The following is a 72,089-nucleotide window of genomic DNA, read 5'->3' as shown; positions in this document are numbered from 1 at the left end:
TTGTAAGTGGTTGTGGGTAAAAGTCTGGCTGATTTGTAGGACTCCTGGTTAAGTCATTGTGGTCCAGTAAGTTTTTGCTCATTGGGCACAGATAAATGACCTCAGCACCTTTGAAATACCCTGGAGAGTTGTGATAGGATGGGTGGGATGTTTTGAGCAAATCCAGTAATTCAGGCTGTTGTGTTCAGTCTCAGTGGAGGATTGCATCATCAGTATTATATTGATTTTGTAAACATACAGGAGAACGTACTGTAGGCAAATGTAAATTTATAAAAGGTGCTACTTAACCATTGAATGTGCAGCCATTATATTGGCTTCAGAAAGGAACTTTGGAACATGCTTTTGATTTACATGTTAATTAGCTGAAGTACTGTACTCTTTAACTCAGTTCTTGAGCAACTAAGTGAAATCCTGGTGAAATATTTATAAATAGTACCAGTAGGCTGTATGTTATAGTAGTACTGGGTATGTGCGCATTGGTTTATCCCCTTTATTTTGCTGATTTGCTGGTGTAGCATTTCAGTTATACGCGGGGGATAGAGAAGTGAGCTTGCAGGCCGTTAGGAGGGCTGATATTATATTATCAGTCTTCCGGATTTATCTGCACACATTTTTATATGCATTTTGCGTAGGGCACCCTTTTATATTATCCTGTTAAAAGAAAGTTATCCAAGTTACAAGACTGATTTGCCAGTGTGCCCCTAACTGCAGTAGCAGTTCTCAGTGTTGATATTTTGGCATACATCCATGATAAAGAGGACTCCAAGCTCATTGGGTAAAAAAAAAAAAAACCTCTTCCATCATCTAGGGATGAGATGAAGCAGGGTCCAGAGAGCATGAAAAACTAGCCGAAAGTCTGCCTACTTAATTAGGCCACACTCTTTCACTCATCATTCAACCCCCCAGAAACTTGACTGTCCCCACAGGCATAAACATCCACACATACACGCTTCATACCACCCACGATACTACACCAGTACGTCAGTCTGACGACTGTCACCTTGCTTTCAGTGAAATAAAACTTATAACAAGAAATAGGTAGCAAAAAAGGGTGACTTAGAATACGTAATCCGTGTATTTTCTTTTCCAGGTGTGTGCACTGCGTGTGACTCGTCGTGCACGTGCACGTATTGAGAAGGCTGGTGGGGAAGTGATTACCTTTGACGTCCTTGCACGACGCTCACCTCTTGGCAAAAACACACTTCTCATTCAGGGTGTGTACATTGTCAGTTGTTCAGTTTCTCTCAGGGTTCTACTTGCACCATCTTTATTTGGAAATAAGGATCACAATGATCATACTCCCCCAACCCCTCTCTCTCCTTCTGTCCCTTTCCTTTGACCTGCCCTCCATTTCCTTGCTTACTGCAGTCTTCTTATTGAGGGTGTGTGTGTTTTGTTTTAATATTATCGTTTACTCTTCATGCTTCACTTTCCTTACTCCTTTCCTTGTCTTTCCAATTCATCAGTGCTGTACACCGTATTTTAACTTGGTTCCTCATCCACTCACTTCTCTCCTTCCATTCTCTCCCTTTGCCCCTCCTTTCTTTCCCCAACCTCTCACTCTCCTTCCCTTCCCATTCCTTTGTCTAGTTCCTATCTTACATGGCCACATTCAGACTTGCCAGGAATCAAAATACGATACCAGTACGTTTATCAAGCATTACAAGTGCGGAAATAGTACAGCACTGGTATAGATTGCTACATCCCTTTATTTTGCTGATCTGCCCTTACGACATTTCAGTTATACGCGAGGGAGAGAAAGTACTGCACGTGTTGTAAGGAAGATTACTTGTATCTGTAATCAGTCCTTACTTTATCTGCATACATTGTCTCTCCCCAAGGGATGAGCATTGCACGAAGGAGTTTTAGCACTTAAGCTGACATACTGTACAGGTATGAGACTATGATATAGGATGAGCAGTGGAAATGGGATTGTTGACATGTATGTCGTTTGAGGAAAGTGGGTAGGTTAAGGAATTGTGAGGTTCATTTAAAAAGGCAAAGCACAGAAGTGTGTGACTACCAAAGAGTATGTGCATAATTAGTATAGTCATGTGGGAGAGTGGTGAAAAGGGTATATCTGTGCTAGTTTGAAGGTGGGAGGAGGTGTGGTAGGCTAAGATGGATTGATAGGGTAAAGATGTGTGTGAAAGCAGTGCTTGGAGAGCAACAAGGCCTGGGATCTGACTTTGGAATGAGCTGCTAGTAAGAATTTGTGCAGGGGGTGCATGACAAGTTTGGCACCTCTTTTCTTTCCTAGTGAAGTGTTGTCAGATTGATGCTTGCTGACAGGTGGCATTGAATAGCAAGTGTGGATGTGTATACCTAGGAGGCAGAGATAGGATTCTGGCGACTTCATTAGTGAATGAATGGGTGTTTGACCCATTTAATTGAGCCAACTTTGCTCGCCCATTTTAGGGTGGAGAAAGATGTTTAGATGATATGAGAAGGTTGGATATAACTCTAAGTTATTGTTTCCAGGTAAGAGGAAAGCACGGGAGGCCTGCAAGAGGTTTGGTCCTGCACCAGGTCTGCCCCACAGCCACACCAAGCCTCTGGTGCGCAGCAAGGGACGCAAGTTTGAGAGAGCCCGAGGCAGGAGGTCCAGCTGTGGTTACAAGAAGTAGGGATAATGTCTTGACAGTAAATAAAGGAGAAAAAAAATCCATAAGAGTATTTTATCTCCTTTCCTTGCTTGTCATCATCCTTGAATCTCTCTCTCATGATATCAGAAATGGACTTCCATGGGAGATGTAAACTGATGACCTGGTGTTGACTGCAGAGAATGAATGAGGGGGAAAGAGAATGGGGCACAAGGGTTTGAGAGTAAATGCAAATACAGTAAAAGATAAGTGATGATATCTGGGCTGGTGGTGGTGGTACAGTGTGTGGCCATATGTGGTTTGCCACGGTGTGGGAAATAACTCCACTTTTGTGCACTGTTTGTGGTAAGTGGGTGCACAAGAGATGTATTAGATTTAGTCTGTGAAATAATGCTGACCGACTTCATGTGTGAGGTGTTGAAGAATGCATGCAGACATTATTAGTCATGTGTGACGTGTTATAGGGAGGGGGGTCTCCAAAAGAAGTATAGATTTCTGGAATACGTTGGAAGAGGATGTACAGGCAAAGATAATCCGTGTGTTTAAAACTAGATTAGAGAAACGCATATATGGAGGCAGGACAACAGTCTTAGCTCTAAATGTAAAAATACAAGTAGGCAAATATAACTAGGTAAAACACACAACAACTACTATTACTACTAATAATAATGAAATAAATCCAGATATTGTATAAGTTTCAATATCAATACCTCCTAGGCCTTGTTGTAAAATCCTGCTACTGTTAAATTTTCTGATGCTGGAAAAAAAATATATATTACTGTTACATTTTCTGCTGCTGGGAAAAAAAGAAGAAAAGTTGTAGATAGGGGAAAGAAGACACAATGGTTAGCTTAACTGATATGTTGAGTAAATGTCACCAAAGCATTTAAACTTTTAATACAGTATTTCTCAAATCAGGCTTCTGCTCCAGCCCTTCCAAGTTTAGTCTATAAAAAAAAAAAAAAAAAAAAAATTAAACTGACCTTGCCATATTAACATGACCTTTGAAGTTTTGTTCTATAAAAAAAAAATGGCTGACCCTCACCATTTCCCTGACACCTGGCTACAACTGAATAAAAACGGCCATACTATTGCACACAGACACATGACAGGTAAAACAATTACACCCACCATGATTTACAGCATGTATGGGTGTTAAACTCTGTTACACCTGTACTAAAACTGTGGACTATGGCCAAGAACACATCAGTTTCAACAGACACAAAAATGGGACCCTAAAACAATTTAATGAAATAAACATTATATTTATCTGCACTGGCCTTCCCATCATCCCTTACAGTCAGGCCAGTCTACAGGCTACAAAACATCTGTCAAGTTTTAGCTATCCAGTTTCAATATACTGTACTATTACAAAACTGAACAAGTATTTTATGTATTGTATTTAGTTTCCAAAAGTCTTTCAGTATTATGTGCCAAACTTACATTACGAGAATGGAAAGAAATAATGAGCCGACACCTGACTTTGTACAGGTATTCCTTGAGGAAGCTATTAAAACTTAAAAATATATATATTAGCTATACTGATGACTTCAATTTCAGTACCATCTCTGTGGTCTTAAAAGGCCTCCCCACCACCCCTTACAGCCATCCCTCTCCACTGGCAAAAATACTGAAGCATTTGCAGTAGGGCATGTACCAAGAATTTGTTATAGCTGAAGCAATCACAGTCAAGAACTATTTATGACTGAATAAATCATGAAATTAGTTAAAGATTAAACAATTACTGTATTAACATGAACTAATTATAACTAAAGACCTTGTTAACACATCTTGAAATTTTCCCCCAACTAATTATATGGCAAGACCAGAAAAAAGTTACGAGAACATACTTCAAAATTTTTGAGTGCAGCTAATATTTGACTTTAAAAAAACTTGAACAATGATTATCAACTTCTCAATGATAAAGACCAAAAGAAATAGATCACAACGCATACAATTTACTGAAAACTCTGAAAGAAAACAGCATCTACACTTGATGAAAGAACTATTATACACTTGCTTACCACTTTGAACCACTACATGCTTGAAGTATTAGTGAAGTGGCAACCAATCAATCACCTGGTAACTGTGTGAGAAGGGTGCAGGCATGAGGAGGAGGAGGTGGTGTACTTATCAGTTCCCCCAACACTCCACCTTTCCCAACTCCACCCCTATCGCACATACTGTACACTGCATCACCAACACTTCCCACATACAGTGTTCATAATTGGCAAGCAAGTGCATACTGCTGAACTTTCCTTGAGTGTAGCTACAGGCAAATACAAAGTTTTGCTTGCCACTGCAGTAACTACCTCTTTCTCACTGAAGTAGCAGGTGCCTGAATGAGACATGATGGACAAGTGCACATTATGACTCACGAGTGGATTATAATACCATAGTCCACTCAGACACATTCAAGCATCTATGAATCCAGCGATAGGCTTCTATAAGTGACAGGAGAGGTGAGCAAACTTTGGTATCTACCTGCACGCAAGAATTTCTTTAACAAGCATGCTCATTTCCGAACACTGCTACCTGTACAACACAATCAACAATCCTGTCCTTACAATATTAATGCCTAAACAACATTCAACATAAAGTACATATACCTGTACTTCTTTGTAATTACATGTACATTTACACTTACACATGATCACTTTCAGTTACCCATGCTAGGGGTCAGTAATAAGGCTTCTTTCTGGTTTCTGTGGTAAGCAAATATTAAGGCTGTGGCTATCCAAAGTTGGTAAATATTTAAGCTGTAAGTTACACAATACTATATTAGCTTAGTACTATAATCAAGAGTGGTGGCTTAATGGAGAGGGGAAAAAAAATCACATTTCATATTACTTAATCCTTTTAATCCCTTGGCATATTATATAAACTTTCTGTAGCTACCTCAAGTCAATCCTATTAAATTCAGGAAAGATTTTTTAACTGGAGGAGTTAGATGCAGCTGACATTTAACTCCTCAAGTGTGTAAAATCCTTCCCAATTTGAATATCTTTGTCTGGAGGTAGTAGGAACCCACCTTCAGAATGAATTATGAATTAAGTGATATCCAGAGAAACCAGAGTCAGCCTGTGCAGATTCGACCATACTCTGTGGACTAAGGGTTAAAACTACTCTACAGTGCAGTTCTAGCATGGGTAAGAGACTGTGGCCATTTGTTTGGAAGCAAGATCAATAAAACAATGTGTATATATATACCTTTCACAATCAGGCAACTAAAAATACAGACTAAGAAAAAACTTAACCTAAAACATGCACAGTACAAAAGTTTTAAAATTTCAGTCAATAAAAAATTTACACTAACAAAAAATTTAACCTAAAATATGTACAAAGGAACTATTAAAGTGCATGAGGTCCTTGCTGTGTAAGGGTTACTTTCCAAAAATATTAACTTGTTCATACAGCAAGTACTGTAATCCAAAATGGGAGTGCTGGTAAAACTGCTCTGTTAGTTGCAATGGAAATAAGCAATTTTTGTGTACTGTGGACTTTGGAGGAAAGAAAGAAAGAAAAAAAGAAAAAGTGACAGGACCTTAATGAATGCACACTTCTGTATGATGCTTGACCACTCCATTATGTATTTTCCACAGCTCACTCAAATTTCCTGCCTAAATGCATTGTGGAGGTATTGTAAGTTTGTGTGTGCCACCAACTAGCAAACAACCACGCAGTGTGGTGCAGGAACAAGCTATGCCAGCAGGCAAATGGTAAGATACAGGGTCTTACAAGTCCTTTACTTCCATCAACACGGCACCAACACACCTGTAAAATAAAATATATAAAAAAATTTAATGATTTCTCTATATACCCAGTTTACATAATCAAGCCACTAAAAGACCAAGAAGGTATACAGCTAAATTAGAAGTTTGTTTTACTCTAACATATACAGAGACCACTAACCAGATGCAGGACCTTCAATCCCATGGCAGCTCTCCATGTCCCAACTGAGCCATTTCCCTGCACAATCTCCAAGGTCATAGATCTCCACACAAAACCTCACTCCCGTCTTCCTCAGTCTGCCTTTGAGCACTCTTCCCTTCACATTCACACCTGTGACCCTCAGCAGACATACTCCCCCTCCTCAAAACGTCCAAAACATGTGAACCTACACCAGTTTCCATCAGCTATGATTTCTTAAATCATATCTCTTACAGTACTGCCATTTCTATCACTCAGTGGGACCCTACTTATCTCAACACTCATTTCTAATGCATCCCAATCTGCATACAGTGTAATCTCTACTTACAGGCCAAGTCTTACTGCCATATAATGCAACACTTCTCATGTGCTTTGTAGGTAGTGGCTACCCTTATTCAAAGAGCCCTTTCATGATCAGAGGAGACAACATTTCCCTAAATGTCTTACATTCAATTTTTACTCAAGCACTGCAACTTGTACCAACTCCTCCTCCTGCTCTCAAGATGTCCCCCCATATAACAAAACTCCTCCATGTATTCCTAGTGGATGTCTCCCCATTCATAATTATCCACTCTTACCACAACAAAACACTTCCACACATTCCAGCATATTCATTCACATTATTATCAAGTACAAGGATACTCATCAATAACTTCAGCCACAACATCCACAAGTTCATCCCAGAACTGATCTTATCATCTTCTCATTCAGTCCACATTTGAGAGTGTAGGCTGAGACCACAACTACAATGCTCTTATAATGGCCATTTTCAGAGGTGATTACATCAGGCCATACCTCAATCTTCAGTCCATCATCCACCTAGTTCTCAGCTTACAACATGCCTATACCACCACCAACTTTAGCAACCCCACACTAACATAATATATACATGGCATTAATAGCTAATACATTTAATCTTGAAGTTGATATAACAAAACTATGTTTATATTTAGAGAGTAACATTGTTTGTAAAGTGGAGCTATACACACCTCACAAATTAAGTTGTATCAGATATCTTTGCTTGAAGACTTCAGTTCCATTCTGCACTGCCTCTAGTAACTGATGGCCTCATTGACAACTGCTCTAGAACTACAGTAGGTCACCACAGCAGAAGCATCCAGAAGCACCACCACTTCAATCCAACTGCAGTTAACTGGTACACATCACCACTGGACTAACCATCTGCTGCACTAGGCCACCAGCGCCATATCCTGTCTAACTGTAGAACTTACACTGAAACTACTGTATACGCTACTAAAATTATTGTTAAAAGTTAAAAACATTTAATTTTCCTTTCATAAATTAAAGCCTGAAGTTTGACATTTAACAGTAAAATTCTGGCTGGTTATCTGAAGGCACTCCATATGTCAACCGAACTACATGAAAAGCCATGACACAGTGGATATGACTATGTCCATCCACCAATATAGACTCTTTATTACCTTTAAAACACAAATACTTGCAAAACTATGGCCAAGCACAAGCATAAGAATGATGTACTATTAAAAATGGCCATGCACAAGAATGCTGTACTGTTAAAAATGCTCAATTTTTAAAATAACTTAGATAGTCTAGCTTTAATGTGACTGCAAAACTAAAAATATTCAGATTTTACTTAACTGTCAAACACTGGTGGTCTGTGGTCTCTCCAGCTCTTCTTCTGTATCCCGGAGTCTCTTGATGCAGCCGATGCCTATCAAACTCAGCAGTTTATCTCACTACCAGCACCCTCTCCCTTCACTGCCTCTCTCGCCACAATCTCCTCCAAGTCTCTCCTACCACAGCTTGCTCTACATCTCTCTCACCACAACCTCCACCGCATCTCTCTCACCACAACCTCCACCGCATCTCTCTCACCACAACCTCCACCGCATCTCTCTCACCACAACCTCCACTGCATCTCTCTCACCACAACCTCTGCTGCGTCTCTCTCACCACAGTCTTTGCTGTCTCTCTCACCATGGCCTCTGCTGTCTCTCTCCCACCACAACCTCCGCCCCGTCTCTCCCACCACGATCTTTGCTGTCTCTCTCTCACCACGGCCTCCACCCCGTCTCTCCCACCACGGCCTCCACCGTATCTGTCTCACCACAACCCCTACCATGTTTTTCACACCACAACCTCCACTGCGTCTCTCCCACCACAGCCCCCAATGCCTCTCACCACAACCCCCGCCACATCTCTCTCACCACAATCCCTGCCGTGTCTCTCTCACCACAACCCCCGCTGCACGTCTCTCACCACAACCCCTGCCATATCTCTCTCCCCACAACCTCCACTGTGTCTCTCTCATCGCAACCCCCGCTGCGCCTCCCTCACCACAACTCCCACCACGCCTCTCTTACCACAACCCCTGGCGTGCCTCTCTCACCACAACCCCCTGCCACGTCTCTCACCACAACCCCTGCCGCCGTCTCTCACCACAACCCCCGCCGCATCTCTCTCACCACAACCTCCGCCGCGTCTCTCACCACAACCCCCGCCGCGTCTCTCTCACCACAACCTCCGCCACGTCTCTCACCACAACCCCTGCCGCCGTCTCTCACCACAACCCCTGCCGCCGTCTCTCACCACAACCCCTGCCGCCGTCTCTCACCACAACCCCTGCCGCCGTCTCTCACCACAACCCCTGCCGAATCTCTCACCACAACCCCTGCCGCCGTCTCTCACCACAACCCCTGCCGAATCTCTCACCACAACCCCTGCCGAATCTCTCACCACAACCCCTGCCGAATCTCTCACCACAACCCCTGCCGAATCTCTCACCACAACCCCTGCCGAATCTCTCACCACAACCCCTGCCGAATCTCTCACCACAACCCCCACCCCGGATTGCTGAAGGTTTACTCAGCCTGTAGTCCACCAAGTTCATGTTCAGGTGAGCCCTGGGCCATCCCAACCTGAATACTTTGTACTAGTATACATCTCCAAACTCCCTATTCCCTGAGAGGAAGATTGCGGGCTGCAGGAAAAGCATAAAACTTCAGCCTGCAGTCCACAGCGTTTGTCAGGATGAGCCTGGGGTCATACCAACTTGAATGCTGCTACCTCTTGCTGGGTGACCTTTCCTGTAACCTTACAAAACCAGCAGCAGTGCCTCCAAAGCCTCGAACACACACACACCTTCCTGTGGGAGATACTAGAGGAAGACGTGTTATTCATGTTCGTGGTAGAACGTCAAGCATCCTAACGGCCCTAACCAAGAACGAAATTAATGCCAACACTCACCACCCGGACGATACGTGGCTCCAGCGCTGACTTGGAGGGTGGCTCCCGCGGAGTTAAATATTTTTTACCTGTAAAGAAAGAGAAAATCACATTAATAAGAGCTTCCTGAAAAATTACCACAAGCTTTTACCCTAAAATGCAGGCATATAAGTACATCTTGTGCTTCAGTTTTTCAAATAACTACCATATACATTTTTTTTATTCATAAACCTGTAACTCTTTCAATGTAATACTGATGTCAGGTGACCACACTGAGTGACAAGCCAAATGGTTTCCTGTAAACCAGGATACCAACTGGTACACCATACAACCAAATGATGCTTGGTGGTTTAGTGGGAACTGGAATTGGACTGTGCCTGTAATGGTTAATATCCAAAGGGTGAACTGAGATTAATGTTCATTATAATGTCACTTGTCGATGAGTGAGGCTGATTACCTTGTTGCAAATGTCTTAGTACCCTAGCCCCTTGTTCCTACACTCCTGATGAGGCTGAAAAGGATTGGATGGTGAGTGGATGGTAGTTTTACATTTTAGAGGGCTTTCCAGTAAGTTTTAGGCTTTGATTATCATCTGTTTTCTACTGGTCAGGTTCTGGACCAGGCTGTTGGGTGGGCGTGTTTAAAAGCTGCAAAGGTGACCAAGTACAGGCAACAAAACTTCAAGCAACTGTACACACCAGAACTATGCAGCTGGCAAAACTCTTTTTGACTTTGAAACAGGCCACCTTCTGCAACAATAATGTATCAGAAATGTTCAGATAGCTAGCTCCTGGTATTCTTAGGTCCTACAATACCAACTGGATGCATTACCAATATAGATGAAAACAACATCCCATTATGACTTGTTTTCTAGCTTTCAGGGTACACTCTTCAGTGGATCAAAGTGCACAAGTGAGTTTGTAAACCACAGACTGTCCTAACCAAAAGCTACTGACAATTAACTTTAAATTATGGTACAACAGGTCCTCTGCAGAACTGGACCTCCTTTGAGGAAATCATAGTCATTATCTACCCTTCTTTTTTCATTCATTCATTCATTCATTGCCAGACGCCAAGTATCCCAAACAGGGTGGCCAAGGGCTCAGAGTTAATTGTTTTACAGGGAGGGGCACTAATCCTCCACCAACCCCACTTGACATGGTAAATAATAAACTGGGAACATACAGTGACAGCAGAATATGTCAGTGTTGAAGAGTTACATAGTACAGTACTCATTACGTTTCCAACTATCACGCTGTTAAAGAACTGGGGAATCATAAGAAGTGACTCAGTGAAAACAAATGATTGCAAATATTAGCACCTATTTTAAATGTCTACAATGGAAATACTGGAGTACATTCTGGGCATTGCAGTTCAATGTGAATGTAGTAACTCTGGCCATCACTCACTCCACTATACAGCAATTCCTGGCTACATCAAATCACAGTAAACCAATTTTCAGTCATACTAACCACTGTGCAGCTATAAACAAATCAAGTACGGTAATACAAGGCCAATTTATTGAGGTGATGAAGACAAATGGCCACATGAACAGTATCAATAAAAAGTAGTTTCTGTTGTTGTTTTTTTATTTTGCTTTTACTCATTAAGAATATTTATCTACACCACATCAAGGTACAAAAGTAATAACCAACAGAAAATTGAAATACAAGTGTGAAAATGTTTAAGTCTGTTGGGTATCCACACACCAATACCGAGTGAAAATTGAACATGCATGTCATAACAGTCCCCACTAACAAACATCAGCTACACCAAATTATCAGCTTTAACATCAGCCTTTCCCCCAGTTAGCTCAGTTATATCACAGGTCTGCTGTATTTTGCTTTTATGAATCCAGTTTTAACTACTGCCCCTTTTCTGGTCTCTGGTAATTGTTTTTCATCATTGCTGCCATGTAAAGAACCCCAATTTTTACCTCAGTGCATGTTTACTACAGTACTGTAAAACATCTGCATCCACCATGTCTATTTCTGCCATGAGTTTCATTTTTAAAGTTCTGCCTCTTTGCAGTTGCTCAGTGATATTCGCTTTTTTTCTTTTTTTACTGAAACTGGTTGTATTAAAACATATAATCTGTGACACCCCTTGCTTGCTCCTGCAAACCCCCTGACAATGGATGGCTATGACAAGAGCAGCTCCAGGCTACCTTACCCTCGCACACCTTTCTCTCGCACTAACATTCCTCTTTCCATTCATTCATCAATGTATTGTTCCACTCTTCCTCCTCAGCATAAAGTCTGCCTCTACCAACACTGCCTTCTATCACTTCCACGTATTTTCTTTGTTCCCCTATCAATATGCATTCTTTACACATATCCATACCATCTCAATGTATTCCTTTTTATCCCCTCAGCAAATCCACACCTGACTCCCTATACCCTTTTCTTCAATTCCATATACCTGTGAATTTGACATTATGGTACTTTCACCCTCCATCCTCCCCATGCCTGCAACCACCCTTTGGTCATTTCAACAGCATGCAACACAGACAGCTCTCTCTATCAGTCACTGCCCACATTTCACTACCATAAAAAGTGTCAGTAAAAGACACTTATACTGGACTCTCTTAACCTCAGTGCTAACTCTTCTACCCTTCACAATACAACTAGGCTCTCCGCTCTTCTCCCCTGATGTGGTCTGTCTTTAACCTCACCCTCCCTTTTGCCATATTTACACAATGCAGCTCCCAGATACTTAAAACTATCAACATCCTCAAGTATCTCACCTCCCATATGGACCCTGCAACTAGACCGAGGATGAGGTGGAGGGATGGAGTTGAGAGGTATATGAGGGAAGGGGGGGTGAGTTGGGGGGAGGGGAGTCAAATGGTGGGTGACAGAGTGACTTGGAGGCGTTTTGTCTGTGGCCACCCTTTGCGGGATTAGGGCGTCGGGCTATAGATAGATAGATAGAGACAGAACTATTTCCTCTCTATTTCCTGCACTGCCTGCCAAAATATGCAGCATCATACTCTTTCCTTTCACATACCATTATCTAACATTTCTTCACACTCACTTTCTATTTTTCTTCTTGTGGAGACTCAAACTCATTCACTAGTTATTGCAAGTCACTTTCAGCCATCAAAACAGCATCACCAGCATACAAGTAGATTACAAGACGCCATTCACTTTATCTTCAGTTTTGCTCTACTCCATCCATATATGTATTGAACAACCTCAGTAACACGACACATCCCTGCCTTACACCTACATTAATTCTAAAACGATAACTCCAATCATAAAACTTTGCAGTACTCCAATCATAAAACTTTACTGGCCTCAACAAACTTCCTCCTACCCCATATACACCTAACACATCCCATAATCCTTCCTAGTCCACCCTATTGTTACTGTTAAGTCTCCTCTAAGTCTACAGAAGCAACATACAGCCTCTTACTCTTTGCAGTGTACTTCTCCACCAAAGCTCTCATGGTAAATATCGGGACTACATATCCCCTAACCTTGCTAAAACTACTCCATTCCTCACTTACATTATCTTCTGTTATATTTATGCACTCTCTCTAAGCATCCTACCACACATCTTTCCTGGTGGGGTACATTCAATAAACTAATCCCTCTATGATTCTTACAGTCTTCCTTACCCAAATTTCTTTCACATAATGGAACTATTATTGCTATCCTCCAGTCTTCTGGAACTTTCCTTTCCTCATGCCAGTCTACAGTCTACACACACTGTACATGACAGCCTCATCACCACCATGCTTCTGTATTTCTTCACTACTGCCATCCAACAGGGACCCGTTATGCTGGATCTTGGTCAGTATGTATGAAAACGGTCCAGCACGTACCGTGTGGGACAAGTTATACAATGTCAATAAATCAATACTGTATGGGGTTGGCCTATGTTCCTTGATAAATCCATTATCCAATCCTACGTTGCCCCATGAGGAGCGTCCACACTGATCCCGTGTTAGACAGACAACAGTACAGTATACAATTCCTCAATATGTGACTGGCTTTTACTTGACGCAACCCGATTGCATACCTGGTTGTACCTGTACCTAACATAAACTAAAATATATACTGAATGAATTCTGGAGGCTCTATTTATTGATATATATTTCTTAACCTACCAGGGGCATACAGGCTCCATTCTCCCATGCTTCACTATTATCTCCCAACATATAAGGCAAGGGAGACGATCGAGTCTCACGGTTCCCTGAGTGGAACTATGTGGGCAATCAACCCCAGTCACCCCTCAAATATAAACCCTTATAAGCTCCACCTTGCTGGAATGCCTTATCCCACTGGACCACAAGGTATCATTCGGTTACATGGTTACCCTCCAACACTGTAAATGGTTTCCTGGGTTACTGCAATCATCTGACTTGGTACTAAGAACAATCATCTGACAGCTGTACAACACCGAATGGATGGTGGCCACTCCCATTTACCATAACCCCAAAAGGTTTTAGTTTACAAACTCACTCTCGAATATATCCATAAACTAACATTAACTTTTTCTTTTATGGCACTTTCTCTGCAAAGTGGATAAAAATTCGAACTGGGGGAGGGGGTGCCCGAGGGAGAGAAGCTCTAAGCAGTTGTCAGTTGCGAAAAAAAAATGACACATTTGAACGTAAAAACAAGAAAGGACTTGTAAACCTTTGCTGCAAAATGACAACCATCGCATCACGTTAGTTGCCTGCATTTCTCATATATCACAAACTAAACTTCAACAACAATAGACCTATCCCAACATCCAGTGTTACATGACCCACTAATGAGACTGGGCTGTAACTTGCTTTACTCATCACTTTAACTTGGCCTAAAATTGAGATGTCTCCATTTGAAAGATTGCATTTAAAATGAGGTTAACTAAAAAAAATAGCTCTTGAAAGTTAAGTCGTAATATTGTATGATTTTGTCACTGTGCTACGTGAAATACGCTGCAAATGGACGAAAATCAGAAAGCTTATCTCATACGAAATTCTGGGCCAAGTTACAGTGAACAAACTTTAAACACGTAAGTATTCTCACCTTATACGAAGCGACGAGGCGTGTTGGATTGAGCGATGGGCATCACCGGTGAACCAAGGAGACCCCCTTGCCGGTGACGCCAACCCGCCGGCGCGGCGCCGTGGTAACTGCAACACAATTCAAAGTTAAAGTAAGTCTTCAAAACAACCATATCCATCAAAAATAACGCATTCAACTAACCAGGCATCGAATCTGGAAGTAAATGTAAAATTATAATGAAAATGACATTCAATACTTACCACTTTTTAAGGAGACTTAAGACTGGGAACGCGCCACGAACTTCCTCACTTAGCCGATGCCTCGAGGACAATGAGGTACCTTGGGCGACCGTGCCAGAAGTCGGCGCGCTACGGGGCTCGTAATGGCATTTTCAGGCTGTACAGACATTTTGGTAGTATAATTTTGTAATCTGTATGTGCCTTATGTGATCACAGTTCATTGTATTAACCTCGAATTAGCCACAGAACCTTAGATTGCCAGTAAGACGAAAATTTCGCATGGCTAGGAGACGGTGCGAGGCTAGGCAGGCAGCGTTGCAAAGGTCGATGAGTGCTACTACAAGGATTACCCAGTAAAAAAGATATTAAAACTACAGTTTTAAAGAACTATATGTACCTTGTATGGTAAACATTTAATGCAGATTCCTGGGATTAACCTCGGAACTTTGAATTGTCAATAAAACGAAAATTTCACTTGGTTGAGTGGAGATATGACGCGGCAAGAGGTTGTGGGAGGGAAGGTGCTCACGACCAAAGCAATTAGTCAGCTACAAGGAGACTAACGCTATATTCTTGAGATCTGTATGTACCTTGTATAATAAAGATCTTCAAAAGCATCTGGTCATTAGCCATAAGACCTGCCATTGCCTCTAAGATAAAATTAGTCTAATCGGGAGGCGGTGAAGGCACACACATGCATGTTCCTGGTTCCCACAAGGTTGTTAGAAGGCCACAAGAAACTACCTGAACATAGTACTATAGCCTTCTGTACACATTTGCGCTATAAAGTTAAGTACAATATCCTGAAATCGGTCATTAAGCCTATATATTGCCCATAAACTGAAAGTAGTCAGTCGGGAGGCGATGCGAGGCTAGAGGATAGGTAAGACCATGTAACCCACCATCCCTCCCCTCCCCGCACTTAGTATAGGTTAACCAACGGGTATTAAAGTGATCATTAATTGCCGCTGCTATGCTGAACTACATTTGTCAATATACTGTTACGCCATATTAGTAATCAAATCCTTATACTGCCACTAAACTTGACTAAATTGACATGTAACCTAATTAAGCTTAATTGCAAATCTTTCCACTAGCTACCCAAAGTTGTAATGCAGACAAAGGAACTGGGAGAGAGGAGGGAGGAAATCTAGTGTTGGGGGTGGGGACGCGGAGGGGGTGAGGAGAGATAGAAAGATGTCATAGAAACCAACCTATTATCTTAACTAAAAAATACACCTAACCGGTTCTACATACCTATGCTTTAACACCATTTCCATATCCCACTCACCCTTCTTACTGCCCGGCCTCATTTCTTTCCCAACCAAACCCAAGATGTTAAAGAAGGGAGGCAGTTGGATGGAGCCCTGGAGGAATCGGGAGGAGAGGCGGGTGGAGGAAGGGGAGGAGGAAATAGTCAGTGTTACAAATGCTGCGTGTTGTCTTAACCTTGCATCAGACGCGCTAACCGATCCCTGTGAAAACAAGACACAGATATAACAATATCAACTTTCAATTCATCCTTTTCAGCTTGGGGACGTATTAATCATTTTATTCTACCCGCCTCATCATTTTGTGCAATGCGGGAGATCGCCTAGTAGTGAGTGCTATGCTAATAGCGATACCCAACCCTTGCCCGGTCCGCCAGGTTCACCTGGGCCTGTAGAGCAGACGCAAGAAATAAGCATGACATGACTTTTAATTTACTTTTTTACACATTACTGCTATGAAATCAATTATTATATCCTGGAAATGATCATTAAAGAAAATATTGGCAGTAAAATTATACGTTAGTTCAGCTGGAGGGTGGTGCGAGGCTGCACGAAGCTCCTCATGTCGCAGATCAACCTATCCCATATCCCAAAGCTGACCTTTGACGAACGGATATTTGATTCATTATTACCAGCACTAGCCTACATCTTGAAAATTAATGTACTGTTATTCCCTGGTATATCATTAAACCCACACTTTGCAAGTAAAATTGAAAGGTAGATTGAAATCCAGCTAGAAGTTTATTGGTGAGGCTATTTCTGCACATTCATCTTAACTAGGCCGAAATTTTAATCCTTTAGCAATTCATATCACGTAGCTCATTGGCGGAATAGTCCAGTGCTACGGCTCTACATCCTTTCCATAGCACTTCTTCGTGGCTAACATCATATTCTTGTGTTTATCTATAGTTACAACGCGACAGTCAAGAGAGATGTAGTATTAGGCAACTTAATGGCAGCAGCAGCAGCAGTAGTAGTAGTAGTAGTAGTAATAGTAGTAGTAGTTGTTGTTACTGTAGCCCCAGATTCATGATAGCCTGAACCCATGGACTGCAGGCTTCTGAAGTTCACATCCTTCATTCGGGGGTTGGGAGGGAGGGTGTTGAGGGACGTATGACGGGGCAGCGGAGCAGCATGGCTATATCAGTGCCACCACATGAAGGCACCACCCTCCAGCAACCAAGTTAAGATTAAAGGAGTGGAGTAAGGCAAAATATAGAAGAACAGGAATACACCACTAAAGTACTGCATTGGAAAAACAAAAATACAGTGCTAAATTTAGCAAGGCAATATTAAGTAAGAAAAACAATAGAACAGTACTAAATTCTTTATTCCAGTACATCTACATCAGTTATCCCTTTATTGCAAGGACTAGTGAAATGGGATAGATTTCTCGGCAAACCACGCATTATAGATTAATTTGGACTTGACAGGAAATAAGCTCACCTCCACACCAAACACATGCTGGTGCGGGTGGGACCTCCGCATCACTGTAACCTATAAAAACCCGTGTGATCCAGAATTTCGTCCTGTTGCAGCTTATTTCACGTGGCTCTATGACAAAACCAGACAGTACGACGGCCAAGCATCCTCTCCACAGCTCTTCTGTGTGACTAGTGCCATATTCTACCGTTAATCTATTGCTACAACTCAGCATTCAAGACGGGGAGATGGCAGTTCTAAGCCAAGTTAGAGTAAAAAGGATATAATATGGGTTACAGTAATTTAAACCTCCCGCCAGCACCCGCCCGCGTCTGGTGTGGATGAGACCTAACATTAAGGGAGCTGACATCATATACCTTAACCCCTCCAATCTTGTGACTTATTTTTCATCCTATTCTTTTAAACTACAAACAATTTTATTCATCTTAGGAACAGACCTGCACTGAGAGGTTCGGGCTCGTATTCTCGTTGGTTAAGGAAACTCCCAAACACCCTTTCCTCAGCGATTTATATTTGGATATGGGTGGTTAAGATCCTTTTGTAATTTACTTATGTAGAGTATGGCGATATTCGAAGGATATATGTAACAGAATAGGACAGTCAGGTGTAATAAACAAAATAAATCGCTTAGGAAATGGCATTAAGGAGCTTCCTTGACAATACACATTAATCCCAGCCACAGATGACTTCGATCCACGGCCCATATTCACATCGGTTAAGAAAGGTCCGTGACACCTATTCCTAAGCTATTTAATCGGCTTATTACACGTTACTGTCCTCTTCTGTGTATATAAATCCTTCGACCATCGCCATACTTTGCATAGATAACGTGCAAAAGGATGTTAACCAGCCGTATCCAAATATAATTCGCTAAGGAAGAGGTGTTAGGAAGCTTCCTTAACCGAAGAGAATACGGGCCTAAATACCATAATTGACACCGACATTATACACCATATAATTATAATGAAATGTGTTTATAGAGTAGGAAACTAATTACTGGCCCCCTAACACCTCATACTAAGCGATTTATTTTTCTCAGCACATCGTACCACCCTCTTATGTGTTGGCTGTCATTCTAACATCATCATACTCTGCATAAATGACGTGGAGAACTACTTTAACCAAATAACCGAAAATAAACCGCCAAGGAAGAGGTGTTAGGAAGTCTCGTAAACCGACCGGAATACGGGGTGGGAGAATTATTCAGAATTATACAAGTTACTGTATTTTCTTTGGCACAGCGAGAAGTCTAAGTTTACAAGTACACAGCATTATTAATTACTTTACTTTTTGGCCACAGTTAAAAACGTGGTATATATTGTACACCAACACTATTCAGTGTACAAGTAGTTCATTTTACGATACTGTACATCAACTCTTCATTTTTCACTTCCATTGTTTATTATTCAAAAGGAAGGTGTGTTAAGTTTGAAACGAATGTGTTTTGGGGGTGTGTTATCCCTTCATCCATGAGCCGAAGTAGGCTATCCGGCCGAAATGGTACGCAAGGGCTGCTGTTTTGAATAATGATGATGGTGGTCGTAGTAGTAGTAGTAGTAGTAGTAGTAACAATAATAATAATCATCATCATCATCATCCGGCCCTCCTTTCCCACTCAAGGGCAGGGTGAGGAGTAGCAATGTCCAGACAGCCCAAATTTGCCCAGTCCAATGGGCCACGCTTCCATTCACTCATCATTCAAGCCCCCGGAACCCTGGTTCTATCAGATACGCCAAAAACATTCACCACGTTCTGTAGCTTCACATAAAAGTATCCGATGATCATAATAATAATAATAATAATAATAATAATAATAATATAGTCTCGTCTCTCACACGACACATCCCTTACACTGTCCCATCTCAGCCTCAAGTCCACAGGGTGCGCAGCTGCATCAGGCCAAAGGGTATATTGATAAGCTCATATATTTCACTCACAAAAACCTAAACGAGAGAGAGAGAGAGAGAGAGAGAGAGAGAGAGAGAGAGAGAGAGAGAGAGAGAATACACAAAAAGTTTCTCCGGTTAACAAAATCGCGATACGAAAATTTAAATAAATTCTTGCATTCCTTATATCACACGCCACCGGACTGAAGGGGTTAAGATTTAGACAACTGCTAATAAATAAATAAATTAAGGAATAAATAACTTCTTAAATACACTGTTGTTTCCATTTAAAATATATATACAGTGTGGACCTAATGCAACCTCTCTCGTGGTGTGTACAGGCAGATGCAAAAGTATGTTCGTCTTTCCTGCCTCATCGTTGGAGTCAGGGATGAGATGTAATGGACAAGGATGCTTAGTGATGGTGGTGGTAATAGTAGTAGTAGTAGTTGTGATGGTACATGATGGTGGTGGTAGTAGTAGTAGTAGTAGTAGTAGTTGTGATGGTACATGATGGTGGTGGTAGTAGTAGTAGTAGTGGAAAAAGTTAGCCTTCTCCAGTCCACCATTCTCCTTTCGGGGGACAGGCAGGGATGAAAAAGAGGCAGGAGAGGCGAAAGTATTATTGTATTGGCCTGTACGTTTAGTAAATTATGTACATCTATCTAATCTCCATGTACATCTATTTAATCTTAATGTACAACCACATGCAAAAGTTTAGCGACACTGGCAGCATTTCCCTGTGCCTCTTATTTCTCATTCTTGCCCAGGCGACAGAGAGTATTCTTCCTTTTCACACTTTTTTGCTGTGTTTTTCATACTGACTTCCATATTTCTCATCCCATCTCCGACGACAGTGAGTATCCTACCTTCTCGTACCCCTTTCTTGCGTTTTTCATGCTGCCTTCCAGATTTTTCATTCCTGCCTAAACGACAGAGAGTATTCTTCCTTTTCATACTCTTTTGCTGTGTTTTTCATACTGATTTCCATATTTCTCATTCAAACTCAAACGAGAGAGAGCATTCTTCCTTTTCATACTCTTTTGCTGTGTTTTTCATACTGCCTTCCATATTTCTCATTCCCAAACGACAGAACATATCCTTTCTTCTTGTACTCTCTTGCCATGTGCTTCAAACTGCAATCACATCAAAACAGTTCACATATTTTTCCATCCCAGGAAGTGTCGCAAAACTTAAGCTCTCTGGGGCACATCTATTTAACCTTAATCCTAGTTTGGCCCGATGACATCACATTGAAAGATCATCTGCTACACAGGTACTCGCTACAAGGGAAACGGGAAACAAAATTCGCCAGCGTCACTTACAATATTTCCTTCTTGTAACTTGGGATTCGTTTTTCGAGGGAAGAATATTATGAGATTTGAAAAGCCTCTGCTCTATAGCCTTCTTCGTCATCATCATCCCAAATCTATCTTTTATTCTTCGTCGTCTTCTTCAACTTCTGCTACTTCATTTTCTTCTTTTTCTTTCCTCTGCTTCTTCCTTCTCTTCTTCCCCCTCTTTTTGCTTTCTTCTTCTCCTACTTTCTTTTTTTTCTCCCTCTTCTCTTTCTTTCCTCTGAATCTTTCTCTTCTGCTTCTGCTACTTCCTTTTCTTCTTCCGTTTCTTCCTCTTCTTTCCTCCACTTCGTCTTCTTATCACCTCAATGCTTATTTACACCGAAAAGATAAGGAGATACGATGGAGAATTACACTAAGGAAGCTATTTAAAAGGAGGAAGATTTATCAACTATTGTTTTTAGATCACACACACAAACACACCCATCTTCGCAGGCAGAGGGGAACCTTTTTCGTGACTATCCTTGCCTTATTCTAGTATCCTCTCATATGTTCTTCCCCCAAAACGAATCCCAGCTACACGGAAATGATTATAAGTGTGTGAATCTGTCCATAGGTGAGTGAGGAACCTGGTTGATCCTACAAGCGGGACAGGGAGTAGGATTGAACACTAAAGGTCCGTATTCTCGTCGGTTATGGAAGCTCCCTAACACCTTTTCTTAAGCGATTCATTCAGCTTATTACACCTCCTTGTCCTCTGTGTTATATAAATCCTTCAAACATCGTCAAACTCTGCATACTTAACGTGCTGTGCATAACGATATTAACCAGGCATGTCCAAAAATAAACTGCTAAGGAAGAGGTGTTAGGGAGCTTCCATAAATAAATAAATAAATAAATAAAAAGGCTGAGATAACTACTCCGACCGGGCACCCCTAACCACAATGCCACCAAGCGCAGGTACACATATTCAAAAAAACAGTAGGTCATTACCCAAACTTCAGTACATATAAGGGTAGGTGACCGGGCTACTTCCCTTGGTGGCATTACAGGACTGAAAAACCTCCCTAACACCTTTTCCTAAGCGACTTACTCATATTTTACTTATTACACACTACAGTCCTTCTCCGTGTTACATAAACCATTCTAATATCGCCATACTCTGCATAGGTAACGCGAAAAAGGATATTAATCAGCCATACTCAAAAATAAATCGCTACGGATGAGGTGCTAGGGAACTTCCAAAAATAAATAAATGAATAAATAAAAGGTTAAGATAATCACTCCGACCGGGCCCTCCTAACACCATGCCACCAAGCGCAGGAACACAGCTATACTCAAAAATAAATCGCTACGGATGAGGTGCTAGGGAACTTCCAAAAATAAATAAATGAATAAATAAAAGGTTAAGATAATCACTCCGACCGGGCCCCCCTAACCACAATGCCACCAAGCGCAGGTACACATACTCAAAAATAAATGGCTGTGGAAGAGGTGCTAGGGAACTTCTTTAAAAAATAAATAAATAAATAAAAGACAAGACTAAGATAATCACTCCGACCGGGGCCCCCTAACCACAATGCCACCAAGCGCAGGTACACACGACATAAGGGCTGAGTCTACCCTAGTGGACGAATGGACATATATGAAAGATTGTTTTGGTGAGAACTGTGACGTGAAAATGTCCAAATTACTCGGACGGGAAGTGTATCTCTGGTAAAATAATTATGCTTTTATCTATTATCTATCTATCTACAGCCAGACGCCTTAATTCCGCCTCCCTGTCACCCTATCCCACGCTGTCTGGCTGCCCTTCCTCCAACTCACCCCCTCTTATATCTATCTCTATTCTGTAAGGGGTGGCTACAAATAAAACGCCTCCATGTCACCCTATCCTCTGCTATCTGGCTGCCCTCCCTTCAACTCACCCACTGATACCTCTAGACGGTTTAATCCCAGAAGGGGTGGCTACAAACAAATCGCCTCCACGTCACCTTGTCCTCTGCCATCAAGGTGCCTTTTCTCCAGCTCACACCCCCTCATATTTCTATCTATCTACAGCCACACACCCTAAAAATCGAGACTATTTATCTATCTGACAAGGTTTTGAGGAGGCTAAGGTTAGGATGTGACCCAACGCCTTTGCAGAATATGGTGGATATTTGACTGGGGAATTTATGCAGTTCCATCCCCTACCCTAAAAATGTCTTCTTATTATTATTCTTTTTTCTCTTCTTCTCTTTCTTCTTCCTAGGGATTAGTAAACTGTTTTCTATATCTACATTAACCCCTTCACTGATAACACCTTAATAATAATAGTAATAATCATAATCATCATCATCATCCGGACCTCCTTTCCCACTCAAGGGCACGGTTTCAGAGAGCTCTGAAAAATAATGATAATAATAATAATATCTGTATATATATTAACACCTTCACTACCACAACATCCATTTCTGTTCTAAACCCAAATAACGTTCCAAAGCTTACTAAAGGCCCCTCAAACCTGCCATATGATAATGTCTTTACTTCCTCAATATGCTTTTTCTCAGCCATAATAAGACCTAATGTAGTGAAGGAGTTAAATATGTAGCTTTACCCACATAAATACCCACTACAAGGGCACAACAAGAAACTTAATCTCCCCAGTGCCCAATGTAGCGACAGTTTCGGTAGTGAAAGAGCTGACGTAGTGAAATTAATGTAGTGAAAGAGTTAATGTAGCAAAAGAGAGTAGCGAAACAGTTACTATAGCGAGAGTTATGTAATGAATGAGTTAATGTAGTGAAAGAGTTAATATAGTGAAACTTAATGTAGTGAAAGAGTTAATGTAGTGAAAGTGTCAATGTTGCGAAAGAGTAAATGTAGTGAAAGAGTTAACGTAGTGAAGCAATGTAGAGAAGGAGTTAATGTAGTGAAAATGCAGTGAAAGAGTTAAAGTAGCGAAAGAGTAAGAGTAGCGAAACAATTAATGTAGCGAGAGTTTTGTATTGAACGAGTTAAAGTAGTGAAAGAGTCAAATATTTACCTTCATATACATACACAGAACAAGGGCAAGGCAGGGAACTTCATAATCTCCCCAGAGCCCTATATGAAGGTTACAATATGACCACAAAATTCGGGATTGTCCACACATATATAACGCTTCTTGTGTGTTGTGGGGACGGCTGGGTGTTATCAGGACCCTGTCTCATTCACCAAACCACTGCCACACCCACGCCCACACCTGCACACTGAGCCGTTCCCACAACACGCGAGTTTCTGGTGGAGCGCTATTTAAGGACCAACCTGGAGGGTAAATCAGTTATCGCTTTGTGCCACACTCTGCCTATACTCCTTTCACCTTAACTTGGCCCAGATTTTCGTCCCTTTGTTGCTTATTTCACGTACTTCAGTGGCAGAGAAAGACAATACTGTGATTCTACATCCTTTCCACAGCACTTCTTCGTGACTAGCATCATATTCTAGCATTAATCTCTTGTTATGACTCAGAATAGAATGTGGAGGGATGGGGGTCTTTGGCCAAGTTAGCGTAAAACTGATATAGCCCAACAGGTTTAGTCCAGGATCAAATATAGCCCAAGACCAGGTATAGCCCAACAGGTATAACTCCAAAGGTATAGCCCAAGCCGAGATTTAGCCCAGGATGAGGCTACCAGGTCCAGGTGCGGGGTCTAGGGGCTGGTGGTCAGTTGGGTGAGGCGAGGGTCGAGGTGAGGGCGGAGGGGCGGGACAGTTCTCTAGGCAGCGGACCCTCCTGCTGGGGTGTTGGGGGCAGGCAGGGGAGCTTGGCGGCCGTGTACTCGTGGGTGAAGGCAGCCAGCAATCCACCCAGAGCCGGTCCCACCCAGAACATCTGATGAAGGAGAAAGTATTACACACCACAGCCCGTATGAGTTTGTGTGTACGTTTACGTGGTGCAGTGTTGGTTGAAGAAGAAGGTATGTTTTTGAGACAGAAAGGCTATAGGCAAGTAGTTAATTCTTTGGTTTCCTTGGACTTGGGAGCAGTGCAACATATAACTGTAATGATGTAAGGAGTCCAATCTTGTTGCAATGAGCTGTGCGGATGTAATTAACTGTTCTGATGCAATGTACTGTCTTGATGTAATGAACTGTGCTCCTCTATTTCGCATTTAGTACACCATAAATGCACTTATATACTATGGCCACCTATATCCGTCTCTGTAAAATATCCCTTCACACATAAAATATAAATACGCATCATCATTACCAGATGCAATTACATATACCCTAAGAAATGCCTGTAAAAAAAAAAATAAAGAATATGGTGGGGAATAAACTGCTATGGAAGAGGTGTTACGAAAGCCAGCTAGAATATGGGCAACAGTTTAGTGACATCGGACATACCCAGTGACTCTTCCATGAGCCTGTGACGACAGCCAGTGCTAGGGATCGAGCAGGATTTAACCCCACGCCTGTGAACTCCGCCTGTTGAGAGAGAGGGCACGTTAAATATAGCCTTCATTAACCTTTCACTACTTTAGCCTATTACTACTACGACTACTATTACTACGACTACTACTATTACTACGACTGCTACTCTAATGCTACTACTGATCATGAGAGTTGTACCCATTTTACTCTAACTTGGCCTAAAATTGCTATCTCTCCGTCTTGAATGCTGAGCTGTAACAAGGGATTAACACTAGCAAAATGACTATACTCTTTTTACTCTAACTTGGCCCAGATTTTCGTCCTTTTGCAGCCTATCCGATCTAGTTCAATGGCAGAATACAACACTACTATGGAACTAGTCACTTCACAGCACTTCATCGTGACCAGCATCATAATCCAGTACCAATCTATTCTTACAACAGAGCATTCAAGATGGAGAGAGAGAAATTTTAGGCCAAGTTAGAGTAAGGGGGGTATAGTCACGAAGAAGTGCTAGGGAAAATATGTCGTGCCGTCTTTACCACCGAGGTTTGTGATCTAAGCAGCAAAAGGACGAAAATTTAAGCCAAGTCAAGGTGAAAGAACCATAGTCAGGTTGTCTGAAGGATTTATATAAAAGAGAGTAGGACAGTATGGTGTTATATGAAAAACAAATCGCTCAGAACAGGGTGTCAGGGAGCTTCCTAACCCAATGAGAATACAAATCTAGGTTTTTGAAGTGTAGGGTGAGAGTCCTTGTAGATAATACTTGCTGGAGGAGCTACGTTTATAAGTGAAAAGTGTGACAGAAAATAATGATAAATACAGGTGTGGTATTCTTCCCACCAGATATAACAATTTGAATACTACGTCAAAGTGGCATGAAATTCCTTAGTTATGAGGTAGGCATGAGTCTCCTTGGTTACTAGTCAAACCAACCCTTCAGTCCGACTACACTTGGCCCACGAGCCTGATTTATGAGACAGGAATGGGTCTCCTTGGTTACTAGTCAAAGCAACCCTTCAGTCCGACTATACCTGGCTGATGAGTCTTATTCATGGGGTAGGAATGAGTCTCCTTGGTTACTAGTCAAATCCACCCTCCAGTCTGACTACACCTGGCCATCGACTGAGCTGAAAGGGATTAGGGATCTTTGTATCACAGGTGCTTTTACGGTTTACTGCAAGAACTTACGCAGAAGAGGGCAGCGGCTATGTGTGCGGTGGTGACAGGCAGAGCGGCGGTGGGCAGGAAGAGTGGTGTAGGGTTGGGGTCGCTGTGGGGTGGAGGGGGTGGCTGGTGTGGGCTGCGGGCGGGGGGGTAGGCTGACAACGACACCAGAGTAACCAAAACCGTGGCCAGGAACTCCGCACCCCAACCCTGCGGGGAGAATATCAGGCGTTTAATATATTCACTCCGCCGCCATAGTGTGCTAATGCTGTGGCCTTCTGCAGATAGAAAGCGACTGGAGAGTGAGACTACAAGAATGATGAGGCCGTCCTACAGGTATAGTACAATGCCAGCACATGCAGGCTGCCCTTCAGCGCAATGAAGAGTGAATTAACAATAGGAATGAATGATGTACTATGACATTCCCATAGCCACTCAGAATGCAACCTACAGTAGAGAATGAGGTACATGAACAACTGTGGTATAAAAAGAACGATGATATCTTAAATACTTACGTGTGAAAAAGCATAAATAATTGTAGCAGGAAGAGAATGAAGATATCTAAAAGCAATTACATGAGAAAGGGTGGCTCAGTGGTAGAGTGCCTGGCAAGAGACCAAAGGGTCGAGAGTCCGCACCCCGCCCAGGTAGCTGTCCCGCTGGGAGAGGTAGCTCTCTCCCGTCACCTAGCGGGGCTGTATGATATATCAAGATCTAGCCCGGGGAATTCATGACCTCATTTCATTACACATATACGTGAGGAATAAAGAACTAAGTGAACGCACCTGTGCTGGGGTGAGTCTTGAAGCGAGCTGTGGTGGGCGAGGTGGGCGTGGAAGCAGACCCAGCAGAACAGGAGCAGCCAGCAGACACCCACACACTTGGCTCAGCAGGTGAAGGCATGCGCGTACCACTGACACCTGTAACGCAAAACTGAAACCTTCAACACCACAAAGATATACTCTCGTCACCTTAACTTGGCCTAATATTCTCTCTCCTGAAAGTTAAGTTGTAAGACTACAGGATATTAACATCAAGTAAGTACCACCAATATATCTATATCTATCTATCTATCTATCTATCTACATATACCCATATATAGATAGATAGATAGACAGGTAGATCCAGTTACTCTGCTTCGGCTTAAAACTGCTATATCTCCCCGTCCTGAATGCTGAGTTATAACATCAGATTAACCCGCTGTTGCGCAGGGCTGTTTCAAAAGGACGGACTTAGGTCTTTTCAAAACGTAATACAGGGACGATCACCAGGGCAGGGACCTATGAGCACCGCATCTATGAGCCAGTGGGCGAAGGGCGGTACGCTGAGAAACCTGCCAGCAACATCCCACGCAAAGGAACCCTGATCTCTAATGGACTGACACTGGCATAAGGAAGTAGTTACGAAGAAAGGCTACTGAAATAATGTACAGCTCTAGTATCTCTCTCTCTCTCTCTCTCTCTCAAGTGATCAACGTGAAATAAGTTTCGCAAGACCGAAAATTTGGGTAAAGATAAAAGAACTATATCTGTTTCATTTTAACTTGGCCTAAAAATGACCTTCCTTCATAAATGCTGAGTTTTGGCCATACTTTAACACCAGAGAGAGAGAGAGAGAGAGAGAGAGAGAGAGAGAGAGAGAGAGAGAGAGACGGAGGGGGAAGGGGAGACTGTCAAAAAAGAGGTATCAAAGCGGCCTTTTTGTGTAACGAGGCAGTTGACCACGTAATTAGTGACTTGTGTGGCCATGGAGGGGCCTGTTAGAGGGGGTTATACACTAAAGAGGCGGTAATGACACAACCACCTGTTATTAAGGGGAAATAAACAGGAAAAAAAGAACATTACAGATCAAAGAGGTGGCGAGACATCAATACTATCACTCAAAGGCGAATTCTACATAAATAAATATATAAATAAATAAATAAATAATATGTCCAGTTTCCCCTTTTATTATTAACCTATTCCCTCCGATGACGTGGTGGTGGAGAGGGGCGCCTTCACGCTGTGGCACTGATATAGGTGGGTGACTCCACTGCCTGGTTATACAAACGTCCCTCAGCTCCCTCCCTACCCCCCCGAGAGGAGGAAAGGTGGGCTGCACAAGGGTAACATTAGCCTGGGGTTGGAACTACTGCTACTCTGGTGATGTATTAGGGCGCGTCCACACCAAACACTAGCTGATGCGGGCGGGAATTTTGCATTACTTTAACCCATATACACAAGAGTAACATTAGACTGGGGTTGGAACTATTGCTACTCTGGTGACGTATTAGGTCGCGTCCACACCAAACACTTGCTGGTGCGGGAATTTTGCGTTGCTTTAACCCCTACAAGTGGCCCTAGTGGACGCGGGGGAGTGTGTGCAGGATCTTTGCATCACCGTAACTCACACGCGGCCTCACCGGACGCAGGCGGGTGAGGTATTCGACTCAGGTTTGCATCCACCTTCGAGGGCTGGCAGGCAAAATGAGCACCAATACCTGGAATTGCACCTGGCGGGGGTAACCTGGATGAAGCAGTGGTCTTCTGTCCCTGGATGGCGTGTGACTAACCCTCCACAAGCTCAAAGGCCTAAGTTACGGAGATGGGCACCGCGGCTACGTGCTTTATGGAGTCTGTCCCCACTTTTACCAATCCTACAGGTCTCTCATTCTATTTTAAGCGAGTCTAAGGATCCTGTAAGCCACGTAGGTCAAGTAAATAGCCGAGAAAGTCTCCCTAAGTCAAGTAAGGCATCGCAAATCAAGCAGATCTTCGTAAATCAAGGAACTAAGTCAAAGTAAGTCAACTATGTCAAAGTAAATCAACTATGTCAAAGTAAATCAACTAAGTCAAGGTAAGTCAAGGTAAATCAAGTAAGGTAAATCTAGACACGGTTAATCCCACACATCGCAAGCCACTAGTGAATCCGTCCCAAGTCAGGCCACAGGCGAAGTGAAGGTTTCTCTTTAATGATCTTTTATGTTTGACTCACCTCTGTTTACCTTCCCCCCTCCCCCCCTTCTCTTTCTCCCTCCCTCTCTCTCTCTCCTTTCCTACCTTTCTCTTCTCCATCTTCCCTCCGTCTTCCTCTCTCCTTCTTCTTTCTTGTTCCTCTCCTCGCTTCTTTCATTCTTCCAACCTTCTTTTCCTTCCACCTCTTTCTTCTCTCTCTCATTCCTCCTCCTTCTCTCTCTCTTCACCCTCTTCCCCATTCCCTCTTCTTTGTGTCTCTCTCTCTATTTTTCCTTCCTCTCCTTTCTTCTTTCCCCTCCCTCTCTCTTCCTCCCTTCCCTCCCGTTTCTCTCCATATCTCCCTCTTCCCTCCCTCCACCTGATTTCCAATTCCAGCCTCATTTTTTCTTCCCTCCCTCTCTCTCTCTGTCTCTGTCTGTCTGTCTGTCTGTCTCTCTCTCTCTCTCTCTCTCTCTCTCTCTCTCTCTCTCTCTCTCAATCTTCCACACGCCTAATATCACAACCACTTTCTGACTTTCCCATAAAATTTCCCTTTACGCCTTACCCTTCTAGTCACGAGGAGAGCAATGGTGGTGGGCGGTGCTAGGTGGGCGGCCCGTACGGTCCAGCTCAGCCCGCCCATCACCAGCCCATGACCCACCGCCCACCGTACAGCCCACGCCCACCCCCATACGCTGTCGTAATTCCAGTCGCCCAGAACTGAAAGAAATGGGTGGCTTTAGGGTGCAATGGAGAAGATGGATGGGTTTGTTATTATTATTATTATTATTATTATTATTATTATTATTAGTAGTAGTAGTAGTAGTAGTAGTAGTAGTAGTAGCAGTAGTAGTAGTAGTAGTAGTAGTAGCAGCAGCAGTAGTAGTAGTAGTAGCAGCGGTAGTATTGTTAGCATTATGATCATTATTACTACTGCTACTACTACTACTACTGCTACTGGTACTACTACTACTACTACTACTACTACTACTGCTGCTGCTGCTACTACTACTACTACTCTTATTAGCCTACTATCATTCACAGCTAATTATGAGAATTATGGTTATTTTTAACACACACACACACACACACACACACACACACACACACACACACACACACACACACACATTCTTAACACACTTTCTAGTCGAACCGAAAATTAAATATACATAGAAATATAAATACAAAAATAAATTCTGTAGTGTTTATAAAATAACTCCATAAAGAGGTCTAAGCCTGAGAGAGAGAGAGAGAGAGAGAGAGAGAGAGAGAGAGAATAATTCCTGCTGTACGACTCACATTTTCATCTCTCTCCCTCTCTCTCTTTCTCTCTCTCATCTACACACATCAAGAATAAAATAAGCACTTCACTGGCCTCCAAGGGGTTAAGATGCTTTATAAATACTCCCTCTCTTGGTGCAGCAGGTCCACTAGGTCTGTAGGCTCTGTGTAACTCTCCAATATTCCTCCACACCTTATCTCGTCCATCTACCTCTCCTTTACAACACTCCTCAACCTCTCTTCCCATCTCGACCCTCCCTCTCTCTCTCTCTCTCTCTCTCTCTTCTTCTTCTTCTTCTCCATGCGCTTTTCCCCTTCTCTTATTCGTTCCTCCACCTCTCTCTATCTCTATCTTACCTCCCCCTCCTCCTCCTCCTCCTCTTCGCTTTAATCTTCCTCCCCTTCTCTCTCGCCTCCTCCTTCCCCTCAACCCTCTCGTACCCTCTCATCTCTTTTCCTCCTCTTCCAGACTTCTTGCTATTTCTAACTCTCTCTCTCTCTACTCCTTACGCTCTTTTTCCTTCTCTTTTCTCTCCCTGCACCTCTCATCTTTATCTCACCTCGTCCTCCTCCTCCTCTCGTACCCTCTTCTCTATTCTCCTCATTCTTTCAGCTTCTTGCTCTCCTTGTCTGCCTGCCCTCCCCCGCCCTCTCCCTCTCTCTCTCTATCTATCTATCTGTCCATCCATACATACATCTATCTATATTACTGTCTCTATCTATCTATCTGTCTCTCAGAAGTGTAAAAGTATCATAATTCAACCCCTTAAGTACAATAACGCGTATCATTTCCTTCCCTCTAATTCCATAATATGTAATTCCGCTTAGGGCAAGACACTTTATGCAATTCTATACTCCTTTCACCCTAACTTGGCCTAAAATTGCCATCTCTCCATCTTTAGTGCTGAGATGTGACATTGGATGACCACTAGAATATTTTTACTAGTCACGAGGAAGTGCTATGGATGCAGAGCCGTAGCACTGACTTTTTCTGCCTCTGAGCTACGTGAAATAAGCTGCAAAAGGACGAAAATCTGGGCCAAGTTAAGGTGAAAGGAGTATAGAATTTCTCTCTCTCTCTCTCTCTCTCCCTCCCTCCCTCCCTCTTTCTCTCTCTCTGTATTGGTGGAGAGATTAGACACAATATCTTATCCCTTCACTAAAATCTCCTTGGTTACTATTCTCGGTCTGCTAGTCACGAAGAAGTGCCATAGGACGCGGGAGAACTATAGCAAGATTCTGTTTGCTCGTATAACAGTCGAATCACCTCGTTAGGGTAGTTATGTTAGTGTTGTAGGGTGTGACTGTATAATTGTGGTGTGGTGCTCTCTCTCTCTCTCCCTCCCTCTCTCTCTCTCTCTCTGAATGACAACCCACCTTTAACGGCTTCTCCCTCCCTCCTTCCCTCCATACCTTCTCTCTCTCTCTCTCCCTCCCTCTCTCTCTCTCTCTCTCAATTCTTTGTCCTATCTCCGCCTCGTTCTCGGCATCATTCCTGCCACCCTTCAACTAATCCATCTCTCTCTCTCTCTCTCTCTCCCTCCCTCTCTCTCTCTCTCTCTCCACATCCTCGGTCTTTCTCTCCCCCTTCCATCTAGCCCGGAGGAAAGAGGCTAATTGAGAGGAAGATACCCCCTCCCTTCCTCTCTCTCTCTCTCTCTCTTTCTCTCTCCTCTCCCTGACACACTTCTCCAGTCAGTCTCTCTTCCCTCAATATCCCCCCCCCTTCTCTCTCTCTCTCTCTCTCTCTGTCTTCTACTACCCCTCCCACACACCTATCATTTTTCAATCTCCCCTTTCTCTCTCTCTCTCTCTCTCTCTCTCACCTCCCTACTACCCCTCCCATACCTATCATTTTTCAATTTTCTTTCCCGTCCCTCCCTCCTCTCTCCTCTCCCTCCCTAGATAGATAGATAGACAGATAACTATACAGACAGACAGAGAGACAGACAGATATGTTTCAGGAATGCTATACACAGGATGGAAGGCTTCAGACCAACTTATAAATTCTTACCTCAGTGGTTGGCGAAGAGGTGTGTGTGTGTGTGTGTGTGTGTGTGTGTGTGTGTGTGTGTGTGTGTGTGTGTGTGTGTGTGTGTGTGTGTGTGTGTGTGTGAGAGAGAGAGAGAGAGAGAGAGTAGGCTTCCTCAAATCACCATCTTTTTTTGTCAGTTATAGAAGCTCCCAAACACCTCTTCCTTAGCTATTTATTTTTGGACATGGCGCCTCTTCCTTAGCGATTTATTTTTGGATATGGGTGGTTAATATACTTTTGTACGCTATTTATGCAGAGTACGGCGACATTGGAAGGATTTACGTTACACAGAAGGGGAGAGTAGAGTGTACTAAAAATAAATCGCCTAGGAAAAGATGTTAGGGAGCTTCATTAACGAAGAATACGGATGTTAGTGCAAAATAAATCGCCTAGGAAAATGCGTTAGGGAGTTTCATTAACCAAGAATACGGGTATTAGTGCAAGATAAATCGCCTAGGAAAAGGTGTTTGGGAGCTTCATTAACCAAAAATGTGGGTGTTAATGCAAGATAAATCGCCTAGGAAAAGGTGTTAAGGAGCTTCATTAACCAAAAACATGGGTGTTAATGCAAGATAAATCGCCTAGGAAGAGGTGTCAGGGAGCTTCATTAACCAAAAATACGGGTCTTGGTGCAAGATAAATCGCCTAGGAAGAGGTGTCAGGAAGAATACGGGTGTTAGTGCAAGATAAATCGCCTAGGAAGAGGTGTTAGGGAGCTTCACTAACCGGTAAGTATAAAGGCCTGGGGTATAGGTGTATTTACCTGTCCTCACCTCTTTGATACACAGACCAATGACCTTTACACTCACGCCGCCCCCAGCACTCTCATTAACACCTAACACATGACATTTAGCAATTTATTTCCGTCACTAACACTCAATTTTTTTTTTTTCAGCGTGGGAGTGACTAATTGAAGGCAGGTTGGGTAGATCTAGCTTTAATAATTCGTCTAGAGCATAACACGTGTCGTAAGCGGAATATAGCCAAGCGTTTGGTGGCAGGAGTAAGGAAATTGAAAGGGTCGTTAAGGTGGTTTAGAGGGTAAAGGCTTTTCGTCTCAGCTCTCCTTTCATTGACTCCATTCAGCCTCTCTCTCTCTCTACCTACCTACCTACAATACCTATCTATCTATCTATCTATTTACTATCGCTTTATCAATAGTCACTGCTCTGAAATGAATACTTGCATCCCTCCCCCATTACGACGGGGACACAGCATCCGTCTGGCATTGCACTTTCACCCCCTTTCTGTCCATTCCAGTCGTTCATGTATGCAACAGGTCAATTCTGGAACTGTCTCCTTCTGTCTGTGTTTCCCCCTGCCTATGACCTCTTGTCTTCTAAACGCAGTGTGTCTAAACATCTCGAAATGAATGAAACTCAATCAGTTAACCAACCAATCACTCAGCGTATCAATTAACCACTCAATCAATAACTCAATCAACTACCCAGTCCCCCATCCAATCACTCAACGGTGCCCCTACCTACCAGTCAACCAACCAATCAACCATTTTATCAATCACTCACTCCCCCAGTCCAATCCCCCATCCAATCAAGCAGACATCACTCACTCACTCGCTCACCCAGTCAACTACTCAATCCCCCATCCAGTCACTCCCCCATGCCCCAACTCACCCGGCTGTGCGCAGGGTGCTAGCAGAGGTGGTGGTGGGGGTATGGGCGGCTGTATGGCAACGCTGGCCGTGGCGATGGTCATGAGGAACGTTGCCAACACCTCTGCCCTGACCGCACGCCATACCTCACCGCTAGACACCTGGCCGGGGTTAGAAGGTAAGTTAGATGGGGTTAGATTACGATAGGCTGGGTTAGATTAGGTTAGCTTAGGTCGGGTTTGGTTAGGTTAGTTAGGGTAGGTGTTGTTGGGTTGGACTAGGTTAGGTTAAGTTTAGTTAAGTTAGTTTAAACTGGGTTAGGTTAGGATACGTTTAGTTTAGTATTGCCTGGTTTAGGTTAGGTTTCTCTGGGTTAGATTAGGTTAGGTCAGTTTGGGTTGGGTTGGGTTGGGTTAGAACAAGAACATTTAGAACAACACTGTATTACTCAGGTATGCGCAGGTCTCCTTAAAATCCCACTCACCTCCTTCCTAGGCGATGGATGTTGCGGCAGCGTATCCAGGTATCTCCTTAACGCGGCTACGGGAGCGTCTGTGGGCGTATTGGTGGGGATGGGCGGGGGGACGGTGAGGGTGGGCGGGGTGGGGTCCGGCGGGGGTGGGTGGGGGTGCATGGGGGGGTGGGCAGTGGGTGGCATGGTGGGTATGTGGGTGAGATTCAGGATTTGCTGGCCAGGTGTCGGGTCCTCCTCTATGTCAGTGTTGATTTTCAGATCCATTTCGCTGACTGAGATCTGGAAGGAATGGTTCGTTTTGGTGATTTGGGGTCAATTTTGTGGGTGTGGGGGTGGGTGTGGGGTTGGGTAGGGGTGTGTGGGGGGGAGGGTAGGAGTGGTGTGTGTGTGTGTGGGGGTGGGTAGGGGTGGGTGGTGTGTGTGTGTGGGTGGGTAGGGGTGTGTGGTGTGTGTGTGTGGGAGTGGGTAAGGGTGTGTGGTGTGTGTGGGTGGGTAGGTGGTGTGCGTGTCGGGGGGGTAGGAGTGTGTGTGTGTGTGTGTAAGAGAGACGGTGCGTGCGTGCGTGTAGTGTATGTCTGTGTGTCTTCCTTTATCTTACCCCCACTCTAATCTACCAACCAGATATCCCTGTGAGAAACATGACACGTATAAAAAAAGGAAGCGAATATATATAGAAAACGAGAATAAAGAAAATATAGGTATGGGTGGCTATGATAAACCGATGCAGGGGAAGAAATGGGGAAATTGGCCACCAGTTGAGGTTGTGGGGTGGGGAGGGGGAAGGGAGGGGAGGAGAGGGGAGGTGGTGGGGGGGTGGACACCCTGAGATCAATACGCGGGGTAAGGCGGGGGTGGGTGGAGGAGGGGAGGCAGGGAGAGAGAAAGAGGGGGTGTGGGAGGGAAACAGACAGGGAGGGAGGGAGGGAGGAACTGGAGGGTAAAATGGACGGGGTGAAGAGTGAAAGGGAGGAAAGGAGTAAGATTTAGGAATGGGGAGAGCTGAATGGGATGGGGAGGGGAGGCAGGGAGGTGCTGAGGAGAGGGAGGGGAGGGGAGGGAGGAGGAGAGGGAGGGGAGGGGAGGGAGGAGGAGAGGGAGGGGAAAGACAGAGAAAGACAGGGAAGGGGGAGGACAAGAGGGGGAGAGAAAATGAGGGTGAGGGGAGGGGAAGGAAAGAGGTTTAAGAATGGGTAGGTGAGGGAGGGGGGAGAGAGAGGGAGACAGGGACACCGGGAGGGGAGAGGGAGGGGGAGGGAGACAGGGATGCTGGGAGGGGGAGGAGGGAGGGATATTGAGAGGGGAGGGGGAGGAAGACAGAAATACTAGGAAGGGAGAGGGAAGGGGAGGGAGACAGGGAAGGAAGTGAAAAGTTAAGGAGGGGGGAGATGGTGGGGGAGGAGGGAGATGGGGAGACGAGTAGAGAGGGGGAGAGGGAAGTGACGTCAGAAGGGGTGAGGGGAGAAAGGAGGAAGAGAGGAAAGGAGGAAGAGGGGAAAGGAGGAAGAGGGGAAAGGAGGAAGAGGGGAAAGGAGCAATCAGAGGTGTAAGAGGTAGGGTGGAAGCTGGAGAGGACAGGTAAGCATGGAAGGTGAGATGGCGAATCAGGATGGGTAGGAAAGGATGGTGATTGGAGGTACTTGGGGAGTGCATATGAAAGGGAGGTAAAGAGGAGGTGGGGAGGCGAGTAAGGAAGAGAGAAATAGAGGTGGGGAGAGAGGAGGGACGGAGGAAAGGAGGGAAGATTGGACAGATTGGGGAAGATGATGAAAGATGGGGAAGAAGGGGGGGGGAGTGGGGAGTTGATTAAGGGGGAGGGAGGGAGGGAGAGAGAGAGAGAGAGAGAGAGAGAGGGGATGAGTAGGGTTAGTGTAGGGGTCGATCTGAGAGGAGTATTAAGGTAGGGGAGAAGGAGTGGGGGAAGGGGAGGGGGAGAAGGGGAGAGTACTGGAGGGGGTGAGAGAAATTCTGTTAGGGGAGGTAGGGAGGGGGGAGGGGAGAGAGAGGAAAGAGGGATGGGGGGAAAGAGAGGGAAGGTGAGAAGGAATGGGGCGAGGAGGGAAGGAAGGGGGGAAGGGGCAGATAGGAGAGAGAGAGAGAGAGAGAGAGAGAGAGAGAGAGAGAGAGACCGAAGACGCTGAGGGATGAGAGTTAAGCCGTAAGATAAATATAAGGGGAGAAGAAGAGAGAGAAAGGAGAGGAGAGGAAGGGGTAGGAAGAGAGGAGAGAGAGAGAGACAGAGAGACAGACAGACAGACAGACAGACAGGTAGTTATTTATCGTCATTATTTACCAGGAAGTTATTTATCAGGTAGTTATTTATTGTTTTTAATTATCAGGTAGCTATTTATTAATCAGGTAGTTAATTACCAGGTAGCTGTGTTTATTTATCAGGTAGTTATTTATTTATCAGGAAATTATTTACCAGGAAGTTATTTATCAGGTAGTTATTTATCAGGAAGTTATTTATCAGGTAGTTACTGATTTATCAGGTAGTTATTTATCAGGTAATTGTTTATTTATCACTTAGTTATTTATCAGGTAGTTATTTATTTATCTGGTAGTTATTTATTTATCAGGTAGTTAATTATCAGGCAGTTATTTATTTATCAGGTAGTTATTTGTTTATCAGGTAGTTATTTATCAGGTATTTGTGTTTATTTATCAGGTAGTTATCTCTTATATATTTATTTGATACGGTACCCACTGATAAAGGCTTTAGTAATTATAAGTATTTCTAGATAATGCATAAGAATTTTTTATTATGGCAGAAGTTATGATGATACACACACACACACACACACACACACACACACACGAAACTACATACACAAAGAATCTCTCTCTCTCTCTCACACTCTCTCTCTCTCTCTCTCACACACACACACACACACACACACACACGAAATTACATACACAAAGAACCTCTCTCTCTCTCTCTCTCTCTCTCTCTCTCTCTCTCTCTCTCTCACACACACACACACACACACACACACACACACACACACGAAACTACATACACAAAGAATCTCTCTCTCTCTCTCTCACACTCTCTCTCTCTCTCTCACACACACACACACACACACACACACACACGAAATTACATACACAAAGAATCTCTCTCTCTCTCTCTCCCTCTCTCTCTCTCTCACACACACACACACACACACACACACACACACACACTTTCCATATATAACTTGACGTACTGACAGGCGTGATGACAAGGCAAGATAATTAAGAATCTGACCGGACCTGGTGGTTTAGTGGGTTACGGTGCTTCAATATGAGTTTATGACTGCATTTTCGCGTAGAGAGAGAGAGAGAGAGAGCAAAAAAGATAACCTATCTGAAGGATGGCTGGGGCTTACTGCTCACATAATGCTACTCGGAAGACAAACTGGTCACTCTGAACCTAATTGTTTGAAGCAGCCTAGCCCCGGGTCCCTACGCTCCTGTTAAGGCAATATATGAAACAATAAATAAATAGATAAATGGAAAATTCTACTGTCTATATATCTATCAATCAGTCTCTCTCTCTCTCTCTCTCTCTCTCTCTCTCTCTCTCTCTCTCTACCTACCTACCTACCTACTTGTCACCTTGTCTCTTCCTTGTAGGTTACTTATACACTTTCTCTCTCTCTCTCTGCCTACCTACTTGTCACCTTGTCTCATCCTTCTACTTATTTACTTTATTCCCTCTCTCTCTCTCTCTCTCTCTCTCTCTCTCTCTCTCTCTACCTACCTACCTACCTACCTACTTGTCACCTTGTCTCATCCTTCAACTTACATACTTCACTCTCTCTCTCTCTCTCTCTCTCTCTCTCTCTCTCGCACTTCGACCTTTCCCGCCAGACCAGTTCAAGTGCCATTCCTTCACGGCTGGCTTTATTCTCTCGCTCTCTTCTCTCATTTCAAGAGTTTACGAGTTTATTATCTATAACGGAGAGAGAGAGAGAGAGAGAGAGAGAGAGAGAGAGAGAGAAAGTATAAAGTAGAGACAGATAGGTAGATGGATAGAGACTGATAGATATATAGACAGACATAGATACTTGGATAGATAAATAGATAGATGAGAGAAATGAGGTCTAGATGAAAGGAAGTGGGGTGAATGAGAGAGAGAGAGAGAGAGAGAGAGAGAGAGAGAGAGAGAGAGAGAGAGAGAGAGAGAGAGAGAGAGAGGGGGGGGGTAATTTAAGCCAAAAAAAAAAAGCGATAACTGAAGAAAGGCAGTGCGAGAAAGTGAGAAAGAACTAAAAGTAGGTGAAGAGACGCGAGATAAAGAAAGTGAGATGAGAAAGGCGTGTTGAAGGACTGAGAGACACAGGAAGATGACGCGTGAGTGATATTAAAGATGGATGGATGGATGGGTGGAGTCAGACAGATAGATAGACAAATAGACAGACATGTTAGACAGACAGACAGACAGACTGATAGACAAATAGATAGGCATATGTTAGACAGACAGATAGACTGATAGACAAATAGATATATGTTAGACAGACAGACAGACTGATAGACAGACATAGACATGGATAAGATAGATAGATAGTCAGACAGATAGATGGATGGATGGAGTCATTCATGAATATAAGCAAGACAGATACACAGATAACAGACAGACTGATAGATAGATAGATAGATAGATACAGGTGTACAGATAGAGTGACTGACAGACGGATAGATAAAACAGAGTGTAAGGCTGAAAGGCACGGGAGGATGGAAAGTGTTAAAATTGAAAGACATATTGAGAGAGAGAGAGAGAGAGAGAGAGAGAGAGAGAGAGGAGACAATTAAAGATAGTGAGACAGAGAGAGACAACCTGAGACAGTGAGAAAGCAAGAAACTCAATTGAAGATAATGAGAGAGTAAAACATTTAAAGATAGTGAAAGAACGAGAAACAGAATTAAAGATAGAGAGCGACGGAATTTGAGAGACTGAGACGAAAGGTGAAAAAGAGTATGCTGGTGGGAGGGAAGCAAGACACTGAGTTAAAGATAGTGAGAAAGTGAGACAATAAAAGAGACTGAAGCACAAGCTGAGAGAGAGAGAGAGAGAGAGAGAGAATAAACAACAGTGAGTCAGAGAAACCAAAACAGTAAGAAAATTAAAGATAGTGACACAGCATGAAGGATTATACGAATGACCGAAATAAAGATACGAAATATGAAAGACAGAGACAACGATAAAGATAGAGAACAATTAAAGATAGTAACAGGTAAAGCAAATAGAAAATAATATAAACACATTGAAGAACAGTGATACATCTGAAAAAATAACGATACATTCAGAAAAAAAGAAAAAAGAAAAAGAGAGTATGTATGAGAACGACAGTGGAACAGAACGAAAGAAACTGAAAGATAACTTAAAGATAAGAGATAATGAGTTAGAGTAAGAAAATTAAATAATAAAGCAAGAAATATAACGTGATAGAGAAATATAGATAAAGTGAGATAGAGAAATAAGGATAGATAAAGTGAGATAGTAAAAAAAGATAAAGTGAGATAGAGAAATAAAGATAGATAAAGTGAGATAGTAAAAAAAGATAAAGTGAGATAGAGAAATATAAAGTGAGATAGTAAAAAGATAAAGTGAGATAGAGAAATAAAGATAGATAAAGTGAGATAGTAAAAAAAGATAAAGTGAGATAGAGAAATAAAGATAGATAAAGTGAGATAGTAAAAAAAGATAAAGTGAGATAGAGAAATAAAGATAGATAAAGTGAGGCAGAAAAAAGATAAAGTGAGATAGAGAAATAAAGATAGATAAAGTGAGATAGTAAAAAAAGATAAAGTGAGATAGAGAAATAAAGATAGATAAAGTGAGATAGTAAAAAAAGATAAAGTGAGATAGAGAAATAAAGATAGATAAAGTGAGATAGTAAAAAAAGATAAAGTGAGATAGAGAAATAAAGATAAAGTGAGATAGTAAAAAAAGATAAAGTGAGATAGAGAAATAAAGATAGATAAAGTGAGATAGTAAAAAAAGATAAAGTGAGATAGAGAAATATAAAGTGAGATAGTAAAAAGATAAAGTGAGATAGAGAAATAAAGATAGATAAAGTGAGATAGTAAAAAAAGATAAAGTGAGATAGAGAAATATAAAGTGAGATAGTAAAAAGATAAAGTGAGATAGAGAAATAAAGATAGATAAAGTGAGATAGTAAAAAAAGATAAAGTGAGATAGAGAAATATAAAGTGAGATAGTAAAAAGATAAAGTGAGATAGAGAAATAAAGATAGATAAAGTGAGATAGTAAAAAGATAAAGTGAGATAGAGAAATAAAGATAGATAAAGTGAGATAGTAAAAAAAGATAAAGTGAGATAGAGAAATAAAGATAAAGTGAGACAGAAAAAAGATAAAGTGAGATAGAGAAATATAAAGTGAGTGAAAAAAAGATAAAGTGAGATAAAGAAATAGAGAGAGAAAGTGAGATAGTGTTGCTGTCGTCGTCGTCGTTGTTGTTGTTGTTGTAGCAGAAAAAGAAAATTAAAGACAGTGAGCAAGACAAATATTGATACAGACAGAGTGAAAGATAAACTCACATAATGAAATACTGCAAGTTAAACGAAAGCTACCGGTATATTAGAATGAGCTACTTGAAGACAGTGAAGGAAGAGTGAATTACCTATCAGTAAGCCCTTCAGTTAGGTGTTTTATTTGTCTATACTTGCTAAAGAACGTTTACTCTAACCTATGTTCCCTAACGCATGTATAATAATAATAATAATAATAATAATGTGGTAGTAGTAGTGGTGGTGGTGGTAGTAGTAGGCTAATATATGCATGGGAGTAGTAATGAATGCAACAGTAGTAGTAGTAGTAGTAATAGTACTGTACTGTAATAGTAGTCGTCGTCGTAGTAGTAGTAGTAGTAGTAGTAATAATAAATAATAATAATAATAATAATAATAATAATAATGGTGTCATCATACAAAAACCATCATAACCTATTTCCTATTTACCTATAATCCCAACTCCTTCACGCTAAGGACTAAATCGACTAAACAATTTCGAACAATTTCCCCGTAACTGGCGATCGTGAAAGTATATGACGTGTGTTCAAACTTAAAACCGCGTATTTTGAATTTTATCACATTTCTGCCTGAGATTTTTGGCGGGAAAATTATAATAGGTAAAACACCATAAACCTTAGCAATGGCGGTTAGTCTTCATCTGATGGAACTAGGCCAGCCTCTCAATCTGAATTTCAATATACCTTACTTATGAAGAAGGAACGAGTCTCCTTGGTTACCAGTCAAATTAACCCTCAAACCAATAGTAGTAGTAGTAGTAGTAGTAGTAGCTGCCAACACAAAGCTCCAAACGGAAAGTACTGCCTATAAGCACTCCACCATCCTCCTTTTGGGGATAGGGAGGGAAATGAGGGACTTCGGTATAACCAGGCAGACGACTCGCCTAGTTACCTCCGCCAAAGAAGCTGGAGGAGGTATTGTATTCACCCATGTTTGTTTGTGTGATTTTGTCCACACGATATCTCCAAAAGTTCTCCATGAATTTCAATTAAATTTCGTGGAAGAGTGGGTCATGGTCCGAGAAAGAATTAATTAAATTTGGGGGCAGATCAGGTTCCTGCAATGGCACTGGTGGAGGTAAGCGCTCCGTTTGTGCTAATTATATGTGCCACCACGTGAAGGCGTCCCTCTCAACACCAAGTGATAATATAACCAGGCACTGAGTGTAACATGTACTAATTTTTTTCTTTTTCTCTCCTAAAACTAGCTGGCTTCCAAATATGAAATGTGTGGGTAATATATGAAAAAGATTGCGTATTCCCTACATCTCGAAAATTAAATGATATACTGGAAATAAATGGGAAATGCTAGGCTATTCACTCCATGATTTCCCTAAATTAATGGATGTATGGGAATTGTAATGAAGAATGGTCGACTATTCACTATCCCTACATGGCTAGTGAAACGGAGGATATTCATTTCAAGCTGACTGTTCACCAGCCCACCCAATCTTCTAAGCCCTTTGGGGGATCCTGAAGGAGGTGACAGGAAGGCAGAAAGCAACGGTGGTCAAAATGGGTCAAATTCCCCTCAGTTTCGCTGGAAAAAAAGAGCTTATGAACTCACACTGAATACTGGTGGACAATACAGCCAAGCGGAGCGGCCGATCGCACTCGTCACCCCTCCATGTGCAGAGACACACTGAGCTCCCCTAAAGAGTTGCCACATCTAAATTACAAATACCGCTAAACTCTCAGAAAATCACTAAACTGTGTTAACCATATTACACTTTAGAAAAGTACTGGAACATTTGCTGAAATTTTTTGATAACCCTAAAGCTTTGTAAATCTTTCTAGTATACAGCTAGATCCCTTACTGCTAAACGTTAAAAATTGTCGCTATATGGAAGTTAATGCATTAATATTCATATCTAGCTAAAAAGTACTAAATTTGAATTGTAGAAAGTGATAAAATCACTATAATAGGGCCAATACGGCTAAAATATTTGGATTATCGCTAGGTTTCTTGTCTCTAAATATTGGCGAACCTAATTGGACCCAAAGGTGAAAAGAACGCTGAAAATAGCTACAGTACAGCGAAAACTTTGGAAGCATTTCTAGAAAACCTATAGATTTCTTGTAGTTAAACGTCAAAAGTGTTGCTTAATAGAAGTGACTGTCTCAAGTCTAGCAAAAAAGGCGCTAACTTGGCAATCCTGCATCCACTATAAGCGCGCCGCGCCGTCTCCCACGACTTGATATATCGTTTATTTAATTTTACTATTATTATTATTATTATTATTATTATTATTGTTATTATTTGAAGTGGGGCGTTAACCATCCACTCATTCATAGTACTGCTATCATTAGGTGACTCTGAGTGACATGCCTTGGAGATCATTTCTTTCCTTGGGTGGTAACCATACAACCAAATATTCGCCCTGTGTTTTAGCGGGTTAAAGAGCTCCAGTCATGAGGATGTACAGCTGAGAAATGGCTGGATTTTTTAGCTCAAGTTTGGATTTTATTGCTACTCAAGGAAAGGCGACGGGTCACTAAAGGATAGCATGATGGATCTCTCTCTCTCTCTCTCTCTCTCTCTCTCTCTCTCTCTCTCACTACCATTGGAGGGAGGGCAGTGTGATGGCGGAGAACAGCGGCAAAGGAGGTTTGTTTCCAGCCGTCTCCTGGGGGAATAAAGGTGTATGGCTAGATACAGACAGACAGACAGACACAGACACAGATAATTAGGCAGTCAGACAGATAATTACAGACAGACGGACAGACAGATAATTACAGACAGACAGATAGATAATTAGGCGGACAGACAGACACAGACAGATAATTAGACAGACAAACAGACACAGATAATTATACAGTCAAAGACATAATTAGACAGACAGACATAATTAGACAGACGGACAGACAGCCAAATAGATAGATAGATAGATAGATAATTAGCAAGACTGTAAATGCATCCAAAATAACGATAAATGAAGGACTTTTTATTACACAGAAAAAAATAATGGTGAGTAGTTGACTGCTGGGTTGTGTTTACCGTAGACTTTCGATAATGTGCGTGTGGGGGTACAGTACTTAACGCCTCTTTTTAGCGATTTATTATGAGTATTACATAATGATTCACCGTTTCGTTACTTATTCATTTATTTTTTCATATAGTAGTAGTAATAGTAGTAGAGGTAGTAAGAGTAGTGATAGTAGTAGTGTCAGTACAGCGATAGTAGGAGTAGCAATAGTGGTAGTAGCAGTAATAGTAGTAGTAGTTGTTGCCCCAGGTTCATCTGAAATGTGAACCCAGTGGACTACAGGCTTAAATTCCCCGTCTGCAGTCCACCATCGTCCTTTTGGAGGATAGGGAGGGAGTTGAGGGACGTGTGTATAACCAGGCAGTGGAGCCGCCTGGTTATATCAGTGCCACCACGTGAAGGCGTCCCTCTCCACCATCTCTCTCTCTCTCTCTCTCTCTCTCTCTCTCTCTCTCTCTCTCTCCATTTATTTGTTTTTTATTTATCCCTTGCCTCAAATGCGCTATATGCAAAATGAATCGCTATGAAAAAGGGATTACGTATTTTCCGACTCTCTCTCTCTCTCTCTAAGCAATTCCGAAGGTCAAGATCACAGGGACATGCAAATAATAGACCCCTCGGCCAGCTGGAGCATAGACAGGAGCATAAATTGGGGCATAAATGAGGGCTGGAGCATTATCTAGAGGAATAAGTAGCAGTGAAGCATGAATTAAGGTATGAGTTAGGGCTGGGGCATAAAGTAGACACTGGAGCATGAGATGGAGCATAAACGGGGGCATGAATGAGGCCTGGAGCATTGACTAGGAGCATAAGTAGGAGTGGAGCATGGATTAGTGTATGAGTTAGGGCTGGAGCATAAAATAGGGCATAAATAAGGACTGGGGCATTGTCTAGGGGTTAACAGGAGCATAGGCGGAGGGCTGGATCATGGAGTGGAGCGTGTAGGGGCGTTTGATGGCAGTGGTAAGCCCGTAAGCCAACAAGAGAGATGGTGGGGTGGGGTGGGGGGTTAATTTGCAGTGTTGCTTTTGTAGTTGTTGTTGAGTAACCCCAGTTTCTCTGGCCGAGCGGACCCGTTAACTGCAGGCATGCAATCGTTCATGAAGAGACGTCCTGTCGATGATCCCTTGCCACAGACAGCGCCCCGCCATAGCGAGGCGCGGGGAAGAATGTGGAGCTTTATTCCTAGTTAACTTGGGCACCATAGTAGGCACATCACCCCGTGTATTTTCAGTATAAATACGGTGAAGGTCACTTGGTATAACCCTGTATGTTTTAGGATTATTGGAATCCTAGTGGGGTACAAGGATAGCCCCGACCAGTTTGTTGTTGGGGGGAATTTAGCCCCCCACATCCCCCCAGGGCCTACGCCGATGGGTGGGGGGAGGGATGATCCGCAGACAACAATGGCCGCCAAACCCCCCGCCATCACTCTATTGACATCAAAGTTTGACGGATGGCCTCTCTTTCTCTTCTTCTTTTCATTTTTTCGTCTATACACTCAGTGCTCTGCCAGTTTTAAACCTTTATATTTTTTTTTTTTCCGTGTGTCGTGAATTGCCGGGTATATGAGTCAGGTTTATGGCAGTGATTCAGAGGCTTACCTATGTATGTATGTGTGTATGTTAATCTGTTTTGGTGCATCGATCAGGTCAAGATCAAAGGTCACAGGTCAGGGTCAAAGGTCACAGGTCAGGGTCAAAGGTCAGGTCAGGGTCAAAGGTCACAGGTCAGGGTCAAAGGTCACTGGTCAGGGTCAAAGGTCACAGGTCAGGGTCACATAACAGGTCAGGGTCAAAGGTCACAGGTCAGGGTCAAAGATAACAGGTCAGGGTCAAAGGTCACAAGTCAGGGTCATAGGTCATGGATCAAAGTGCTAACACTTTCCCACTCCTTATTTATTTATTTCCCCTCCCTCTAATTCCCAAGAAAATACTCACACCTGCCATCTCACATTCACTCTCTCTCTCTGTCTCTCTCTCTCTCTCAGGGCAATTAACAGAAGCCAATTAGCCAGTTGACCCGAAAGGATTAGCAAACATGTGTACGTAAATGATTTCGTTTCATTCCTCTGCTCGTTCCTCAGAAGACCATTTTAAAATTGGACTATTGTGGAATGAAACAAGGGAATGTATCCACCGAGGAGACCCATTGCTAAGCTACTTTACCTTTTTAAATCCCAGGGTACACACGGGGGACGAGAAATTGCGAGATATGGCGGGAGACCTCAAAGGGGGCGAAGGGTATATAAGGATCTGTCCGGGCGACCCTCATTCAGTTGAGTGGGAGACCTAGCTCGAGAAGGACATCATGATGCGGTGCTCTCTGGTCCTGCTGGTGGTTGTGGTGGTTGTGGTGGTGCAGGGTCGTTACGCGCCAACCAGAGACCACACTCCTGATTGGCTGACTCTGATCTCCGGCAAGCAGCAGTTTAAGGACGCTCGCATTCTCTACTCGCTCCTCAATGACCAGGATCAAATCGAGAAGAGAGGTGAGGTCTGGAAATTAGTAGTAGTAGCATTATTATTATTATTATTATTATTATTTTTATGTTATGATTATTGGGTTTTGGGTTTTTCGGCACACACACACACACACACACACACACACCACACACACGCACACACACACACACACACACACACACACACACACACACGCGATTTTTTTTCTCGTTCGTGTCCTAATTTTTTCGATCATACAACGTCCAACTCTCTTCCGCCCCATCAAGAGCGTAGGGACCCGAGGCTAGGGCACCCAGTCTTGATACTGAAGGGAAGGTGACACTACAGTACCTACCTACATACACATAGACATACATACATACATATATCCATTCATACACATATCCATCTATCCATCCATCTGATTATGCAAACATCTTTCAACTTAATCCTTGTCCTCCTCAACGCAATCCTTATCACCCCTTAACTCAATCCTTATCACCCCTTAACTCAATCCTTATCCCCCCTTAACTCAGTCCTTATCACCCCTTAACTCAGTCCTTATCACCCCTTAACTCAGTCCTTATCACCCCTTAACTCAGTCCTTATCACCCCTTAACTCAGTCCTTATCACCCCTTAACTCAATCCCTATCACCCCTTAACTCAATCCCTATCACCCCTTAACTCAGTCCTTATCACCCCTTAACTCAGTCCTTATCACCCCTTAACTCAATCCTTATCACCCCTTAACTCAGTCCTTATCACCTGAGAGAGCGATGGTGGACTGCAGGGAGGGGGGACATCACAATCCTGTCACTACAAACACTACTACTATCCCACCACTACAAGAAGTCCCCCAGCACTGGAGCACATGGCCTGGAGACAGCAAGAAAGAAAGAAAAATATAAACAGTGGTGTACCTGAGGGAGGGAAGGACCTAGGGGGGGCCGGGTCCCTCCAGTCAAACCCCTTGTCTTCCCCCTGCCCAATCGCCGTTGAATTTTCGTTTCATTAATGCGTTCACTCCGCGTAACAGTGGGTCCCCCTCAGATTAAGGCGTCCCCCTCCCCCCATCTGTGAAATTCTGGCTACGTTTGTGACCAAAAACACGTTACCTAACTGAAGAGGTTAAAAAAGTACTGTATCTTGATTTAAAATGGCTCGACAGATGACAGAAGAGTCACAGTGGCGGCAGACTGTCGCATTTTACTCCTGCTGAACCGCCACACATTTCCTTTTAGCACTCTGCCTGTCCCTCTCAATTTTGTCTTCTCTTTTTCATACTTCTCTTTTTTTCAGACATGGTAGGATTTGACAGCAGTGAGAAGGTGTTTGAGGGCTTCCAGCACCCATTCTACTATCACCAGCGCCAACAACAAGCCGAAGGAAGGGAACCCGTTGTTTTTAGTCGTCTTGGTGCCCTGGCTTCTTCGGGAGGGGCGCGACGAAACCTCCTTCAGGCTCTCCCACTCCGGCGCTCCCTCAGGAACACGCCCGACTCACCCCAGGCCCCTTCGATCCCCAGGAAAGAGGATGGGATTTCTGAAGTAGCCTAAAGATAAAATAGCATTACTACTACCATTTATCTCTCAGTTTAGCCACCTCTCCCATCCCTGTCTCTCTCTCTCTCTCTCTCTCTCTCTCTTTCTTTCTCTACTGAGCTACATGAAATAAACTGCAAAAGGACGAAAATCTGTGCCAAGTTAAAGAATGCCAGCTAAGATGAAGAGAAGATAACTGAGTAAAGGATTAAGTAGTGACCATTATGCCTAAATAAATAAATAAATAAATAAGAATGCTACATTTTCAGTGTCTCCTTCCTGTTCTAAATTATGGCTCGAAAACCTCAAGTAAAAAGAAAAGAAATTATTGCGGGAGGAATGGAAAATTTATATTAGGTGTTATAAAGAGAGCTAAAGTGTCATATGGAGAGATAGGGTGCCACATGGAGAGATAAGGTGTCATACAGAAATACAGTGTCATGAGAGATAGTGTCATAAGGAGAGATAGGGTGTCACATGGAAAGATTAAGTGCCATTCCAAGGATATTCGTCCATCACAAGGGTATTCTTTCAGCCCAGAGGAATTCCTTCAACTCAAAGGAATTCCTTCAACCTTAGGGGATTGCTCGGTAAGGGAGGGTGTGGAGGGGTGTGGAAGGGGCGTGGAGTGGCGTGCAAGGGTGATGATGGCTTGTAGGGAGCAGACCCATCTTGGCCTCAGCGTATGTGAAAAGTCTGAGGCCAAATACCAGCTGGATGGTCCATAAACCCAGCGCCACCACCACCGCCAGCGGCTGCATCCACAGGTATAGGCCCACCACCACCTGCATATACCTCCCCAGCACCCACACCAGCCCACTCCCCACCCCACTCCAGCCCAAACCCACCAGCTCGCCAAAACTTAGAATCTCGTACTGCGCGCCCTTCAAAACATCGTCTGACTCTGACGCACCACCATCGTCTACTCTGGCTTCGTCCCACACTGATCTTGACTTTCCCCCATCGTCCAATTTGATCTCGTTCTATTTTATTTCTCTGCCATTCTACAGTTTTGTTTCATTTGATTCCTATTCTGACTCTCCCCCACCGTCCAATTTTGTCTCGTAAGATTCTGACGCCCTACCATCGTCCAAATCTGATTTCCCTCCATTTTGCCTTTCCCATTCCTCATCATCAACACCATCATTCGAAAGCGCGGGATTTTTGCTATGTTTTTCTGCCTCATTATTTATCGTATTATTTAGCGAATTCTCTTCCTCCCTGGCTTTCTTTCCCCCTTTTACCACCTCTGTTGATCTTTTCAGCAACTCTTTCAGCTCCTTTGCCACTCTCACGAACTCTCTCACCTATTTTTCGGCTCGTACATATTCATTTTGGTTTTCTTTCCCTTTTAGCTCTCTCTCCCCCTTCTTTATCTCTACTCCTTTCTCTTTTGGCTCTAACTCTTTTTCTACTTTATTTTCTTCTCTCATATTCTCGATTTCATTCATGACGCCTCCTCCCTCCTCAAACTCTCTCTGTTCCTCTCCTCTTTCTTCTTGTTTTACCTCCTTTTCAGTCGCTTCCGTTTCTTTTTCATTTTCCGTGATATCAAAAAGGCGATAGTCTAACTGTGATTGATTTCCGTATTCTTCTAAATCTGAAATACCTTCTTTTAATTCTTCCTCATTTTCTTTCATCTTTTTCGTCTCTCCTGCTTCCAAGATGTCAAAAACGCCATATTCTAATTCTGATAGATTTTTATTTTCTTCTGATTTTGAAAACCCTTCTGCTACTTTTTCTTTTGATTTTTCTTTCGTTTTCTCTTCAGCATCTTTTAAGTCTTCCAAAAATGTTCTAAATTCATCTGATATTTCTTCGTTACCATCTCTCCCCTCCTCACTATCTGTCTCATCCTCCTCCTCCTCGTCACTGTCTACCTCCTCCTCCTCCTCCTCGTCACTGTCTGCCTCCTCCTCCTCCTCCTCCTCGTCACTGTCTGCCTCTTCCTCCTCCTCCTCCTCTTCACTGTCTGCCTCCTCCTCCTCCTCCTCCTCCTCTTCTTCGTGAATAGCATCAAACCCCCACTACCCCAAGACCCTCCACTTCCCACCATCATCATCGTCACCCCTTCCCTTCACGCTCCAGTTCCCATACGCGGAGATGGGGAGGAAGTTGGGGGCTTCTTGGATAGCCCTCTTCCCCATCCTCCTCCCCAACCCCCTCTCCCCCTCCAGCATCCTCATCTTCCTCTCCCTCTCCCTCTCCAGCCTCCTCCTCACATCCCACTCTCCCTCCATCCAACCCCTCCTCTCTCCCGCCTCCCTCCCTACCACCCCCCTCTCTCCCTACCTCCTCCCCACCCCACTCCCCGCCACCGCCACCCCCACCATCAAACACACGATTAGTCTTTTCATCTCTGGGAAGAATTAGATTTTTTTCAGAGTGTAGAATAAATAGCAAAAGAAAAGGGGTTAAGATAGGGTGCTGAGGGGGTGGAATAGGGGGAGTGGGATGGCTCCTTCGCGTGGTGGCACTGATATGACCGGTCGGCTCCACTGCCCGGTTGCACAAACGTCCCTCAACTACCTCCCTATCCCACGAAAGGAGGACGGTCTACTGCAGGAGATAGGGAATTTAGGGAGATTTAAGGGAATTTAGGGAGAGTTCGAGAGATTTATTAAATTTAGGGAGCTGAAAGGAATTTAGGAGATTTAGGGAATTTAGAGAAATTTAGGGAGATTTAGGGATTTTGGGGAGATTTAGCGAATTTAATGAATTTAGGGAGATTTAGTGAATTTAGGGAGTTTATGGAGATTTAGGGAGATTTAGGAAGTTTACGAAGATTTAGGGAATTTAGGGAGTTTAGGGAGATTTTGTGAATTTAGGGAATTTAGGGAATTTAGGAGATTTAGGGAATTTAGGGAGATTTAGGAGATAGGAAATTTAGGCCTGCAGCTTCACATGAGTCTGAAAAATAGGAAGCCTCGCAACACATCATCCTCGTTCACTCTCTCCTTCTCAGCCTCTCCCTCCTCTCCTCCCCTTCCTCCTTACCTTTATTCCCACCTATATGAGATCTATCTATCTATCTATCTGTCTATCTATCTATAACCAGACACCATCCTCTCCATTCCCTCTCTCCGTCCAACACCACCACCCTCACTCACGCCTCCCTCCTGCTCATCCTCGGCCTTCCCCTCCGCCTCACCCACATTCACCTTTTTAGGCCCGTCTTCTCGTCTGGTAAGGAAGCTCCCTAGCACCTCTTCCTTAGCGATTTATTTTTGAATATGGCTGGTTACTATCCCTTTGTACACTATTTATGCAGAGTATGGCAAAATAAGAAGGATTTATATAACACGAGAAAAAGCAGTAAGGTGTAATTAACAAAATAAATCGGTTAGGAAAAGGTGTTAGGGAGTCCCCTTATCCACTTAGAGGGAATGGGGAATGAGAGACTGTGTGTGTGTGTGTGTGTAAGGGAGGAGGAGGAGGGGTAGACCGACGTTGGGATGGAGGGATGGGGTGGAGGTATATGAATGAAGAAGAGAGAGAGAGAGAGAGAGAGAGAGAGAGAGAGAGAGAGAGAGAGAGAGAGAGAGAATCTATCAAAAACTACTGAAATGGGCAACACACTCACCCACACAGGATACCAGCTCTCGGAATCATGGCTCTACCTCATTATTATTATTATTATTATTATTATTATTATTATTATTTATCGTTCTATCAATCGATCCATTTCTAGCTACCTATCTATGTTGCTCTATTTATCTGTCTCTGTCTATCTATCTATTAACATTTGATTCTTATTCTGTCGGACTGTTTATGTAACTTGTAGTATACCTCTCTCTCTCTCTCTCAGGAAGTAATCAACACCTATCTTTTCCTGCCTAAGTGCTTCGTTAGGCGCCATTGAAACGCTCTAGTACAATACGGGACAAAAAAAAAAAAATTCTCTCTCTCTCTCTCTCTCTCTCTCTCTCTCTCTCTCTCTCTCTCTCTCTCTCTCTCTCTCGCTTGAAAATATTTCACCCTCCCTTCCATCTACTGAAATATGTTTATAGCCTTAGAAAATGTGTTGGCAAAAGACATTATGACAACCAGAAGAAATTTTTACGGCTTAGTGGAGCATGGTTGTGTGCCATTTCATTCAGTGGTGCAATCATGATAAATTTGAAGACATCTATCCGTTAAGTATTCATTAATCCATTTTTTTTGTTTTGGTAGTTTCATAATTTCGACTTATCATTTTATCTGAATTAATTAGTTTTACATGGTGTCTTTGTTAAACAAGATTTCTATTCCATTTCACCAAAAAAATCAAAAGTAAAAAGATGTCTACAGGTAAATTTTGATACAGTAGGCTGGAAATGACCAAATTAGAGAACTTGATCCTGGGTAGTAATATTTTTCATCAAAAATTTCCCTGAAATGGAGTTTTTCTGGAGATATTTAACAATAAATGATTAACATTAGATGTTTTTAATGTAGTATTTGAATAAGAGTTGATTATTATGTGAGTACTCTGGCAAGTCTGAAATTAAGAACGTTTATTGTCAGTAGCGTAACATCATAGTTCCCAAGTTAGCTTTTTCTTACTATATCTAGCGACAGTCACTCATTTAGTGACCATGAACTCTAGGAGATATTCTGGAGACTTATTAAAAATTATAACGATATGACAGAGGTTTTTAATTGTTTTATAACAGGTATTTTGGATGCTTTATTAGTTTCTCGGGCGAATTTCCTGGGTGTTTGTATTTAGCTAGCTTTTAAATGAGGCTTAGCAATTTGTGCGACTGGCAACGATGGTAGCGTTGTGTTGAATGTTGATGTTGGTGTTGTTAAGTAATGGCAAGCGTCTCTTTTCTTAATCACGCCCCTACAGCCCCTTATCTCCCATGTCATAGCCGGATGTGAGTGCTTTCGTGGCGTATGTCTGGCAGGGAGGTAAGCAGCCAGTGTAATGTTGTCGGAAATTATTTAATAAAGGTTGAGTAAAGCGTGGCCATTTCCTTCCTTTGGTGCTTAGACAGGAGATGAGAGCTTTGGCGTTGATAGAATTGATAGTAAAGTGATATTCACTCGTATTATGCCAGATTTATCATTTTTTAGCCATACATATGTATATCATGTCACAAGTTCACGTATCAAAGAGGCGTTGACTAAGTTTTTAAAGTAATTACGGTATCAATAATTAACCCTTGGGGAGTTTTTGTAGTTTTGGACCGTGATACCTCTTGGTTGTTAGTTACGTTAGGTTAATTAGGAAAAGTCAGTAACCTTGGTTATCCAAAACTGCCAATTCACCAAACCTTTCACAATGATATTCGTGAATATTTAGGTCAGTTTGTGGCCACCCCTTACGGGATTAAGGCGTCTGGCAGTAGATAGATAGATAGAGTTTCATGGATTACACCATTTTCATTAGCTGATATGTAAATGATTCACTGGAAGTTGAAATTCCTGCTCAGTAAATTTCTCATTCAGATCAGATTTAACCAACCAAACCTGACCTAACCTATCCTGACTGGGTTTTGTGGCAAATAAGACATCCTCTGAGTGGGATGAATGTAAACAAACAATCCGAGAAAATACAGCTGAGTTACGAGAGAAGTCGGTAGAAGAATAAGGTCAATTTTGTGACAGATTTACCTTAGAACTTAACAAGAAGGAAATCTATGAATGTACTGTCCTGGAAATTGTGCAATATATCTGTGACTGGATTCTGGTGATGCTGGAGAGGGGTGCTTGTCTCACAGTGGCAATGATATAACTTTGTCTTTCCTGCCCAGTTGTACAGACCCCTCTCAGCTCCCTCCGAGTCCTTATCCCCCTAAAGGAAAATGGTGGACTGTAGGAGGAGGGCAACTTCAGCCTGCAGTTCACCAGGTTCATGTCCAGATAAGCCTGAGCTTGTAGCTGCTACCCTACTACTATTACTACTACTACGATACTACCACTACCATTATTGTATACTACTACTACTACTACTACTACTATATAGTACTATTTTCACTACTGGTACTGCTATTTTTACTACTACTACTACTACTATTTTTACAGCTGTTTTTACTACTACCCCTGCTACAACTTAATGCCATACATATTGACATCTTCCTATTATTAGATATTAGTATTCAGCCTTTGAGTTACTGTCAGTTATGTAAGGAGGTGAGGTTAATCCAGTGAAACCTTTCTCATGACCCAAATCAGTTGCCTGTGAAGTAGAGCCAGAATTCCAGGGGCTTGATTGGGGAATGAATGTGTGTGTGTCCCATTTCACAGGACCCGCTGTTCATTGGTTCTCCTTCTGTCATGTCTATTTTCATGCCTCCTGGACTCTGCCTCACTTCATCCTGAGGTGGGAAAATGAAGTTGTGATGATGATGATGATGATAATGATGATGATGAAATCTTTAGCCACTAAGTCATGCTATTGTTGCACATTTTTCTTCAACTTCAGATGGATATTTTGTCATCAGAGGGTTACAACACAGTCTGGGGTTAGGCATCTTTTTGAAATGAGAATAAAGCAACTGCAGACCGTTACATGCATGTGGGTCTTTTTCAGGTAACCCAGCTTGTAAATGACCACCAGTCTTGGGCAGAGCATAGCAAGAGGAGGGAGGATGACACGTTGAAGCAGTGTGATTAGCTGTGCCGGTTTCACAGTACTCCCTTGAGCACATCACAGGACTGGTAAGATTGTGGTATTCACTTGTGTGTGTATATGTAGTACAGTATACAGTATATACTACAGTACGGTACAGTAGTGACGTATATTAGCACCATCAACACACCAAATCAATATTCTGTGACCACATGGGATGGAGAGAGCCAAGAGGAGTAAAAGGTGACATTTATGTATCAGTATGTTAAATTGAAGCACAGGTGTACTTTCTTAAATTACTGAACCATTGTGCTGCCACTGGTACCTTATATCACCATTTAAACCTCTTTGGACATACCATATTATACTGGTACTTTCTCAGTTATTAACTTATATGTGCTCAGATATTTCCTGATTGTCAGACAGTGTGGTTTTGAGACAAATAGCCATGTATTTACGCTAGTGTCTCTGTATGCAGATTACTTTAGCAGTATTGTGTTTAATTTATCTTGGTTAATGAGATGATTGTGGCAGATATTTTGCAGTGGATTTACTATTTGGTTTTTGCCTCATGGTTATTGAAATATACAGTATTTTGATTAGTTACTAGCTGTTATTTAATTTTTGCTATTGATACAAGTGTCAAGAACTAGTGTTATTATTATTATTATTTTTTTTTTTACCAAACCCTGCCATCAACAGAGCCATCAAGATGGTGCGTAACAAACCAGCACCACAGCAGCTGAACGAGGTGCAGCAGCGGCGGGCACAATGGAACATGCTGGATGGACCCGGCCCTGCACAGCAGCCCCTGCCGCACCCACCTGGACACCCACAAGAACCAGAACAACAAGAGCAACGCAATAATCGGCCACAGCAGCAAGAGGATGACGATGATGATGACATTGTTATGCTCCTTAATGATGACCTGGAGGAGGAAGATGATGATGATGATGTGGAGTTTATCCCAGGTGGGCCAGGTGACCCTGGCATCCAGCCTTGGCCTGGCCGCTGGGGGGGTTACAGGGGGGAGTGGGGCGCACGGGGGAGGAGGGAGCGCCGTGGGAGGATGAACTACGTGGAGAGCGACTCAGACGATGAGGTGGTGATTCTCGAAGCGCCGAGGCAGAGGAGGGAGAGGGTTAACAGGGAACCAGACTATGGCGAATTTGCTGAGGTTCTGGACAGGTCGCAGTTTTACACCAAAATTCTGAGGCCTAGTGAAAGTGATAAGGGGAAGAATAATTTTTGCTGCTTTGGTAATGTGGTGCTTAAACTCTGTGGAAAGCTGACAGGTGAAGAGTTGTGTCAGATACCCGGATTTGAGTTCTGGTTGTACGTCAGTCCAGAGGCGGATCAGAGTGCTATTTATTTTGAGTGGAATTCTGAGAACTCAGAAGGATCACCAAGGAAATCAAAGGTGAAGAAAAAATCCGCTGACAACTTCCGCTTCTTCATGATAGAGGGCGTGTTGGATGTGGAGCTTTGGCAGGGGATGTCCACCCAACGGTATTTCGATCTGAGGCTGGAAACATACGATGATACAGTTAACACCATGACTATCGGAGTGTATCTCAAGAAAAGTGGGCTGTCTGAACTAAAACACCCAAGTGAGAGTATACAGACCTCGCAATCCTTAGGCATTGTTGTGGCACACTTCTTTGGGGTGAAGGTGGAGAAGTATGAGGGCGAGAAGAATCTAAAGCATGATCTTGAGGAACTGTACACGGCCATTAAGGAGTGGCACAGCGATCGGGAATACTGCTCCCTTGATGTCCAGCACCCCAGCTTGATCCCACAGCTTCGACCTTACCAGAAGTTGGCTGTGAAATGGATGTTACACCAGGAGAAATTTGGCGAGGATGTGACACAAGAGAGTAAAGATGATGCTGATGTTGATCTGAAACCTGATGGTAATGCTAATGGTGAAGATGTAAAGCCTGGCAACAAGGATGGTGATAGTTTAGACAAGACTGGCAGTATAGGTAGTGCTAATACAGACAGAAAAGACTGTAGTAGTAATAATGTCAATCTCTCACAGTCCGATAGTAAAGATAGTACAGGTGTTGATGGAAACGTTAAAATCGAGGATGGGGGCGACCTTCACTGTCTGTTTGTAGAGTTGACAAGCAAAGACGGCCAGACCCTGTACTTCAACAAATATGGTGGATTCCTGGTGAAAAACAAGCCCATCACTGTCTTGCCAACACCAGGGGGTATTTTAGCAGATGAGATGGGCTTGGGTAAAACTGTGGAGGTGCTTTCATGTATGCTATGCCATCCAAGGTCAAGTGTACCCAAGCCAGAGTACCTTGAGCCAATTGTCACGTCTCAGAAGCCCAGGAGAAGGCCAAAGTCTGCGAGGAAGCTGAAGGGTGAGGATATTTACACACTAGAAGGGGAGGATAAAGAGGAGGTGCTTGGTGATGGTGAGAGTGTGGAGGGGGATAAACTAAAGGAGAGTTTCAGCACCGACTCTGGGATTAGCAGCATGTCTGAACAGGAGGCGAGTCAGATGATGGAAGAAAGCTCGCCACAGGAGGAGGAGAGCGGGAGGAGAGGACGAAGTAAACAGAAGGGTGGAATCAAGGTCCACCTCCCTAAAGTTACCCATGAGGAAGGCAGTGACCTAAACAAAAGCGGGAGGCCCAAAAGACGAGCCAGTAAGGTTCTTGGGGGTTATGCCTCGGCAGGGGATGACAGTGAAGAGGAAGAAGAGGAATACGAACCACCGGAGAAGAAGAAGAGGAAGACATCAAATAAAACTCCTGCCAAGAACACCAGCAGTCGATATTGCCCGGATAAGGAGATAGCAGACTGCCCAGTTTGGTCTTCCATAGAGAGTGCAATTATCAATGAATCCTGGAATGGAAATGTTAAGGAATACAAAAAGAATGGCTCGTACAAGGAATTCCGCAAGTTCCTGAGAATGAGAAAGAAGGACCCCTATTATATGATGTCACTGAGGGAGAGGCTACAGATGCAGTACAACAGTGATATGGCTCTGTACAGTGCTAAGGAAGAGGTAACTCGTAAAACCATTCAAGGCTTCTTTGACACCAAGGTTGAGCAGAAGAGCTTTTTTGAGTGCATATGCGGGTCATCGGAAATTGAGGATCGAGATGAGAAACTGCGTGTACAGTGTGGTGCATGCAGTTTGTGGCAGCATGCGGAGTGTGTGCAGTACAACGTGAGCGACCCGTACCGAGGGCCCTACTTCTGCCCACACTGCTGGACTCAGGAACCTCCTGTAGTATCAGGGGCAACATTGATTGTATCCCCATCTTCCATCAGCTACCAGGTCAGTTATCAATCAGCCAGCCCCCAAGTTTTATATGTTTTCATTTTACCATTAGGTGTACCGTAAAATGTCTCAGATTCAAAATGGTGGAGCATTCTCCGTCCTCCATCAACTGCCAGGACAGGCATATCAATCCACAACCCCTGTAGTTTTGTTTATTTTTGTCAACATCATCATCCTCTACCTATCTATCTATTGCCAGACGCCTCAATCCCGTTTGGGGTGGCCACAAACAGATCGCCTCCAAGTCGCCCTGTCCCCCGCCATTTCACTGCCATGCTCCCAACTCACACACCCCTCTCTTGTATACCTCTCCACCCCATCCCTCCATCTCATCCTCGGCCTCCCCCTCCCTCTTCCCCCCTCCACCTCACTCACATACACACTCTTCGTCAGTCTTTCACCCTCCATCCTCTCCACATGCAGACCTTTTTTGCACAAGGGTGGGGTGAAGTCAGGTCCAGAGAGCCAGAGACAACCTAATAGAAAGTGATACTCCCATTCACTCACTATTCAAGCCCCTGGAATCCTGGCTCCATCTGATAGTGTACAGTACAGATATTCGTATCTAAAATGCTGAATCACCATGAAGAGTCTCATGTAGCCTCGTTGTTTTTCTGTGTTGTATAAGATTATTCCTGTTCCTCATGTAGCATGATTAGATGATGGTGATGATCATTGCCTCTAAGCCTAATTACTGGTTATTTAAATGGTTCTGGATTATTATCGCTTTAGGCAATAGTAGTAGTAGTAGTAGAGTAGTAGTAGTAGTAGCAGTAGTTTAGATTCCAGGTGCATCTGAATGTGAACCCATTGCACCGCAGGCTGAAGCTGATGTTCTCCTTCAGCCCACCATCCTCCTTTTAGGGGATAGAGAGGGAGTGGAGTGATGTTTGTATATCTGGACAGTGGAGTCACCCTATTATAACATTTCCGCCACATAAAGGCATCCCTCCCCAGCACCATTGCTTTAGGTGAAACTGTTCTGTGTAGCTTTGATGGAGTCAAGACTGGAAGATTGTGGGGCCGTGTTTGTGCTGTAATATCTGACTTAGCTCATTTTTTGCAGTGGGTGAATGAAATAATGAAGCACCTGAAACAGAAATCGATCAGGATGCTGGTGTACAAGGGTGTGGCATCACAGGGCTACATGCAGCCGGTGGACCTGGCAAAGTTCGACATTGTCATCACCACGTACGAGACACTGAGCAGAGAGCTGAACTATGTGGACTTACCCCACAGCAACAGTCAGCTGGGAAGAAGGTAATATAACCTGTGTTTAGCCTGGGTTCTAGTCATAGGTTATAGACTACTGATGTGGCTTGCTGTCTGCCGCTTTATGTCATAATTATGCTGTAAGCCTGGGAATGTGTCTGTCTGTGTATTTGTGTGTAATGCACCTGAAATTGAGAAAAGAATTTTGATGAAACTTGGCAGGATGGGCAGCTGGATCACAGATGGGTCCATTTAACTTTCATGTCACCCTTCTCATTGTCAGTGTATGTGTGTGTACCCCCTGACTTGCTAGTTCCTACCAGTCGGCCGCAGCTTGTTGAGAGAAGCCTGCTTGTCTAGGTGTTTGTGTCGAACTTCATTCTAACCACAGTGATATAATATTGTGGTCTAAATATTTCGCATGTTTTAGTTCAAGCATTTTTCCAATTTAGACAGTCAATAGAATGTGGCATACGACCGTAAGTTCACCAAAAATGTTGGGGAAATAAGTGTTTGGAGTCCAAGGTCTTTGGGTAAAACAAACGTTTATATATTTTTCATTGCTGCTCAGCCAGTTGCGATATGATTCCTATTATCGGATAATTTTTTCCTTCCAATACCGATGCTGATATTAATCAGCTTTTGCTTGCTGATTTACAGCACTGGCTCACACCTCCTTCCTTCATGCACCAGTTCCTTAACACCCACAACAAAATGAGAGGTGACTGCACTGTTATTTTCCAGGTTCCGGCACCCCAAAAGATTTATGGCCACACCATCTCCCCTTCCATGTGTGGAGTGGTGGCGTGTGTGTCTGGACGAGGCACAGATGGTGGAATGCACCACCACCAAGACTGCAGAAATGGCACTCAGACTGGCGGCCGTCAACAGGTGGTGCGTCACAGGCACACCTGTACAGAAGATTGTTAATGAGTTGCAAGTGAGTTTATTGATTGATTGATTGATTAATTGATTTTTTTCAGTTGAATTATCTGTCCATCCATATATAGTGCAATTGTTTCCTTTCAGTTTTTGATCCCATTCTACACATGCTACCTGATCACTTTTTTTGTTTTGTTTTTATAACAGAACAGAGGAAGGAAAAACAAATGAATGAAAAATAATAGTCTTTTCACTCATTGCTAACCTTTCATCCTTTCCCTCCTCAAGGTGGGTTGAGATAGGATTGAGAGAGCCAGGAAAATATTGATTGAATGAGACGCTATCCAAAGTTGCCCCGTGAATGAGCCACACTTTCATTCACTCCATTCAGGTCCCTAGAATGATGATGATGATGATGATGATGATGAAAACTTTTACTCCACCCCCTCACATAGTTATCACATGTATAGGAAAAGGAAAAAAATATATATGTGGTTAAGAATCAGAGGATGGGCTGCTGTTAACCATGACAGCTAAGGGTAATTAACTGGCTTATCCCTGGTAACTTTTTTTTGGGATTCAGCATAATATACAGCTTTAAATGGGGCTGGTAAGGGGTGCCTTCACCCAGTGGCACTGGCATACCTGTGTGGTGGAGTTACCTTGTTATGCAGATGTCTCTCAATCTCCTTGTGTTAGGATCAAGGCTTGTATTTTCATTGGTTAAGGAAGCTCCCTAACACTTCTTTCTTAGCAATTTATATTTGGATATGGCTGGTTGATATCCTTATGTACATTATTCATGCAAAGTATTGTGATATTGGAAGGATTTATGTAATGCAGAAGAGGATAAGTTGTATTAAGCAGAATAAATCGCTCAGAATAAGGTGTTAGGGAGCTTACTGACAAGAATACTAGCCCAAGTAGCCCAGCCCCAGGCCTCTATGCTCCTGATGGGGTATTGAAGGAGTGTATTTTATTTTTTTTATTGATTTAAGAAATTGTGGGTTATTTCACAGAGCAAGTGTTTGATAGTTCTGCTACTTTAATTCTTTCATTTCTCTGGTTTTCATCTAAATATTTAAAGGAAAGTAGGGTTTTTTATGCTGCTGCTGCTGCTGCTGGTGTTAACCCTTATAGCCCAGAAGGTTATTTTCGTTTCATGTTCCTCTATCTCCTGCGTATTATATTCAGCGTTATATAGAGTTTTTGGACTGGGGAGGTTAGATACACCCTTAATAATCTCCTGAGAATATATGAGGCCTTTCCGACATAGAACAAAATCACCAGGTATTAGAAAGAATAAACTAACAAGAACATCACTTGGATTTAAGGGGTTAATAATGATTCCAGGGGCTGCTGATGTTCTTGGGTGTGGATCCATACTGGGTGGCAGAGTGGTGGAATCGTTGCCTGTTTTTGCCGTACTGTCACGGGGTCAAACAGCCGCTGCATCACCTGCTGGCCCAGTACATGTGGAGGACTGCCAAGAAGGACGTTATTCACCAGATCGATATTCCACTCCAGTCTGAAGAGGTGGGATTCCTTTCATTATTCTGAGCACATAAATTTTATAAGACAATTTTTTGTGCTTCTTTGGGTGGGTTAACCATTTTTCCCAAATAACAACATTCAAAGCTACAGTCTCCTACAACTTTCTAGTCGTCCCCAAACCCTGAGGTTGCTTTTAAGGACTCCAGGCCATGTTCCTTGATCTGCCAACCAGAGCTATCCCTTCTATATTCAGGCCTGCACAGGTACAGTGCTTCACACATTTACTGTCATCTATTAACTCCATAGGACCAAACCACTTCAGTATATTCCTTCACATCACCTCACTAACTGTCAGCGCCCAAGTCAGTCCTTGTTGTGATTGTATTCTGGCTGTTGAACTTGTGTCTTTCTGGATTTTAATCTCACAGATGTTGCCATTCCCAGAGAGACACAAGTTCACATAGGCAGATTATGATGTGGTCATCAGTTCAGTAGATGGACTATACCCTGACTAATTCAGTCCCCTCACTCCACAACACTTTTGTTGTTGTTATTGGTGGTTCAGCCCCAGGTTTATTTTTTTTATTTATTTTTTTTTTTTTTTATTTTTTTTTTTAAATGCGAGGAAGAAGGAACCAAAGGCCATGAGCCCGCAGTAACAGTTCCCTCCAAGAGAAAAACAAAATACAATAGAGAGCCAGATTCAAGATCCGATCATTTTGAACATGAACCCAGTAGACTGCAAACAGAGTTGCCCTTATTGAGCACTCCACATTTCTTTTTAATGGGATAGGGAGAGAGTTGAAGGATGTTCATGTAATTGAGCAGTGGAACTGTTCAGTTATATTGCTGCCTCCATCTACAGCACACTTACTCACTTCATGTGCTTTATCTCTGAACACAGATCATCCTTGTGTGTAACCTCAGTAAAAGATTTAGCACCTGGCTGAAAATGGCTGTTTCCTTCAGTCCACCAATATTACCCCATTTAGAACAAAATCAGTCATACACTTTATGTTTTTGTGTATAATGCACCTCAGCTTTGTAGGTGGGAATTAGGGTTGCAGTGATGTTGATGATGACGATGTGTTAGTGATGATATTGGTGATGGTGATGATACTTTGGCCAACAAGTGCACTGGCTATGATTCACTTTTGTTTACTGGAGGAGTGGTGGTGATGATGATAATGAGTAATTGCTGGGTTGATGATGATCATGGTGATGTTTCTGTCAACAGGTTCATTGGCTGACTTTCACTCGCGTGGAGGAGCACTTCTACCAGCGGCTGCATGCTGAGTGTTCCTATGACGCCCAGCAGAGACTCAAAAAGTTCCCTGACGAAAACACCAAACTCAGCTCCCTGGACAGACAGACCCTCAACTCACTTCTCCAGCCGTTGCTTAAGTTGCGACAGGCTTGCAACCACCCTCAGGTTAGGGCTATTCTCATTCCTACCAGATTATTTTATTTAGCTTCATTGCTAGAAGGGGATGCCTTCAGGTGGTGGTATTGATACATCCCAGCTGCACCACTGCCTTGTTATATGAGCATCCCTCATCTTATTCTCCGTCCCCCTAAAGGAAGATGATGGATTGCAGGGGGAGGGGGACTTCAACTGCAGTCCACCAAGTTCACATTCAGATGAGCCTGGGGTTGCAACTGCATTTAACTTAGATCTTTCAGGAGTTATTAAGGCTGTATTTAACCTAAGCTGCATATAAATCTGAGGGTATCTCATGTAAAATAATACAGATCATTGGAGGGAAATAGCTGGCCTCTTCAGACTGAGCTCCCTGGCTAGACAGACGCTCAGTTCATTCCAGTAGCCTGTGTTCAAATTATGACAGGCTTGCAACCACCATCAGATCAGAATTAAGGGGTTGTATCATGAGCTTAGAATACTATGTAACACTTTTTCCCTAATTTTTTTTTATTTTTTAAGTAAACCTTATAAACTCCGCTCCTTCGTTTCTCATTACACTCCTTTAACTGCTGCTCCAGTTGTGACAGGCCTAGATTTGTGGCTGTATCTTATGGTTGTAGGAAACTCTCAAGCACTTCATTCCTTGTGGTGTACTTGTCCAACTCTTAGCACATCAAACGTGGCTCTTTCAGTAGACAGACCCTCAAGTAGCTAACTTTTTTTAGCCTGAGCTTAACGTGTGACAGGACTAAGTTTGTGGCTGTGTTCTTACAGTTATAGGAAACTCTCAAGCACTTTTTTTTTTTTTTTTTTTTTTTTTTTTTTTTACCAATCAGACAGCTTCCAGAACAGAAAGACCCTCAGCTTTCTTCTCTTCCTCCTCTTTAAGTTGCAACAGGTGTAGATTTGAGATGGTATTCTTTTGAATTTAGGAGTCTTTCAAGCACCTTTTTTGTACTTAGTTTACTTATTCATTGACAAGCACACCAAACTAAGCTCCCTGGACAGACAAACCCTTAATTCTTTTTTCTAGCCTCTGCATAAGCAGCAGCAGGCCTGCAGCCACCCTTAGGTCAGAGTTATTGGGATATACTGTATTCCCATTAGACTACCGAGAGTGGAATGAGGGATGTACCTGTACTATGCATTACTTAGTTTGCTGAGGATTATAGTTAAATACTGAATAATGAGTCATAAACCTCTAGACGTCATTCTTTTTATGTGAAATAAATATGGGATTGGCTGTTCCAGTTTTACCATCCATGTATCTGTCATTCAGTCCTTTATTGCCCCATTAATTAAAAGAAAATAACGTGTTTTTCTTTACAGGTTGTGAGAGGTCAGTTCTTGTCGCTGAACCGCAAGACAATGACAATGGAGATGCTCCTGGACAACCTCATTAAGCGCACTAAGCTGGAGGCGGAGGAGGCTCACCGCCAGGTCATCGCTGCCATGAATGGTCTGGCTGCCATCCATATCATCCAGAATGAGTGGGCTGCTTCAGTGGACATGTACCGTGCTGTGTTGCACTCCATCCAGGACCATCCACACATCAAAACGGACTCACTTCAGCGCCTTCATACACTCCACAACCTGGCAGAGATACTTGAGGCCGGGCATAGCAGTGTCCAACCTACACTGAGAGATTCCTCGCTGAGGGAAGAGGCCGAAGCTATACGTACAAAGTACCTCCAGCATCACCCCCAGCAGGTTGCCTCAGCAGCTCAGGAGTGTGCTCAGAATACCAGCTCTGTGCAGGAACTGGAGGGTAAATATAAGAAGAAGGTTAACTGGTGGCTTGGTGCTCTCCAGTCCTTTGATAATGACTTTGTGATGGAGGTTCGGGATGAGATGCTCAATGCCTACACCAGATTTGAGGAGCACAAGTGTATTCTTTTCCCAGTAAGGACAAGAACACACCTTCAAATGGTTCTGAATGCTGAAATGAAGAAATTGAAAGACCAGAGACTCGATATGATCAATGGTGTGAAGCATGTACAGTCTCTAGAGCTGGCATCACTCTTAGATGGTGCCATTGACTGCCACCTGCGGCCTGTTGAGTCTGAACCTCCCCAGTGCCTGCTCTGCGCCACTCATGAATTCTTCGAGGACTACGAGAAGACATTATTTTCCATGCAGGAGTTGAAGCACAGTCGCACCACTGAGAAGTCCAAAGAAACAGAGGATGTGAAGGATAAGGCCCAGGTGATACTTTCGACCCGTCGCGGAAACTGGGGACAGAGCGAACTTGAGCGCATCTTGAGGTATTTGCAAACCAAGTCACTGGAGAAGGTGGAGGAGTGTGTGTATGATGACTCCAAGATAAATTTCCAGGTTTTAGATGCCATGAAGAAGGAGTTCAAGAACTACAGGATACTCTGGCGTGCAGTGTTTGATTCCGTGTCAGCCATGGATGAGGTGAACATGGCGACAATTCGACTGCGACTCCGCTTCCCAGATGAGGAAGTCCCACAGACCAAGAAGAAGAAGGAAGGGGACAACCTGGAGAAGAAAGTAGAGGCACTAAGGTATGTGATGGAGCCAAGTGAACTACCCCAGCAGGAACTAAAACTCAAATCTGATCGCATCGTCCACGCAAATGAGATGAAGATCAAACTGGGTCAGCTCCTCTACCTGCAGAATCTCGCCAAGACGGACTTCGGCAAGGACGGAGGAAAGAACCCCGAACCGTGCCCCATCTGCCAGGGTGAGCTTGGGGAGAAGTGGGCGGTGCTGGGGTGCGGTCACAGCTACTGCATGGAGTGTATGAGAGCACTGACCAACCGAGGATTGCATGTTAAGTGCCCCATGTGTCGTCACCCCACCAGGACAAGGGATATCTTCTATGTTGACACTAAGGCCAAGCAGGAGGAGGAGATTAAGGTATGGAAGCTCATCCTCATCCTCATCATCATCCTCATCATCATCAGACTGGCAGTTTTGATCAGTCCCTTCTGCCTGATTATGTCTATTTCCATTCTGTCCTCTCTACCGCCAGATGATTTTATTAAACTTAGGAAGGACCTTGAGTTGTCAGGTGGTAATGGAAGCTATCTAACTCTTCCAGTTCAAAATATTTCTCTTAAGGTGAATTAAAACTCCAGAGATATCAAAAGTATAATGACCAAGTCCCCCAGTTGAAAAAGAAAAGAAAAGAAAAAAAAAAGGGTTGGGTCACTAAACACCCTTACAACTCACATCCCACTTTGCTTAACCCTGTGCCAGTTACACAGTTGCTGTAGTTGTTTTATTTTTATGTGACAAAGATCTGTAACACCTTTCAGCTCAGTTGATGGCCAAGTATAGTGAGATGAGAGGGTAAGTTTGCCCAGATGCCATTGAAACTCACTTCTACCTCATAACTAAGGCTCTTGGAATTTCATCTTAGTATTCAAGTTGTTGGTTTGGTACAGTTCCCTGAGATGAAAATGCACCCACTACAGGTAGATAAGTGCCAGGTTGTTGCTTCACTGTTGATTGTCACATTGAGAATTTCAGGCCTGTGGATGAGTGTTAAATGCAACGCTATCCTCAGCTGTACATTGATGGTTTGTAGGCCCAGTATATTGTGTACAAGTTTATGATATGAAAACAAGTAGTAGGAAGGTTGATGGGTAATTTACTGATGCATTGATAGATAGATAACAGATTGAGCTCGTGTTCCTGTCCTTCTGCACGGGAATATAATTTTTTTGTACATTGCATAACACTCATAAATTTCATTGTTACTTACACCATCCATCTTCATGCCTGTGGTCATTTCTACACCATGCAACCTAGGCAGATCTCCTTCACCTGCTACCCAGGTTTCACTTTGTCACACAGGATTTTCTTGATCTCCATGCTGTCTATCATGGTCTCAGAATACAAGATAGTACTTCAGTAAAGAAGTGTTTGTGGTAATGTGGAATATTGCCACCAGGTTCAAGGGAGCCTGTCCACCAAGATGGAGGGTGTGGTGCGTCTGATGCTGCGTCTAAGGCTGGCTGACCCTGATGCCAAGGTGTTGGTGTTCTCATCCTGGGGTGACGTACTTGATGTCATTGGCGACGCCTTCGCACAGAATGGCATCACCTACAGGTCACTCCATCATAGATCAAAGTTCCATGTGAGTTATTAAGATTTTCACTCTTTATAAAGTTTGAAGTTCCATGTTGTCTGTTATGATTTTTACTCATAGTCGTCATCTCCTCCATCAAAGAACGAAGTGTGATGTAAATCAGAATTATCATTCCTAGTCATCTTCATTCCACCAATCAAAACTGAAGTTCCTCATACTGTATATATAAGTGACATGCTGTGATGTTCCACTGGAGTCATCTTCAGTTTCATCCCCAATCATCATCCTGGATACTAGTGCTGAAGGACACTTTTATGTGCTGGAACTGATATAACTAGACAGTGATCACACATATGTCCCTCAGTTGTCTCCCTATTCCCCCAAAAGGAAGGCTGTGAACAGGTAAAGGAGAGCAGTTTCAGCCTGCAGCCCACTGAGTTCACAAAAGCAGTTCCTTATGTTGTTGTGTGTTACTTGACAGAGACACCTGGCATCATTCAAGAACAGTAATCAGATCACGGCCCTGCTGATGCCCATCTCCTCGGGCTCCAATGGACTCAACCTGGTGGAGGCACGACACGTAATCCTGGTGGAGCCCATCCTCAACCCAGCAGCCGAACTCCAGGCAATCGGCCGTGTCCATCGCATCGGCCAGACCCGCCAGACCACTATACACCGCTTCCTGGTCCAGGACACCATTGAACACCGCATGCATGACATCCTCCGCCACCACCACGATGATCACCATCACACCGACCAGAACACTGTTACCATTGGAGACCTCAAAAAGCTTTTCCTTCACCCAGAGGAGCTAGAGCTTCAGAGGGAGATTGCACTTGCTGCCAACACCAGCGCTTCTCCTGCCAGGACTAGCACTGCAGACTCAAACATTGCCGACTCACTTAATGACAGTACATCAGACATTGCTGACTCAAACTGTGCTAGTACCTCAAATATTGTTGCCTCACATAACGGCAGCACTTTCAGCATTGCTGACTCTAACCGTGGTAATAGTTCAAAGGACACTGACTCACATTATGCTACTACTTCAGACTTTACTGACCCACAGAATGGCAGCCCTTCAAATCTTGCTGACTGTCAGAATGCCAGCACCTCAAATTCAACTCTCACAAACCCCCTCAACACCAATAGTAAAGCTGATATGGAGTCACAGGAAATTTTGGGGAAGGAAAATAATGGTGAGAGAAGTAGACATGTCCATTTCAGTGTGGGGGAAATGACTGACTCAAAAAACCATGGAAGTGGAGGTAAAAAACAAGTCCGTTTTAGCGATGGAGAAATGACTCATCCTGGAGATAGTGATGATGAAAGTGATGGAGATTCTCAACCTGATGATGGTGTTGAGGGAAGTGATCTTGAAGCTGATGGTGATGTTAGTGATGAATCCGGTGATGATGAGGTGTTTGGGCCTAAAGTAAGCGGAGGAGAGGAGACTGGGAGTGATGTGAACAGTGGTGATGTTGAGGATAGTAGTTGTGATGTGCAGTGTGGTGATGGTGGGGAGGGTAGTAGTGGTGGTGATAGCTGTAGTAGTGATGTTTCTTATGGTGAAAGAAATATTAATAATCCATCACAGAGCTATCAGTATATGGATGAGAGAAGCATCCAGAGCACAGACTCGGAAACTCTACAGACTCAGCGGCAGAACGGCATGAGAGTATATTGGAATGAAGCCGATCAACTTTTAAATGGAGATGATTCTAGGGAGAGAGACAGTAATAAAAGCATTCCAACACACACTAGCACCTCTCATTCTTCTCTGTACCATGTTGCACAAACTCTATCCAATTCTGTCACTCCTTCGGCATTTAACAGTAGTCTAGAACCTGCACCAAGCACTGTGTCTCATAGTTTAGGCAGTTTTGCTTCTCACTCCTCCAATGGGACAACCAACCACAATATTTGACCAGTACCTTAAATTTCTGTGTTTTTCTTTAGTGTACCACCCCAGGGAATAAAAAAGTTAAGTACCAGTAACTAGTAAAGAAAAAACTCACCTACAGTTTACAATCAGTAGTGTAGGTTTTTCTGTGGTTGATTCTTTAGTGTAGATCCACAGAGCATGAGGAGGAGGGAGGAATGGCACAGATTTTTGACCATTTATGTGGTTGTTCATTGAGCATATAACTTTAAGGCATAGGGGAAAAAATAAATCAGCCACAGTTTTTGACCAGTAATTTTCTTCTGCCGGTGACTTATTTGATGTAAACCCCTAGGGCATAAAAAGATCAGCCCCATTTTTTTTTTTTTCCATTAATTTTTTCTGCTGGTGATTCATTTGGCATACAACCCCAGGGCATAACAAAGAACATTCAGCCAGTTCTGGGGGCCAGTGATTTTTAGCAATGGCGATTCATTTAGCATACAGTTGCAGGGCATAGAAAAAAAATGCCACTAGTTTTGGCCAATAGTTTTTTCTGCCAGTGATTTATTGGTGTACAATCCCAGGGTATAAGATAAGAACATTTATCCACAGTTTTTTGACAATAATTTTTTTGTACCAGTGATTCGTTTGGCATACATTTGGAAGGCAATTAAAAGAAAAAAAAAGCCACAGTTTTTAACAAGTAATTTTTACTGCCAGTGATGCATCTAGTGTATAATGCCACAATTTTTTTACCAATAATTTCCTTTGGCTGATTCATTTAACATAGTCATAGGACGTACAGTAACTCCTCACTTTTCAGCTGCATTTAGTAAAACAACCATCCACAATTTTTAACCAGTAAATTTTTAAGGGGCTGAGCCATCTAGCGTACCATCTCAGTACACACAGCTACAAGGTACGGAATATATGGGAATGCCTTAGATGAAAATGCAGGCCATGGGAGCACAATCTGGTCCAGCTCCCAATAAAGCTCTCTGTCTACCTAAAAACTAGTGAGTTGCAAGTTGAATAGGCTACCCCAGTTCACCCTAGTATTGTTATTTCTTTTTATACTGTTGTAAGTCCTTGTTGTTTGTCAGGTATTTGCTCCAGAATATCACAACTCTTCCCCTACTGTAGTACCTGAGTCTGGGATGCTGGCAGATCAGGTTTGTAGGTATTATTGAAACTAAAAGATAGTATTTATCTAATTTACCGAGGAACTGACTACAGAAGAGAATATAAGAGAGGTGGCGTATAATGAGTACTTGCTTATGCTGTAAGTTGCCTTCTCTTTCTACCATTAAGTCTGATAAATTGCATGGAACTACCTAATAAAAGTTTTGCTATTGCCTGTGATGCTGATTTGGTAGTTCCCTCAGTTTACAGCAACAGTTGTCTGGAACAAATGATGGTTTAGAACATGCCTCTGACTTCAAATGAGGATTGCATAGTTAACTCGATTCAGTTCTGTTATAGTTTTTTAGCCTCACATTTTGTAATCCTGCTTATATATATATATGTTACAGTTGCCTTAGTAAAATATTTTCCCACATAAAACAGTTCTGGTATGAAAAGAATGATATATTATTTAGTGTGTACCTGACATTTAATAGTTTTTATGAGACTACGATGCACTGATTTTATAACCACTGATTATTCATTTGGGAGTCATTTGTTGTGTTGGAGGATATATAGTAATTGTCGATGGAATTATGTATTTAACCTCTTCATTCTGGCGATGTATGTTTCATTTTTGTTCATGATATATTGTATATGGACTACTGATCTTGGGAGAGAGAACTTTTGACCTAGAGGGGTTAAAAATCACCTTGATTTACCTTGTCCATGAAGAGGGAGAAGACCAAGGGTGAGATGGAGGAATGAAGAAGTATGTGAGAGAGGGTAGTTTGATGGCAGAGGACAGGGTGATGTGGAGGACAGTCATTTCTGGCCACCCCTTGAGGAATTAATATGGCGATAGATAAAAATCGATAGATAAACTAAATGAGGACTTCCCCTCAACTGAATAAAATCATCTGGAGATAGTAAAAAGAGAATAAAAAAGTGTTTCACAGTTTTCCAGGGGAGAAAATATCGTAGAAACAAATTTTCATTTTTTACAAAGGGCTCTTTGGTCACCAATTATAAGTTTACAATTCACTCCTCCATGTAGAACTCTCACAGCCTGAGGGAAAAGCTTGCTCACTTTGCTAATGCCTTTTAGTGGATGATTTTTTTTTTCAGCACAGATCTTTAGTAATGAATGGGTTAATGGAGGCTGTATCTAGTAGTAGTTGTAGCAGTAGTTGAATGTGAACCCAGTGGATTGCAGGCCAAAGTTTCCCTTCTGCAATCCATCATCCTCTTGCTGAACACAGTCAAATGAGGTTAGCTAGAGATGGATATGAAATTTTCCGAACATGAGGGGGTTAAGTACATGTAGATACTATAATTGTCATGTGCTTAATTTTTCCATGTACTATTTTTTTGTGTTTTTAAAGTCAACCCTTTTGGAAATACAGTTAGGTTGATGATAATTTTTATACTGAGAAAGCTAGGGGAATCTTTCATTAATGCTTGATTGAAAAATCAAGTGAAATGCTTCCATTCCGTTTCATCAGCAGTGAATACCAGTTCATTTTATTTGTATATATTGTACATTCATTCAAAATTTAATTTTCTGTTTAGCAGAGATTCAGAATGATAAATAATTCTGATTGTTAAGATTGTTTTGTAATGTGAGATACTATTGTACCAGATACCTGTGTTTGATTTTATTTTTATTGAAGAAATTTAATCTGCGACATTATAGTGGATGTTGGGTAGCAATTCTGTGATCCATTCTGTTTAGGTATTCAGTGTGCATCAGCTGCTTTGAAAGGATTGAAGGTCTCAGACACTTGTATAGCACAGGGTTGTAATGTAATATCGTGCTTGATTAAGTGTTTGGCAACCATCATCCACTCTCTTGATGT

General features: G+C 42.9%; 4 protein-coding genes across 4 annotated transcripts in view; 3 read left to right on the top strand and 1 right to left on the bottom strand.

Annotated features, from left to right (window-relative positions):
- Positions 1–2,671, top strand: part of RpL18 (ribosomal protein L18) — a 5,286-nt gene extending 2,615 nt beyond the window's left edge. The window contains exons 4-5 of the mRNA XM_080265849.1: positions 1,091–1,214; positions 2,482–2,671. Of these exons, the coding sequence (XP_080121975.1) occupies positions 1,091–1,214; positions 2,482–2,627 (270 nt within the window). The 3' untranslated portion in view covers positions 2,628–2,671. The remainder of the gene's footprint in view (positions 1–1,090; positions 1,215–2,481) is intronic.
- Positions 2,672–24,565: 21,894 nt separating this feature from the next.
- LOC145391212 (lens fiber major intrinsic protein-like) lies at positions 24,566–34,942 on the bottom strand. The gene is made up of 7 exons (XM_080265887.1): positions 34,793–34,942; positions 34,331–34,469; positions 29,943–30,097; positions 27,230–27,364; positions 26,469–26,654; positions 25,248–25,328; positions 24,566–24,733 (listed from the first exon to the last, which is right to left on the bottom strand). The coding sequence occupies exons 1-7, from the start codon at positions 34,940–34,942 to the stop codon at positions 24,566–24,568; spliced, it is 1,014 nt and encodes a 337-aa protein (XP_080122013.1).
- An 11,652-nt stretch (positions 34,943–46,594) lies between these two features.
- LOC145391168 (uncharacterized) lies at positions 46,595–48,331 on the top strand. Its single transcript, XM_080265848.1, has 2 exons — positions 46,595–46,794; positions 48,048–48,331. The coding sequence occupies exons 1-2, from the start codon at positions 46,614–46,616 to the stop codon at positions 48,302–48,304; spliced, it is 438 nt and encodes a 145-aa protein (XP_080121974.1). The 5' UTR covers positions 46,595–46,613; the 3' UTR covers positions 48,305–48,331.
- A 6,570-nt stretch (positions 48,332–54,901) lies between these two features.
- LOC145391211 (E3 ubiquitin-protein ligase SHPRH) overlaps positions 54,902–72,089 on the top strand; it is a 36,357-nt gene continuing 19,169 nt past the window's right edge. The window contains exons 1-11 of the mRNA XM_080265886.1: positions 54,902–54,937; positions 55,551–56,725; positions 56,912–58,149; positions 59,219–59,412; positions 60,109–60,304; positions 61,600–61,782; positions 62,978–63,172; positions 64,493–66,046; positions 67,086–67,271; positions 67,705–68,658; positions 70,212–70,280. Coding sequence (XP_080122012.1) covers positions 55,561–56,725; positions 56,912–58,149; positions 59,219–59,412; positions 60,109–60,304; positions 61,600–61,782; positions 62,978–63,172; positions 64,493–66,046; positions 67,086–67,271; positions 67,705–68,658; positions 70,212–70,280 — 5,934 coding nt within the window. The 5' untranslated portion in view covers positions 54,902–54,937; positions 55,551–55,560. The remainder of the gene's footprint in view (positions 54,938–55,550; positions 56,726–56,911; positions 58,150–59,218; positions 59,413–60,108; positions 60,305–61,599; positions 61,783–62,977; positions 63,173–64,492; positions 66,047–67,085; positions 67,272–67,704; positions 68,659–70,211; positions 70,281–72,089) is intronic.

The sequence above is a fragment of the Coenobita brevimanus genome, chromosome 17 (assembly GCF_032717465.1).
Source record: "Coenobita brevimanus isolate Jiangsu-jjx chromosome 17, ASM3271746v2, whole genome shotgun sequence".
Lineage (NCBI taxonomy): Eukaryota > Metazoa > Arthropoda > Malacostraca > Decapoda > Coenobitidae > Coenobita > Coenobita brevimanus.
The sequence above is the reverse complement of the archived record's forward strand: the minus strand, read 5'-3'. Positions and strand labels throughout refer to the sequence as shown.

Bases quoted from the DNA above. Each gene is read 5' to 3' on its own strand.
- LOC145391212 (XM_080265887.1), bottom strand. From the start codon at position 34,942: ATGCACCCCCACCCACCCCCGCCGGACCCCACCCCGCCCACCCTCACC. The intron at 26,655-27,229 runs GTGCGTTCACTT...TTCTCCCCGCAG, and splicing joins CAAGACTCACCCCAGCACAG to GGTTGGGGTGCGGAGTTCCT. The intron at 24,734-25,247 runs GTATGTCCGATG...CTCCTTCATCAG, and splicing joins GCTCATGGAAGAGTCACTGG to ATGTTCTGGGTGGGACCGGC.
- LOC145391168 (XM_080265848.1), top strand. From the start codon at position 46,614: ATGATGCGGTGCTCTCTGGTCCTGCTGGTGGTTGTGGTGGTTGTGGTG. The intron at 46,795-48,047 runs GTGAGGTCTGGA...TCTTTTTTTCAG, and splicing joins GGATCAAATCGAGAAGAGAG to ACATGGTAGGATTTGACAGC.